The sequence below is a fragment of the Pseudorasbora parva genome, chromosome 12 (genome assembly GCF_024679245.1).
Source record: "Pseudorasbora parva isolate DD20220531a chromosome 12, ASM2467924v1, whole genome shotgun sequence".
Classification (NCBI taxonomy): domain Eukaryota; kingdom Metazoa; phylum Chordata; class Actinopteri; order Cypriniformes; family Gobionidae; genus Pseudorasbora; species Pseudorasbora parva.
Window position 1 is genome coordinate 32,274,277 of NC_090183.1, and position 72,089 is coordinate 32,346,365.

The following is a 72,089-nucleotide window of genomic DNA, read 5'->3' on the forward strand; positions in this document are numbered from 1 at the left end:
CATATGCACAGGTTTTAATGGAATAGATGCACATCAACTGCTACAGTGGACCCTAGAAGATAAATGTGTTTCCCTCCAAACTAAGATGGCCAGTCAGAAATGCCAAATTGCTCCAGAATATTCATCCATATCCCAGGAGACTGCATTTATAAAAACAACAACAACAACAACAACAAAAAACATCTATTTAGTCATATTACAGTTACATTTTACAAATATTATTTTTAGGTATATTTTAGAAAATTCTGATTATTCATCTGTCCACTATATTGGACACCATGCATTAAAGGACAGCTCCAGTGAGAAATGAACCTAGGGGTAATTAACAGATGGTTACCGAGTAGATCGTTCTCTGGGATGCGTTTTCATGAAAATCAAATGTAAAGAGTTTTATCTCTAAAAACAGATTAGCTTATAATGCTCGTCTATGGGGCAAAGGGTAAGTGAAATTAAATAACTAGTTAAAGGTGCACTATGTAGTATTTTTGCAGTAAAATATCCAAAAAACACTAGGCTGGTGTTATATATTTTGTTCTGTTGAGTACCTACAATATTCCAGATGTTTCCAACTATTTGTAAATTGTGAGAAAATTGCTATTTTAACTAAGGACAGGGACGTTTCAGCATACCGTTTGAGGGAGTCACCTGTCAATTGCGTCATATCTGCGCTACCCTTGGTTTCGGCTTTTATTTGGCAGGAGTTCTTTACTCTTAGCAGTGTGAACAAGTGACAGAGTAACGTCATAACATCATTTTAAACACACTTAAATGTATCTATTATGATAAACAGAGCTGCATTACCTCAAAACCATAACCGGAAGAGCGGATTAGTGCAGGCGCCCGGCGACTGTCTCCCGTTCCGTCATAATAAAAGTCCCGGTATTCGCGAGGCGGATATTTGTTTAACAATCGCTCCAGCAGCTGTGCTCAGGTCCACAACACTCGGTCCTGTTCTGCTTTAGACTACAGTAACGTTAATAACCGCATGAACGTGATTTCTGCCCGAGTCCTATTTTCCACCGGCTGTGACGTGAAGACCACATCTTCCAAGATGCTGCGCTCACACTTTGCGTCATCTAACTACGCATTTGTTTTGAATAGGCGCCCTCCAGTGGACGGAAAGTTGCATAGTGCACCTTTAATATAACAAGGCTCAAAATAGCCTCACACTAACACGGTAGCATAATGAGGGTCCCTACATGCAAAATTACACTATTTTTATTTATTCATTTTCACTTTTGCGTTCAGCGCTTTCTTCTGGAAACAACGGACCATATGAGGTTCCAAGTCACAGTTCATCACTTAGCACAGCGTTCGTGGTTTGACTCGTCAAGAGTGTTTTCCAAGATGACGCCTGTCCGTAAATGTGTAATGTACTGTCTTTATAAAGTATCTTCTTATTAAACTGTTTGTACACTTACAAAGTTCTCAATCCTTCAGTTTGCATGTAGGGACCCTCATTATGCTACCGTGTTAGTGTGAGGCTATTTTGAGCCTTGTTAGTGGTATTAACTATCAATTTAATTTCACTTATTCCATGCCCCATAGACTAGCGTTATAAGCTAATATGTTTTTAGAGATTTTTAGACAAGGACTGTTGTTTTTGAAAATTCATCATCTGCAGTAACTGATTTTTTGACTTTAAATAAATGTATTTGTGTTGTAAGAATGCAATTTTCAAACATTTAAAATCAAAAAGTAATGTTGTCAGGGTTCGTCGAACGGAAAGGAGCGAGGACTCAATTGCAAGAGGAATGGGCTTTATTTAATAAAAAATAAACCAAGACAAACAAAAACTACCCCAAGGGGGAAAAACAAGACTTGACTTCACTTGACTTGACTTCTCTCGAAGAGCAGGGAAACATGAGGTACATACGACGACGATCCAGCACAGGACTGCAAACACAAGGAGACTAAATGGGGAACAAACATATGAGGGTAACAAGAGAAGACAGGTGGGGCAAATGAACCAATAATCGGGAAATAAGGTGGTTTAGACAATCGACATGAGAGCACATGGGACAAAGAAACCCATGAACATGTGTGAGTGTAAGGGCTCTGTCACAAAACCAAGAGAAAGCTAGACCGAAGTGACTGAACTCTGACAAATGTAATAACGTAATGTATGGGACTTGTAATGTATTATTTTACTTGTTAGATCAAAAAGTAAATGTAATGCACATTACTTTAATGCATTACTTTACGCATCAAAAGTAATCTGATTAAGTAGTGCATGTTGCTTGTAATTTATTACTTTACTTGTTAGATCAAAAAGAAATCTGATTACATAATGAATGTAACTTTTAATTAATTACTTTACTTATTAGATCAAAAAGTAATCTGAATGCATGTTACTTTTAATTCATTACTTTACTCGCTATATCAAAAAGTAACCTGATTACACAATGCGCGTTACTTTTATTTCATTACTTTACTCATTATATCAAAAAGTAATCGGATTACACAATGTTACTTGTAATACATTACTTTACTCCTCACATCAAATGTAATCTGATTGCGTTATGCATGTTATACTTTTAATGCTCTACCCCCAAAACTGCTCATTGAGTTTTCTGCATAGGTTTTCTGAGATGAGAGCTATGGAATGTGTCTGTCTTGAACATAATCAGAATTATCAGCTTAAAAGAGTAAACTGACGTGCTCTGGTACACTGGAGGGAGCATCTGAGTTGGGTTTCCAGAGTTGTACCTTGACATGTTGTAGAGATGTTTGAAGAAATCAGATCATCATGTTCTGATATCAAAAATGTGCAAATTTCAACTTCAACATTCAACTTTCAACACGTTCAATTGCTCGTTCCACCCATAGGGGCGGCCATTGCTAACCAAGCCATCACCTGCTGTTAGCATCCCAATGACTCCCATTCATTTTTGAGTCACTTTGACAGTGAATAACTTTACATCTGAGGCGTTTAAAGACTCCATTTGTCCATTTTTTATTTCTAAAGAAACACGACAATGCATAAAAGGCTCCGTTACCTTGTATCTTACACTATCGCCCCGCAGAAGCTGTTTTTGTAAAAAATAGGCTAACGATTGCATCATAACCAACGCGACTCTGTCGCACAATTGAGAAATTCCCATATAGACCTGAGACGCTCGCAGGCAATCTTTTACTGTCTATGAGACCGTCGGGGGGACGTGGAGACATAAAGTCTGATAAAGTCAAGGGGGAAGAAAGGGGAGAAGCCCATAGTGAGCCAAAAGCCAAAATATTTAAACAACGTGATTCAGATTTCACTTTCCACAACTACTAGAAGACCTACAGCTGTCAGACAGGAGGCTCACGTCACATCTACGTCGTCAAGCTCAGTCTGAGCCTGCGCAGTTCGCTCAGCCATCAGGAAGTGAGTGCTCCTATACTGACATCACATTCCGCTGTTGACGTCAATGGGATAGCTCTGTCCATTTCTTTTACTGTCTATGGTTTACCTCAGCTCTCATCACGAGCTCATCCATGACTGTCAATTTGACTCCTGCAGTGTTTTGGGCTGTGAGACTCCCTCAGCGGCTAAATCATATATTGAACACACACGTTCAGTTTTTAATTGTAGTGTCTGTTCTCTAAATGAACGGATTTTATGAAGATGATCGCAGTCGCGGTGGGAAAGTGATCAGTGATTCAGTAATCTAGTAGCGGTGGCTTTTGAAATGGCCTCACAGGGCAGCGAAGCATTCTGGGAATTGTAGTCTTTCATCCACATGAGCCAAAAAATTAATTTTCTGTCTTTTCTCAGTCTAGAAAGCACCAAATAAAAAAATAATTTTACATTTCTACTACATTAATGACCCAGTTTAAATACAGATTAATCTTCCAAGTGCTGAAGTGCTCTTTTAATGCATGATCTAAAAGTGAATTGTGCAATTCTTCAATGTGAAATTAAAATGACAAAATTACAGCCTTTAATGTTAGAGAAATGTTATGCTTTGTTGATGCTTTTCACTTACAATCATGCACCCTAGAGCCTAATGATGAGAAAATGTAATTTCTCCCGCATACGTGAGATTTTACCCTCTGCTTGTACGGCTCCGCTTGAAAACACTCAAACGTTTCATGCTACTATTATAATGATGAAGCATGTCTTTAAAGCTGTTGTTTTTCAAACAGCATGTGTTCTCAATTATGCTGCCCGAGGCCAAAACAGGTTGAACATTCCTTGTTGTCAAAAAGTTCCTGGATCAGATCTGAACAACAGATCTCCATGCTCTTTCAGCTCAAATGTAAATTCATGGCTGTGTGTGTGTGTGTGTTTTCTTCAGGTAAGAACAAAGATGAGGTAATCAATACTACGTGCCATAGTTAAGGATGGAAATGGCAGTGCAGAATGCCATTATTTAGGTTACGTTCTTATTAAACAGTAATGGAGACAGAACTGCACCCCTTGGGCTTGAAAAGCTACCAACATCTTGAATGCATCTGTATTGTGTTTCATATTTAGGCCTTTTTTGCTCCTCTTTTGGGCATAATTTCCAAAGGCAATATGAAATCAATTTAGTGGACGGTACATAAGTTTTAGTTTACTAATTTCTCCCCTCCGACATTTTGAAAATCAAACCCTGCTAGAAGACCTGGTCTAGGAAAAGCCTGTTTGGAGCACTGGGACACCACCATCAGAGACGGACAGAGCTATTTACGGAAATAAAGAAATCCCAGCCTGAATTAAACATTTAAAATGGTTTGGAAGTCCACACACACACACACACACATATATATATATATATATATATATATATATATATATATATATATATATATATATAATATTTAACATTCCCATGACAACAGTGAGGACTCCAGTGATGAAATGATATAAAATGAGAAATGGCAGGGCTGACTGTGAAAGCTCTAATTCACAGGAGACGGAGGCTCCAAAGCCCAGAGGAACAAGGTCAGTGGACAGAACAGTTTTTCCTTTTCACAGGGGAGCAGAAGCAAACCGTTTCCCACGCTTGGAGTGCAAATCAACAAAGGGCTCACCCTTAGATATTAGTTTGATAATAATATACATTAAACTGCAAATAAAAAAGTGACCTGTGCATGCACCAGGTAATAATACATGGTATATAGTTAACTTGCTATATCACACAGCTCAGTATATTCTCAACCAGCCAGAATATTATAGATGATGCAGTCAGGAATTTGGGGAGGAACCAATGACTCAGATCCAGTGGCTAAATGTCTTTGTCATAAACACAAGTGACTTGATGGGATGAACAGTGCTTGATTTGTAACATCTTCCTGGAATAGCTATGCGTTTTTTAAGAGGCACCAAGGGAATGTGTTTCTCAGCGTGTGTTCACAGTGTCCCTTAATATCTTGCTCCAACGGGTCATCTGAGGCTGTATCAAAGAGTGACTGCATTCTTTTGACAAGGTTCATTGTGATTGTCATTTTCATGTGGTCACTTTGTTACAGATGTATATATATAGATAGATATTTAGATATTTATCTTATATCTGCACCAATCATATTTGACCTAATATTGTGTTAGTCCCCCTTTACTGCCAAAACAGCCCTGACCTTCAAGGCATGGACTCCATTAGACCCCTAAAGGTGTGCTGTGGTATCTGGCACCAAGATGTTAGCAGCAGATTCTTTAAGACCTGTAAGTTGCGAATTGGGGCCTCCATGGATCGGACTTGTTTGTTCAGCACGTCCCACAGATGTTCGATTGGATTTGGAGGCCAAGTCAACAACACTAATTTGTTGTTGTGCTCCTCAAACCATTCCTGAACCCTTTTTGCTTTGTGGCAGGGCGCATTATCCAGGTGAAAAAGGCCACAGCCACCGTTTCCATGTAAACCAAGGGTGTAGTTGATCTGCAACAATTCTTAGGTAGGTGGTACGTGTCAAAGTAACATCCCCATGGATGGCAGGACCCAAGGTTTCCCAGGAGAACATTGCCCAAAGCATCAAACTGCCTCCTGCTTGCCTTCTTTCAGTGCATCCTGGTGCCATGTGTTCCCCAGATAAGTGACGCACAGGCACCCGGCCATGATGTAAAAGAAAACATGATTCATCAGACCAGGCCACCTTCTTTAATTGCTCCGTGGTCCAGTTCTGATGATCACATGCCCCACTGTTTGCACTTTTGGGAGTGCAGCCTCATAGGCAACAAACTGCGATGAACTGTGTATTTTGACACCTTCTTCTTGAGCAATTTGAGCTACAGTAGCTTGTGTGTTTTAATCGCACCACATGAGCCAGCCATCGCTCCCCACGTGTATCAATGAGCCTTGGCCGCTCATGACCCTCTTACCACTTACCACTTTTGATAGATACTGACCTCTGCAGACCGAGAACACCTCACAAGAGCTGCAGTTGTGGAGATGCTCTGACCCAGAGGTCTAGGCATCATATTTTGGCTCGTGTCAAACTCACTAAAATTTCTAACACTTTTAGGACAAAATGTTCACTTGCTACCATATATATCCCACCCACAGGTGTCGTAATGAAGAGATAATCATGTTAAAAATGTTATTGTTATTTTCACATGCTGGCTAATGAATTTCCCCTAGTTTATATGAGACAGTGTTGTCCTCTTCTGTTTCTTTTCAGGATGCTGCCCTCTGCTGACACACATTATAAAGACTTATTCGAATTTCACTACAATGATATGCTACAAAGGACATCTAGAAAAGAAAAGAAAAGAAAAGAAAAGAAAAGAAAAGAAAAGAAGAAAAATAAAATAAATTAACCTTTTGCACAATATTATTTATTAATAAAATACAATATTTCTAAATCATAATATAATCATTGCACAGGTTTAAGAGGGCTTATAAAACAAAATAAGCTAAAAAAATAAAATAAATGTATGTTTATATGTTTGTCATACTTTTAAAAGCCCTAAAATTAAAATTCAGTCATTTTAAAATCGGAGTATTTCATACTCATAAAAGCCACAGTAATAAAATATAAAATATAAAATAATTATAAACTATAATATAAGTATATTGTGTGCATTTAAGATGCCTAGTAATAAAAAAATTAATATTTTTACAATATTAAATATATTTGTTTACACATATAATAATAATAAATCATAATGAATAAATAAATAAAATAATAAAAAATATATTACAAGTATAATAATAATAATAATAATAATAATAATAATAATAATAATAATAATAATAATAATAATAATAATAATAATACATTTAATTTATGTTGGTTGCAAACAAAATTGTGTATTGTATGTTGTGTATTTATGCAGTGGACTTTTATCCTGTCACACAACAATCCTGTTGCCGTGTTGATGCTGATCTCCCACGAGGTGGCAATGTTGCATAAAGAATAAAAAGTAGGAAATAAAGCAGGAAGTTCCTCTACTTGTAAATCAAGTAAAATGGATATATTTAAGCCAGATGCTAAAAGTAAAATAGACATATTTAAGCCAAATGCTAATTAAGGTTGGTCACATATTCATTGCACTAGTGTCTAATGTGATCTTGATAAATGTGGGAAAAGCGTCATCAGGGTGTTAAGGTACAGGGGTTAGGAGGGGAAATAACAGGAAAAACAAGGAAAAGAATGTATAATAATTAAAATAACGTAAAAAACATAAAAATACACACTTCAGCCTCAGTCTCAGAGTGAAAATACAGCAATTTTACGGAAAAGGAAATAAAAGAAAATAAGAGAATAAATCTTCATGAGAGAGTTTGGCCTTAAAAATATTAAACAGAACTGAAGCTTACTACGGTGTAGAGGAGCTGCCAACCCTGCACAATAACAAAGATGAAAAGAAACACCATAAACTTCCCTGAGCTTCCTCTCTAACCAAAAATAGGGGTTATCATAAAGCCGATTTAGGGCTAGCCGGGTATTTCAGTTTAGTTTGCGCCGGCACCATGAAACTGGTTTAGCTTTTAGCAGTCTTCATCGCCATAGTAACGGCAGGTTATGTTCTGTAAGAGATCTCAAACCAAAATGATAATGTAAAATAAGAATCAAAAGATAAAGCAATAAAAATGACTACATGTGGGCTTAAATGTTCAATTCTCTATATGCCTATTTCAACTATATAAACCAACTTTTACTTGCACTATATATAGATAGATATAGCTAGACATAGATACATGTAGAATTACAATATTGTTTTCTTTTAGTTGTCATCTTTCATGAACAACTCTTTTCTTCTCGCTGTGAATGTGTTTAAATTCCACAGCATGCGATTGGTTGTTCGCTACTAACCTAAACTCCTAACCTCAGGATTAAAGAGTTGAGTGAGAAAGTTGATGATCAGCATCATGGTACCAACAAAGGCTGATTGGATTGGTTTGGTTTTGTCAACTCGAAACTAATCCTGTAACCCTGAGCTTGTTCAACTATTATCATAGACCCCAGGAGAAAAAGATAATAGACAAAATAAAAAGGTACTCTCTCCCTACACTTCGCACCCAGGCAACAACATGAACTATTATAAAGCAGCATAAGGAGTGATACAATAGAATGGTGCAAGTATGACATCTAGGTCAAAAAATGGAAACAAGTTAGTATTTTAGCACTTCCAGTTCCATCATTCTGAAGTCAAGGTTTTTTAGGGGTTCAAGCCTGAAGGGCTGAAACCCTATTGTTATTGTTAATTTCCCATGATGCATCATTCTCCATCGAAAACTGATCGGGCAGACCAAACCGTAAGTCGCAGAGACTTGAAACTTTCAGGGCTGGTGGTGCTCACACCGACTACCTACGCCACCGAGGCACGCCCCGATCGGCCTGACGGGGGCGCTACAGCGAGCAAAAGTACGAAACGGCTCATAACTCCTTAACCGTTAGGCGTGGGCTCAAGTGTCTTATATCGTTGGAATCCTTGGCTCGGGACGGACAAAACGCATGCCTCGGATTGCCTCGCCCTTCAGGCGCCAATTTCGAGATATTTAGTTTTTTTTGAAAAACCTACTTTTGTAAACTTCTCCCACATCTTTTCCCTGATTGGAACCAAACCACTGTAGAAATTTTCTTTGGAGGGAGACTTTAAATAATTATGAAAAAAATTCAATTTTCCAATTCTTGGTCGCTAAGTGGAACCAAAATGTTCAACTGGGCGGGGGCCACTTTTACGAAAATGACTATAACTTGTGCATGGAAAGAGATATTTTCGCAAAAGTTGGGTCACATGTCTATGAGCTCATACTTCGGTCACTTGAAAAAAATTGCGATGATTGTCCACTTGGTGGCGCTATAACATGAAAAAAACACAAAAACGGCTATAACCACACGACCACTAGTCCGATTGACTTGAAAATTGGTGTGCGGTGTCTTGGCCCAAGCTACCATTTAGGTTTATGAGGACATTGGCGTATCTCAAAAAACATGACCACCATAGGCCAATGAAATTTGAGCACCTATTATGTTTATGGCTCTGTAATCAGGTGGTGTTGCACACATCCGCAAAATATTGCATATCATATAACAGATCTCCTCATGGTGAACAACTTTGCCTCTGGGGCCATTTCTGTCAATCAAATCGTTAATTAAAGATTTGTAATTATGTTAAAAACCTACTTTTGTGAACTTGTCCCTGGTTTTTTGCCCGATCAGAACCAAACCAGTCTAGGACATTTCTTTGGACTCTTTAGATCAATAACTATCAAAAAAAGTTGAACTTTTGCATTTGAATGGCTATAACAGGGCCATTTCAAAAAGAGGCGTGGCAAAATACACTCAAAAGCCTATAAATCCTAAGGGAAAACTCAAAACTTCACGAAAATTGTTGGGTACATGTGGCATAACATGCTGATGAAGCATGCAATGTTTTTAAAGAGATCGGACAATAGGTAGCACTATAACTGTGAAAAAGCTTTAAAAACCATACATTTTTTCCTACACTGAAAAAAATTTGGAGTGACATTTACTTAAAAAAAGCTAGGCAACTTTTTCCACACAAAAAGTGCTTGTAATATTTACTCGGGGTATTCTAAGTAATATTTACTTACTAGAACCACTTATTTTTTATGTAAAATACACAAGTAAATTGTACTGGCAATACTCATCTATAGATTGTAAGTTTCACTCAGATTACCATTGCATCCAATTACAAACCCAAGTGAACATTGTTAATATTTCTGAGTTTTGCATGATGCCCCCAGAATGCATTATGGCAGGAAGCATGTCACCATTGTTGAGATTCTTAGGCTGAATCTTTATATCTGTGTGTGAGAAAAGCTTGCAGGAGTTCAAAGTGCTTAGTGTACAGTCTGTTATAAAACGTATTTAACTTTTCTGGTTAAAACTGTGATGGATCTTTTCTAGAATAAAACAAGGTTAATTGTATATTGCTCATACTCAGGTATAAGATTGGTGAATTAAGCCACTACACAATGATCATATTCTGATCATCAAGCGGCCAAAAGCATCTGATCGTGTTTTCTCTGCTTTTCTTGCCATAACAAACCCAGATACAGCAATGAGAGAAACATTAACATTAAAAAGTCATCAAACTGCCCAACTAAAGAAAACACTAATCGCCATAATGGTGACATAAAAAAACTCTCTTAATGCTCAATAGGAGCTTATGTAGCTTTAGCTATCGTTATTGTGATTACAACTCACGTTCAGTTAAAAGTCAAATCTTATTGAGAATAAGTCAGCCACATAAAAAGCAACATCCCGAAATGACCATCTCTGCCACCACTGAACAAGTGGGATCTTTGCGAAAAATCTGTGCGCATTTTCAAATGCACTTTGCTTTTCAGATTTAACTTTACTTAATATTGTAGGTGCATGTGCTGTGACTATAAAACATTAAATATTATTTGTAAATATATGATAAAATTCACTCTTTTTTTCTCAGTTAAGTTATTACATGAATAGACTGTACATTTTACCTAAGATATATAGCTCCAACTTAAACTTGATTTTACAATGTAATAATTACATGAATTAATGTAATAGATTTTACCATACCACAAAGTCATTTTTATCAGTGTATGGTAAATTGCCTATATTGGCTGTAAATTGACTTTTCCATCTATTATTTCAGTATAAATAAACTTAATGTCTTTAATGCCTCTGTGCTTAAAAGGCCTTAAAAGCTTGAACCCCGCTAAATGCTGCTTGCAGCTTTATTTTTTTTTATTTTTTTTTTTTTTTTTTAAATGGAATTTCGGTAAATGGCTGAAATAAGGTCTGTGAACACAGGCTCAAGACACATTTTATTCTGTGACATAAAATGCCTCAGTTTTACCCCACTTGTGATTTTTTTAAGCAGTTTAAAAAAAAGAGGCATTTGCTAACAAGAGGCTAAATGGGACCGCAGAGGCTGTCAGTAAGATTAAACGTTATCTCGCCGAACAGGTGAAGCTTATAAGCTTATAATTGTGCTCATATATACTAACCCAAACTTTCTGGGAAAATGTTTTAAGATAGAAACTGAAAGGGTTTTCCAAAGCTCAGTTGTGTTAATGTTGACGCAGTGGAACCGTGGTGTTGCCCGTTTATAGCCTACCTTTAGGTTTTTACTTCTGGCGAATGCATTTAGGCTTCTCTGAAAATGATCTTGATGGACAAAACGTGTAAGTATCATAAACTTTTGTTGATCACAGATCATGATTTTTTTTGCGATAATCCAAAAGCCAATTGGGTTTTTGTCGAGGGAACCAGTGTGATGTTAACTGCCGGCTGTCCTACAAAGTGACGTCATCACCCTATACCTTTTAGAGTTAAAACTGTGAAATTGAAGTAATTTCTGGATGATATAATACCCACAGATTAAAAGTTAATTCTAGAATGATACAATAGGGTACAACGGGGCTAAAGGCCCCACGGGGTAAAAGGCTCCTTTGATTTTATTTTCCTCTAAACCACTAGAGGCCACAAAATCTTGCTGCAGCACTTTCCATAACATTCTCTTTTCAAGATGCACATGGACATTTGTCTGACCTTTGACTTCATCATGGCAGCAATGCAAAGTTGATTCTCTGCTAATTTGATCTAATATTTGATGTTTTTTTTAAATGTTTTAGATTTAAATAAATATGTGAGAAATGTATTTTAATTAATCATAAAATGCCCCTGATATGTCACTAGACATTAAGAAATCATGTTAATTTCAAATACTTAAATCACTGACAACAGTAATCCGGCCAGGATATTGTCATTTAAAAGTTGTTGTTGCAGCCCTCAACTGATGTTGATGTTGGCATGTTGTGTTTTGGCCTGAAGCTCCACACTCCACCTATCGACCAATCACAAAGTCAGTAGTGTTTCTGCATCCGGGTTGCCAGATCTGCTCTAGTTACCACAGCTGCAGCTACAAACGTTTATGCTGGATCCTGCAGCCCATCTGACAACCTCGAGTCAGGAGGAGAGGGGATAGTGATTGCAGTACCAGTTTTGGCCACAATCTTATACACTTCCTTTAAGAAGCAAATAAGAATTGCTAAAATGAATGTATAATTTTTGAGACAAAGGGCTTCTTAATGATTTTCAGTTTTGTTCAAGGTAATTAAAGCAACAGTTTTTAAATAACGGAAGTATGTTAAAGTATGGTATTTGGGGTAAAAGGCACCCCTGTTGTTGGTTCAGGTAAAAGGCACCATAGTTAACATAAAATATAAACAGCTGGCTGACTTTTATATTTTTGATGTTAGATTTAGATGGTAAATATGATAGATTGATTTGGGTGTCCACTGTAATGTTTTGTCTGAAGTTCCTTGATTTCACCACTAGAGGTGGTTATTTCTACCTAGGTTAATTCTCTTTGATTTAAATGATTGGAATGCTCTCATCTGTGTTGAATCACACCTAATGAGAAACCTTATTTAAGGCCTCACTGCCTTTTGTTCTTGTTCAGTCCTGATGTTAGCCTCACCATTGTCATGCCTAAGACTTTTTTTTTTTTCTGCTTTCTGGTTTGTTTTTGGATGCTGAAGTAAAGAGGCAAAGATTAAGACTCCGTCTTTTTACTGTCTTTAATACCTCTGCCTTTGGGGTCAACCTCATTCCATGGTTAAGTGGTTAGCGTCACAGACACACACACTGGAGACTCCGGTTTGATCCCCAGTTGGATCGTAACAATCCACCTAAGTCTATCTGCTTGGTTACAAACATTCTTCAAAATATCATCTTTTGTGTTCAGCAGAACAAAGAAACTCATACATGTTTGGAACAATTTGAGGGTGAGTAAATGATGACAGAACTTAAATTTTAGTTTGAACTATCTATTTAAATAGTTAGTTCACCCAAAAATTAAATTGAATAAAAATTGAATAAAAATAAAAAATTAAACACCCTAACGTCGTTCCACACCTGTACGACCTCCGTTCATCTTCATAACACAGTTTAAGATATTTTATATTTAGCCCAAGAGATTCTGTTTCTCCAGCATTGTCTTCTCTTCCGTGTTTGATTCATGATTCGGCTCGCGTTTTAAAATGCAAAACTGCTAAATTGATACGCTGATTCATAAACATTCAAATCTTTGTTTGAGGATTGAAAACAAACCCGGAAGAGATGACAATGCTGAATAAAGTTATAGTTTTTTTTTTTTTTGGGGACCAAAATGTATTTCCGATGCTTCGTGAGATTCTATCTAACCCACAGATGTCACATATGGACTACTTTGATGGTGTTTTTATTACCTTTCTGTTCCTTCTGGAAAGGAGACAGAACGGAGAGACAGAATCTCTCAGACTAAATATAAAATATCTCAAACGGTGTTCTGAAGATGAACGGAGGTCTTACGGGTGTGGAACGACATTAGGGAGTCATTAATGACATATTTCAGTTTTGGGTGAACTAACCCTTTAAAGGTGTGCCTTAAGCCCAGTTGTAGCTACCCTACCTTTGAATCACCCTCAAAAGGATAAACTGGTATCCAAAAACTTAGGCGCATGCACAAACAGAGACAGACTTTCCAGAAGTGTTCCTCAGCGTAGGATTTTCCAAGTGCTCCATTGATACGCCTCTGCTCAGTCTCAGGTATGAACCAGTTGCAGCTAATGGTAATTATCCTGCGTGAGGGAGAGAATCAGAGCAAAGCACAGGGCACGTGAGCATTTTCTCACAACAATTGATATCAGAACACCCTGGGATGGAACAAAGGTGAAATACTGGATATTGTCACTTGCTCCTGCTTGTGCGTCAGAGTTGTCTTTACATGAGGGGTTCGGCATCGAGGCACTGCATCTGGCTGTAGTGTGATGGCTGTGGGGGATGCTGCTGACCTTGATGCTGCTGTCTGACTCATCACGCGCTCAGTTTTATTGAAGATTTCTGAAGACGTGGGCAAACAAACAATGCAAAATGTGCGTTGAGGTTGGATGCACTGTAAGTCTGTGAATGGGCCCGTTAACGCTGGCTCTCACTTCTGACGAACAAGGTGGTAGGTTTATGGATTCAATTAAACACACAGGCGAACAGTCATTCATAATCAATGTTTGTTTTTTACGTTTGTAGATCCGACTATCACACATTCAGTATTGCTAGCAAAACATAATACAGATGTAAAACTCAAAGGAGGAAATGCCCATATCCGAATGCATATGCCTCTAAATTTGTCTGACGTTTTTCTTTAAAATAAGCATTTTTGTCAGGGATCTATGTATAGGTTTCGTTTGGGGAGGATTACCAAGGATTCCGATGATTAAGTTGAGGCACGTCGTCTATCAATGACATCATACCCACGTTACCCTCGGTTTCAGGTTTTATTTTTTTTTAGAAACCATAAAAACACCAAAGATGCTTTAATATATTATGCGTTTTATTAGACAGGTGAGCAGTTGTTTGGATACATTTACCAAAAGAAAACGAATCATTGTTAAATAGCTTAATACATTTAGTCATTGTTTAAAGGTGCCCTGAAATGATTTGAAACAATATGTTAAATTGTACTCTAATATCTACATAATATCTGTATATATAATATAATATCTGTATGTGGCTTATTTAAGGGCAAAATTGTCCAGATACAGTTTTACAGGTCCATTTACAACCCTAGAAATTGTCCTTAGGATGCAATGCTCTGTTTTTGCCTTATTTGGAAGAGTCATGAATATTAATGTTGAGTTCTGCTCTGATTGGTTTATTTCAGCATATCACAGCACACAGCAGTTCAGCTGTTCAGTGAACCGGCTTGTGAGTCCTGACAGAACACACTGAAGATTGACACCTGACAGACTGACTGAATGACACTTTAAGCAGAACATCTCAAATGGAGTAAATGCCTGTTTTAGACTCGTCTTTTTCGTCAACGATATTGCATGTTTATATAACGTTAGTCACAATGTAGGCTACGCAGTGACTGTGATGTACTCTGAAATACAAGCATGCAAAAACATCATACTTCAGTTCTCAAAAATATAAATATATATATTTTTACAAAATGAATAGAAGCCTTGTCAAATGACTATCGTTTTAACTTATATGGTGGAGAAGGTCAGCAACTAAACATCAACTAAACTAATGTAGTATGTGTCATACCAACCCGATCACACATAAATGCGTATAAATAGTACGAGTGTGCAATGTCGTGGAATGTATACGCCAAAACTCATTTTGGCGTGCATATGATACGCTGTTTTTCGCGTGCATATGATACGCACTTTCTGGCGTGTATATGACAAGCGCTTGGGTAGGTTTAGGGTGGTGGGGTGGGGGGTTCGTATGTATAATACGCCATAAAGTCCGTGTCATATGCACGCGAAAAACAGCGTGCCATAGACACGCCAAAATGAGTTTTGGCGTATACATTCCACGACATTGCACACTCGTACTATTTATACGCATTTTTGTGAGAATAGCCTGGTCATACGTATCTACGGTTGTATTTTGTAATGCAAAATAATATTAACCTTTGTCATTAGACACACTATTTAGTACCGCTTTTATTATCCTTGAGTGTCTCGTTTAGCTGCAGTCCCGATGATTCAGTTCCGCCTGACAATGAACATGCTTGGTCATATGAAAAAGTTGGGGGCGTACGTATTAATGATTCCCAGCAGTTGCGTCACTGGTGGCATTATGTTGAGAATCACTTATTTTTCCGTAGTGTTTTTCATGCACAAGATTTACATGTGAATGAGGAGGCAATGGTGTTTGAGACTCACAGTATGTGATGTCCATTTACTGAACTCTTAATATTTCACTATTGCAAGGTTAATACAATTTTTCATTCTAGGGCACCTTTAAATCTTGTTTTCATGATTTACCGCAGCAACCAATTTTTTGCCATTCCTAATATGGATCTAGCTTGCTGCAGTGTGCAACAAGCGTCTCATAGTAGCCGTTGAGTGAACGAGTAACATTATATCAACTTTCAACACACTCAAATGCACCTAATGCATTTAAAGTAGCACTGAATTACCACACATACACATGACCAGAAGAAGTGGAAACGGTTGTCTGCAGCATAATAAAAGCTCCTATGCTCTCTTGCCATGTGTTACGCTTGTCTCTCATTAGCAATCGCTCCAGTGGCCTCGTTCCGCTCCAGTGGCTTTCAGCCCCATCCTGCTTCATACTACAGTAACAATAATAAATCCTTAATACATCAGCCCATCCATGAATATGATTTCCGCATGAATATCATGAACATGAGTCCTATCAGATTCTTCTCCACCGGCTAGAGGTGAAGACAACAACTCCCATGATTCTATGAAATCAAGGCGTCATCAAGGAGTGAAAATTACATATTGTGCCTTTAAAATTAGTTAAAATTTAAAGGGTTACTTCAGCAATTTAGCATTAAGGTTTGTATCATTAGATACCCAGTAGTATATATGAATGATCATGCACCCCATATTCCCCTGAGATGAGCTATTTATATATTTTATGTCTGGGTAATCTTAATTTTGTCATTTTGCATCATCGGAGGCTTTTTGGGATCGTAAAAAAAAAAAAAATCAGGCCCCAATTTTCTAGTGACTGATTACATCTAAGTTGTTTAGTTGATCAAATTGAATTTCTGTGAATTGATGCAATTTAATTCACAGAAATTATTATAAATAATAAATAATATACAGAAATTATTATAAATAATATAAATAATTTTGGCCAACTAAAAAAATTAGATGTGATCAGTTACTAGAAATATTTCAATTGGGGCCTGATTTTTTTTTATACAGTGCACAGAATGTAAATAGCTCAGGCATTCATAACGGAGCAGTTGGAGCAACACAAGGGGTTTCACTGAATTCCTAAAGTTAAGCTTCCATACGCATGAACTGACAACGCACCAGACTGGACACGCACCGTGAATGACTGCTCGACCGTGAATGAATGCCGGGCGGCTGTGCTAATTTTAGTTTCGGTTTTGAATTAGCGCCAATTCGGGGGCGAGTTACTTGATTTGTTGGTTCTTTATTCTTAATGAAAAACACTAGCCTGACAAGCCAGACCCACATCAAGATGTTTGGTCTGGAAACTCACCATTGACAGGGCTCAATCCGAGGGGTGGGATAAACGGTTGTCTTTCAAACTTCCTCTGCACTGCGTGCACGCAATTGGATAGCTCTTCAACCAACCAGGGCAACGAAGGTGAAGCAGAACTAGTTACAGTCTATGGTTGAAAGATTAAACTTTCTCCGTATCCGGTTGGCAATAAGAATGACTTTAGTGCCTTTTCTCAGAGAAAAGCTTAACTCTAAGTCTTCCAGAGTTGCGGTCAAAGCTGATTCGAAAAGACCGCTGTTCGCCAGTTTCTGTGTTTACTAGAAGCACGCAAGCAAGCGCAACTCGGCTGTCATTATGTTAAGCCCCACCCACCGACTCTATACACAATGTGATTGGCCTGACAAGAGTTTGGCGTTTACAGCTCAGACGTGTATTGAGAGTTGCTAGACGACACTCGCGGGCAGATTAGATCTGCAGATTAGATCTTCCTTGGCAACTAGCTGAAATAAAATAAGTTTAAGTTAATATTTATTTTATTTCAAATACTTATTTTTTATGGTTTTAGTTTAGCAATGATAGCAACCCTGACATATAATATAATATAATATAATATAATATAATATAATATAATATAATATAATATAATATAATATAATATAATATAATATAATATAATATAATATAATATAATATACAGTAATATAATATAATACATTTAAATCATGATTTATTTCTTAATTTTCTATGTAGAAATTGATTTCTTTGTCTTTATTGGGTGTTTGTGGAATGCAAACCTTAATAGTCCACCAATGCTCTTGGATAACATTTTAGCCCTTGCAATTGATCTTTTTATAATCAAATTCACCCTGTTTGAGATCAAATTACTACAGGAACACAAAACTCAAGTACATGTAGCCCCTCTTTAATCAACAGGACCATCCATCCAATGAGTTGGTTCTAATGTTGTGTTGAATATATGGTGTATATATATCTACTAGACCATCATCTAGCCCCCATTTGGCTGATGAAATTAAAATATTCAGCCATTGCAAATGTTTCAGCGTACCATCATATTTCGTCTACAAATTGTGATTGCTTTTGTGGATCAATAAAAATATTCATGCGATTACTGTCTAGGGGATGTATAGTTCAATGCACAGTCTTGTAAAAGAAAACGTAATTTACAAATACTTATCGAACGATGGCTCTCAGACAACCTTCCTTTATTTCATTACATGTGTTAGCAAACACAAGGGCTAACAAATCTTTATGGCTGCTCATACAGAGACGTTATCATATGTATTTCCTCTTTCTGAACTCCAGTATTTGATTTTCTAACCGGGTGATGAACTTTCTCATTACTGTCAGCAGGAGCGATGTGGCTTAATCTTGAGCTGAGAGAATCATGTGGACAGCTTTTGCAACCGGGCCCAAACAGTTGCCTTGGCAACTGTGTAAACCTACACTTTAGGCTGTCGGCTGCTTGTGGGCATTGATGGTTAAATATGAAACACAAGCTCAGTCTGGCCAGTCATGTGCATAACAAGCCTGTTTTCCTCATAGTGAAGCATCTGTGATATATCTGCGCACTGGGGTCTTACATTTTTACTGTCTTTTGTCAGAACAAACATGCTATTTGGTTTGTGTCTCATATAATCCATAACCATATCAGCTTGTTTTTGTTTCATTTTGGCCTAAGTCTAAGAAAGAAAGAAGTCGTGAAAGCACATCATTTCTTTAGTCGGAATTTTATTCATATGAACAGAACATTTATATAAAACATTTATAAAACCAATTTAAAATAAATAGTTGCACACCAACTTTTAACATTCTTAAGCTGTGCATCATAGCAACCCAGGCAGATTGTCACTTGGCATGGTAACCTGGCTTCACCACTTAAAAAAAAAAAAATCTTTTATTTGTACTATTTTAAAATCATTTTTTCAAGATGATTGTCATTATATTATTTAATTCTTTAAATGAAGACACCATAATTGTATCACGGTACCTTTATTTTGATAAACTCCACTTTAGACATTCTACTGTACTATCTATAAGTGACTTTGCAACTACACTAACTCCGGTTAATTTGCAACTGCATGTTAACTAACTTACTATTAGTAGAATAGGGTTAGGTGTTAGGTTTTCGGGTTTCATGTACTTGAAAAGTTACTTATAGTCGAATGTCTGTTGGGGAGCATCAAAAGAAAGTGTTAGGAGATATTAAGCAGACAGTCTACCAATAGTTGGCATATAACTTACTTATAGAATGTGGAACTATCAAATAAAGCGTTACTGTTATTTAAAAAAAAAAGGATAAATAAATAAATTAAGAAAATGTATGTATTAAATAATCAAACACTTTTCTCCATTCTATAATCTTTACAAAATACATAATTTGCTGTAAAGTATGCTATGTGGCCCATGCACACGTCAGTAGAGTCCATCAGCCTCTTGTGCCGAGTATATGTGCGGATGCAACTCTCCCCACCAGTTGCTCTGCTGTACCCTCTTTTGGGCAATATTAAAAGGGGCTGGGAATGCAGTGAGAAACTCTAATTCCATTACAAGGTTCTCTTCATCTCGTGGCACTCCGACTGCCTCAAGCAGCCTTTTTTAGGATCCGCACTGGTCCCTTCCACTTCTTGCCGGACTTCCATCTTAGGTAGAGCCAAAATGCACCCATGTGTTTCATTTAGGTTCTTCTTCTTCATGTGGTGGTTTGAACGCAATGGCCTTTTTGGATTTCGCCTTTGCGCTCTTCACCTTGAGCTGGTTGACTAGATTTCGGTAGGCAGCGGAACGGAGGAATCGTGGGTAACAGTCCTTTTCCATGAGAATATAGATGCGGTACTGGGCCATTTCGAAGCAGGATGCTGTGGGGCTTTTCAAGTTGTCTTGTGTGATGTCTCGTGTCTCGTAGTCGATGTTAACCTGAAAGCGAAAAGGAAGTGATTTTAAGCATCAACAATATTCACTATATATAAAAAATGTATATTAAAATGCATATTAAATTTAAATTCTTAATTAATTGCGAAATTTACAAGTAATTTCTGAATGAAATTTGATTTGTTTTAGTGCAGGAATGATACTGCAGAACATGGCGATTCATTTACCTCTCTAGGAGCTTCATTTCCGATAAACTCCTCGTAGATCCTCTTTGCTTTGGATGGCATCTTAGACACAGACTTTGTGTTTTTAAAGTCCTCACAGGCCAGGTAGAAAGCAATGTTTTCTTCACTAAACTCAGACACCAGGAACGATCTGAAGGCATATAGCCCATCTGATAGAAAAAATGGGGTTAGAGAGAAAGGATTAGTTTTGTAACGCGTCTCATCGGATTAAAGCCCCCCACGCAGAACAGACACATCTGTGCACAGCAGTCCCATTTCTAGCTTCTAAGTTTAAACCACAGCCTAATGGAAATAGTCTTTTGTTATGTTATATTGTCATATGTCACAAGGCTGCTTGCTGCTTCAAATTTAAATTGCTTTACCGCATAATATTTTAATTGTAAAACGGTGAACTTACGTTTGCTGGACAGGAGCTTCTCAAAAGACTCTTTCCACATCATACATTCCTCCAAGGTCAACCTGTAAAGACATCAGCCAGTCAGAAGAGAAACACTAGGAGACTATTGACTCTTTAGAAATGCGTTATGAAATAATCGTGAGCCAATGCATTTAATAACTGTACCTACCTCGGTTTTCTATATCTGCATAGGCTGCTCAAGTCTTGCCTCTGCAGAAATCCACCTACGCATGCCTTTAATCTTTTGGCCCTGATGATAAAAAAACAACAACATTTATTTAATACACAGCATACGTACACTTTTTTAATATATGCAATTCTTACAACAGGATTCTTATTGATATTATATAAAAAGTAGAGGTTTGTGTTTAAGCATTCAGATAATTTGGCATGTATAAATTATTAAGACAAAAAACACATGAACCCCCTTTAAAAATACAGCATCATACCTTTCCAGGCAAGTGTTTGACAGCCCTGTTATTCCTCTGTACATTGTAAAGCCAGAGGGGAAATAAACATCCATTGCGCAGTGCAGTGTGGTCTCTAAGAAAAAAATGATCAGCAGTGTGTCGGCAGAGAGGGAGCAGGGAGTTTATATAGCGCAGGAAGCAGGGCGTCATCTCTCCTCTCGGCCAATCATAACCCAGTTCTCTCTACACTAATGTACTGTGCATTAATGTGTATGTGAAAAGTCAGGAAAGTCCACTGTGATGGCAATGTTCACTGTGGTTAATGTAAGTGCTCCAATTTAGGCCGTTTTAGTGTCCTTTTGCACTCACACGCTGTTCTAGAAATATAATGATAAGAAAAGCAAAATAAAAACAATGTTCACATCTCTGGATCTTTGCAGGGGCGTTGGTAAAAGGTGAGAAATTACCAGAAATCTTTTCCTGTAATCTTGGTGGTCTCAAATTATATTCATCACATAGACAAAACAGGAAAAGATTAAATATGGTTGGCTTAATAAAGTATACAAATCTCTTGCAAAACAGGAAATGTTTGACATGTACGGTTCTAAATAATTGCTTGACCAAAGAATATGGAAACATAAAGATATTTCTAAATTTTAAACATTTTATATACTTTAATTCTTTCCCAGCCAGGTTTTTTTTTTCTTTTTTAAACTTCCAGCATTTGTGATCATTTTCAGTAAATTTTCATGGCCCCCAGAAAGCCTCTGCTTTCAAACAAATCTGTTTAATTCTAGCTTCATGCATTCTTTTTTTGACAACACTTGAATGTGGGTAAGTTTCATTAAAAGCGACATTTTGAGCAAAATGCTGAGAAAATCAGGTTTTTGTCAAATATTACATCTGAATCATATTCAGAATGATAATCAAAACACAGATGGAATAGACTGAGTTCATTAACACCCCCAATGCTTGCTAATGCACTCCTAATGCATGATATTGCTTGTTTCTACATCTTCTTTGCATATGTTTTTATATTTAAATATGTTCTGGGCCTAGCACTTCCATGCATTAAAATGGCAGTGAATGGCGGTCCAAAATTTAAAGTCCAAAAAAGTCTATCCATCCATTATAAAAGTAATCCACACGGCCTCAGGGGGTTAAAGGCCTTCTGAAACGAATCAAAATGTTTTTGTAAGAAAAATATCCATATATAACACATTATAAAGTAAAATATATTCTGTATTCAACTTATGGGAAAAACATAACTGGCATGCGTAATGATGTCGAGCGTAGCGTAAAAATAACTAGCCTAGAAATCTAGACGCACCCTAGCGGCAGCAAATTTAATTTGCCCGCAAGTGTCGTCTAGGAACTCTCAATACCCTTCTGAGCTGTATTCCTCACAATCTGGACGGGCCAATCACATCATGTATAGAGTCGGCGGGCGGGGCCATAATGACGACGGCCGAGTTGCATTTGCGTGCTTCTAGTAAACACAGAAACTGGCGAACGGCGGCGGTCTTTCGAATCAGCTTTGACCGCGACTCTGGAAGACTTGGAGTTAAGCTTTTCTCTGAGAAAAGAACAAAGAACGGCACTGAAGTCATTCTTAAAAAGGGAAGATGTGTTCGGAGTTTAGCCGACCGGATACGGCGAATGTTTAATCAGTCAGCGAGCTCCGCTTCACCTTCGTTGCTCTGGTTGGTGTAGCGCTATCCTATCGCGTGCAGAGGGAGTTTGAAAGACAACCGTTTATCCCGCCCCTCGGATTGAGCCCTGTCAATGGTGAGTTTCCAGACCAAACATCTTGATGTGGGTCTGGCTTGTCAGGCTAAAAAAGAACTTAACTGGTGCGAAAACGACGTCGGACATATCGTAAGCCTTTTAAACAGCAAGAGGCATTACACTTTCTTTGTAAGATGAATACGGAAGACAGTCCACCGGAAGCTAGATATTTTACTTTATAAAATATAAAATATGGATATTTTTCTTTAAAAAAAAAAAACACAGATTAGCTTCAGAAGGCCTTAATTATTCTCCTGGAACCATGTGGATTACTTTTATAATGGATGGATGCACTTTTTTGGGCTTCAAATTTGTGGCTGCCATTCACTGCCATTATAATGCTTGGAAGAGCCAGGGCATTTTTAACTCAGACTGTATTCGTCTGAAAGAAGAATGTCATATACACCTAGGATGGCTTGAGGGTGATTAAATCATCAGGTCATTTTGATTTTTTGGGTGAACTATCCATTTAAAGAAACTATATGTAGATTTGTTATTAGTGACACCAGTGGCCATTGAGTGAACTGCAGCCCGCAATTTATTGCTCATGCTTGCACTCATGCACACATCATACACAAGAGACAGAATGTGATTCAAGACCCAGATAACAGCTTTTTCTTTCTTCGCTTAAAAGTAAAAAGTTGGAAATACTTTTGCAGAGAATATTCCAACGCCGTCCACACTGCTGAGAGCGATGTTTAGATGAATATGTAAATATGTGTTGCACGCTTTCTGTTCAATAACTTAGTTCACCCAAAAATTTAATTTATGTCATTAATGACTCACCCTAATGTCGTTTCTCACCTGTAAGACCTCCGTTCATCTTCGGAACACAGTTTATGATATTTTATATTTTAGTCCCAGAACATATGCAGTCTATGCACACTATACTGTCCATGAAAGGTAATAAAAACATAATCAAAGTAGTCCATATATGACATCAGTTGGTTGATTAGAATCTCTTGAAGCATCGAAAATACATTTTGGTCCAAAAATATCAAAAACTACAGCTTTATTCATCATTGTCTTCTCTTCCGTGTTCCATACATAAAGAGTCAAATGGTCATGAATCAGCGAATTGATTCAGGATTCGGATCGCTTGTCAAACTGGCAAACTGCTCAAATCACGTGACATTGGCAATCTGAATCGTGAATCAATATTTTTGGGTGAACTAACCCTTTAATAAACACACACACACAAAAAAATGACAGCGGTGAGAAAGAGCCAGTTAAGAAAGCATCTCATCATAGCGATGTGGATGCACCAGCCCTGCATTTCTCCAGCCTCATGTTGACAGATGGCTTAATAAAAATAAAAAAAATTACACAGTTATGACTGTTTGATTATAAGGTATATTTGAGACTATAGATCTGGCTATGCGAGACTATAGTTTAAAATAATACCTTTTCTTTGCATGGCACATTGACATTACTATAGCTCTTTCGGCATTAATCTTGAATATTGTATAAGCATTAATTTCATGTTTCATTGAGGGGAAGAGATGTTCTCGGGAGCGCACATAACCGTCACATCCTTTGAATTTTCCAGGTGAAACCAGCCAGAGTGCTTCACATTGTCTCATAGACAACCTAGGAAGTTTGGGAATGTTTTGATTGCTTCGTTGCCTTTAATACATTGGCAATACAAAAAGCGATTATACATGAACATGATTATGTAATAAAGTAAAAAGATGATATCTGAACTACACAAAAACTATCTCTGCCTTAAGAGTGAACTTCACTGAACTTAGCATGACATTTCAAATGTTCTCAAAATACAAAGGCTGTGTGTGTGTTGTTTGTTATGTTATAGGTGGACAAACTCTGATTGAATAGCCTTTCCATAGTACCTGATTGTATGATATTGCATGGAATATGCATTGTATTGTTAACTTTTAGTGACTTAATTAAACTAGCAGCCAGTTCGGTAAGTCCCTCATGTCCTAAAATGTTGTATGAAGTGACACAATCACTATTGAAACATATTTGTTGTTTACAAACAGAATATTTCTAAGTCTAATAAAGTTAAATGTCACACTTCATTGATCCACAAGCTGAATCAGGACAGTCATACCTAACTTGATCAAGCTGTGCTCAGAACATGGAACATTTGATTAGGTTTAATATCCTAGAATGATATTGATAGTACCTGAGGGAATCCCACCTTGGATCAATAATTTATGATGTCATCGGACATCAAGGTCTTTCTCTCACCCGACATGACACTCTGATGACAAAAAATCTGGTTGCATGAGGACAAGGGAACTTCCGCACCAGTTGGCCTTGAGATCTCTGCGTCTGCTCTGATAGAAGGCATTCACTTTCACCCCACTGCCTGGAAGCAATTTTTCAGAGACGTGGAAGACATGCAGAGGGGAAAATAAGCTTGTTGTTCACAGCTTCTTTTTCTTTCTTAGAGATAATATGCCTTATAGTAGGGCAATTATACCACCGCAGAGAAGTTCCCATGGGTAGAGTAGGATAAAACCCTTGCTCGGTCTCTTTATATAGATGGTAGTGGGTGTCCTACTGCCACACCATGAGAACAGGAAATTGAGAAGGTGCAATGGGTGAAGGGAGAGGAAGCACCTTATATGACACAGTCAACTCATCTTACCCATCTTTTCTCAGGGTGCTGCTTTGTAAATGGTGCAGTAGGCGATTTCTGAAAACAAACAACCTGAAATCCACCCAAACAAACACAGCCCTCCCTCCGTTGCTCCGCCCCTGAAATGCACAAACACGCCATGCAAGAGTGGATGTCTCATTATCATAGCAGAAGTGAAGCAAAATAAAGCAAGGATGGCCAACAACTGAAGAGCAGAAAGAACAAAAAATGATCTTACAATACACAGGAGTATATACAAGTAAGAGTTTGTTGTTAGTCACCAGCAGCAGACACTCAAAACCAGTGTTACTCACGTATGGCGCAGAAACAATACAACCTCTGCATTCATTTTCAGGCCTCATGTTGAGGTCTCTCCAATGCTGGGAAGATTCCCTAATATTAACGAGGGTCCTACAGCTCTCATAATTTTTGGTTATGATTGTTCTGAGAACTGTTATTGGGTTATGATTTTGCCATTATGACATGTTGGGGTATATTTTTATTTTTTATTTTACCCTTTTTATTTACGCTAGTTAGACACATTTTAACATGTAACCCAACCCCATCCTATCACTAAACCTACCCATTTGTGCATTATATGATATAAAATGATATAATGATATAACAGGCAGATACGACTGCATGCACAATTGATTAAAAAAGTTCAAATATTCCAAGTATTCCTAGGGCAAAACCATTGATTTGTGCGTAGAAAATCCCCAAAAAGCGATCAGCGTCTCAATCCGCCAAAGATCATGCACACATCAAATTTTAAAAATTGCCGCCCGGAAAAAAGTTACGTCAGATTTCATAGTGAAATTCCATTGGCTCTCGTATGTCTCGTGACCAATTGCTGATTACGTCAGCTTTGATTGTAAAATGTCATTGGCTCTCGTGTGTCTTGTGACTGATTGTGTCAAGAGTCGTGTGTATCATTTGAATGAGATATGAATGAGTGTGTTCACGGAGCGGCGGGATCATCATTTCAGCGGTTAAAATATTAAGATCAAGTTAATACTTTTATACTGGTTTGGTCAGTTTTTGAAATAAATACCTGTGACCTGTACTTTTATTTGCCTTTTATTTGTGTTTTATAATGTTGAGAAGTGGATAGGTTTAGAGTAGGAGTTAGGTTAGTTGCTACAAAATATTAAAGTAGCCTATAAATATTCATAAAATATATGTCAACTTTTACAAATGCAAAGAATTAAATTCTTCTTGATTTGACGCATTAGGCAAAGAATTGAAATGAATGGACGTGTTAAAAAGTGATGCAGAGGGGTCCTGACCAAGCGTCAGACATTTGAGTGAACTGATGAAGAACCACACTGGGCTTAACCGGTTCTTTATACAGTAACGGGGATAGCACCTCAACCACCCCAAAGAACCTCTGAAGAACCACACTGGGCTTAACCGGTTTTTTATACAGTAGCAGTGATAGCACCTCAACCACCCCAAAGAACTGATGAAGAACCACACTGGGCTTAACCGGTTCTTTATACAGTAGCGGTGATAGCACCTCAACCACCCCAAAGAACCTCTGAAGAACCACACTGGGCTTAACCGGTTCTTTATACAGTAGCGGTGATAGCACCTCAACCACCCTAAAGAACCTCTGAAGAACCACATTGGGCTTAACCGGTTCTTTATACAGTAGCGGTGATAGCACCTCAACCACCCCAAAGAACCTCTGAAGAACCACACTGGGCTTAACCGGTTCTTTATACAGTAGCGGTGATAGCACCTCAACCACCCTAAAGAACCTCTGAAGAACCACATTGGGCTTAACCGGTTCTTTATACAGCAGCGGTGATAGCACCTCAACCACCCTAAAGAACCTCTGAAGAACCACACTGGGCTTAACCGATTCTTTATACAGTAGCGGTGATAGCACCTCAACCACCCTAAAGAACCTCTGAAGAACCACACTGGGCTTAACCGGTTCTTTATACAGTAGCGGTGATAGCACCTCAACCACCCTAAAGAACCTCTGAAGAACCACACTGGGCTTAACCGGTTCTTTATACAGTAGCGGTGATAGCACCTCAACCACCCCAAAGAACTGATGAAGAACCACACCGGGCTTAACCGGTTCTTTATACAGTAGCGGTGATAGCACCTCAACCACCCCAAAGAACCTCTGAAGAACCACACTGGGCTTAACCGGTTCTTTATACAGTAGCGGTGATAGCACCTCAACCACCCTAAAGAACCTCTGAAGAACCACATTGGGCTTAACCGGTTCTTTATACAGTAGCGGTGATAGCACCTCAACCACCCCAAAGAACCTCTGAAGAACCACACTGGGCTTAACCGGTTCTTTATACAGTAGCGGGGATAGCACCTCAACCACCCTAAAGAACCTCTGAAGAACCACATTGGGCTTAACCGGTTCTTTATACAGTAGCGGTGATAGCACCTCAACCACCCTAAAGAACCTCTGAAGAACCACACTGGGCTTAACCGGTTCTTTATACAGTAGCGGTGATAGCACCTCAACCACCCTAAAGAACCTCTGAAGAACCACACTGGGCTTAACCGGTTCTTTATACAGTAGCGGTGATAGCACCTCAACCACCCTAAAGAACCTCTGAAGAACCACACTGGGCTTAACCGGTTCTTTATACAGTAGCGGTGATAGCACCTCAACCACCTCAAAGAACTGATGAAGAACCACACTGGGCTTACCCGTTCTTTATACAGTAGCGGGGATAGCACCTCAACCACCCCAAAGAACCTCTGAAGAACCACACTGGGCTTAACCGGTTCTTTATACAGTAGCGGTGATAGCACCTCAACCACCCCAAAGAACTGATGAAGAACCACACTGGGCTTAACCGGTTCTTTATACAGTAGCGGTGATAGCACCTCAACCACCCTAAAAAAAACTCTGAAGAACCACATTTTTTGTGTGTACTGCTTTAGTCCAAACCACTTTCAACAATATTTTTCAGAAATCGCTTACTGCACCTTTAATGAACAAATAGGCCTTCATGCTACACAATTTTGAATCTATTTCAGGATGTCAGGTTGGAAAGCACAATTGTCTTTATTTTAACATAAGAAAAAACTAGTTCATAAAGGCAGCTGAAACCAAATTTTTCACTTAAAAACCTTCTTCTTCAGACCGTGACTTCTGTGTCCTCCAAATGACAGAATTATCATGATAAGAACGATTCAACCTTGAATAAAGGATACTTGTTTTTTGGAATGTTGCAAATTTTTAGTCCTAGTCTGTATTTTTCCATCACCCATGTCCATATTCTATTTCAAATTCTGCTTTATTATTATAGGAGTTTACCAAAATGTAATTATTCCAAAATTAGATCCAAAATGTTTGGCTTTTTAGATATTTTAATTTAATAGGTTTTCTTTAAATATTTCCAAAATGTATGGTATTGATGTAATAATTAAAGTATGATATTAGAGCATTCTTTTACAAAATTGTACAAAAAAAAAAAAAAGTTTCCAAAAAGATCTTTAATTCCAATCATTAGTCCAGTCCTCAACTGAAACAGACCCACACCTCTTATAACTATTTAAAAAGAGTATAGGTTACACTATAACTGAAGGTGTCATTGTTATAGTGTAATTATATATATAAGTACTGCGTAATATTAATTAACTGCATGTACTTACAATAGCTTGGTTAGTTGGACGTAATTATGCATCATTTACTGTTGAGTACATGTAACAACAAGGACACTGTTAAATAGTAAATAGTGTGACCAAAAATTCTGTTTTATTTGAAATACAGATATGTCAGATCTTTTCGTGATTTATTATAAGCCTACAATTATGATGACAAGATCAGAAGGTAATTTTATACAAGACAAATAGTATATACACATATATATTTGCCATTGCATTATGACCACTCAGAACCCCGAATAAAAGCCCATACTTCTAACTCACTTGTTATGATACGTTTAGTTTCCTGGCAGTACATGGGGGGGAAAACAACACACTCACAGCACAGTGCAAATCTCTCGCTCGAGGTTCCTGTCAGCTGTAATGCTCCAAAGGTGTTATAAATTAGCTCTGAGAATCAGTGAGTGGGGATTTTGTTCGGGAATCCACCTACATCAGCTTATTTTTCTTAAAGGCCAGGATGATTCCTGGCATTACTGTTTTGAAAACCTTGAGTATTAGTTAACATTCATTAAACACTTACAGTACACTAATAATGAAACCATGTCTTCCATACATGCTCAGCTAATCCTCATTTCAAATATATTACATAATATTACCAGAAAATGTCAGCTGTTAGTCTAGGTACATACACATTTGTCAGGAAAAGACATAGTTCCAATTTTTACACTGTAGTGTTTTTTGTTTTGTTTTGTTTTGTTTGTTAAATATAAAACTGCAGGATATCTTATTAAAAATGTCACATTGATAGCCACCATGGACTTTTACATTAATTTTTTTTTTTTTTTACAATTGTAAGTTTACATCTTTTTTTTTTTTTTTTTTTTTTTTTCTTTTCTTTTATTGACATACAGACATACAAACCACAATAGTGCAGTAATTGACAATCGAGTAATTACATAATTCTAGAAGTGAAATAAAAGTGTGTTAATGTATAAGGTGTGTGTGGGTGAGTGTAGGTGTGGGTGTGTATTCAAAAGCAAAATTACACATTTATTATTTATTATATTATCACTACCACTTATCATCATCATACCATCATCATCATCATTGTAATAATCAGTGTCCCTTTTTTTTTTTTTTTTTTTTTTTTTTCCTATGTAATATTTATCATTGTCACCACTTTCAATGGGTCAATAAGTTTCACATAGTATAATAATAATATAAGATAATCCTCCCCCCACATCTTTTCAGTCCCTATACTTTTTAGTTTATTTTTTATTTTATTTTTATGTTGTGTGTAGTGTCTAAGGTGCATTAAACGAAGGGGGACATTGTGCGAGTGTCTCAACTTAGGACAGAGATGCTGTCCTAGAGAAACCATTTCTCGCCTGTCCTACCTGCCTTAGTGTTTATGAGGTTTTCCAATTTAAATATACATGCATACACACATTTCTCTTCTACATTGTGGTGCATTAAAAACACATGAAAAGATTAGGGGGAAAATTAGAAATAATCAATAGATTTTACTATAGTAGTAGTGGTGACAATGAAAACCAGGTTTGAAATTCCAAAACAGCAATAATAATAGTTGATGATAATGATGATGATAATGATGATGATGATGATGACGACAATGATGAAAGCAAAGACAACAATGGAAACAGCAACAATAATAAAAATAATAATAAATAATAGCAATCATAACAATAACAATAATGAAACAATATTGACAATAATTGGAATTATGCAGTAATGCCTGTGGATTGATTAAGAGATGGGAGGAGACGGACTTACGGAGAGAGAGAGGATTCAGAGTTGTAAGAGGTCACAAAGTGTTGGATGGCAGAGGTCGCTTTCAGATGAGGGATTATAGGGGAGAGATGTGTATTCCATTGTAATAAAGTCGGTGAGAAGATTTTTCCAGTGGTTAATGTGTATTTTGTTACGAGTTTTCCAGTTCATGAGGATAGTTTTCTTGGCAATGGTTAGGGCTATGAGGAGAGTTTTAATGTTTATAGTTTTATCTGTAATTATTGTGAGGTCCCCAAGCAAGCAAAGAGAGGGCGATAGTGGGATGTGGCAGCCCACTATAGTGGATAGTGACTGTGTGACCTCTTCCCAGAAGTGTTTGATTGGAGTGCAGTGCCAGGTTGCATGGATGTATGTATCTGTAGATTTCTGACTGCAATGTGTGCAAATTTCTGATGTGAAACCCATTTTAGCTAATCTATTGGCCGTGTAGTGTGTTCTGTGAAGTGTTTTGTATTGTATCAATTGAAGATTAGCATTTTTGGACATGAAATAGATGTTTTTACAGATTTGGGTCCAGAAGTTGGCATCAGGAACTATTGAGAGATCGTTTTCCCATTTTATTGTTGGTAAGTATATGGTCTGAAATTGATTTGAAATGATTTTGTACATTTTGGAGAGAAGTTTCTTTGGAGATGAAATGTTAACCAAGTCTGATATTGCTGGTGGAAGTTCTAAATTTGTGGCTCGGATGTTTATTTTTGCCAGAACAGAAGATTTGAGTTGCAGGTATTTTAAAAATTCATTGCCACCATGGACTTTTACATTAATTTAACATAAACAGCTCTACAATGAAATGATAGCCTTTATAAAATTCTGTGAATTGTGAATTGATAAAAAAAACAAAAAACAAACAAACAAAAAAACAAAACAAATGTAATGGTTTATGTGATTTAATCATGAATAATCACCCCTAAACATTTCAATTATTAATAATTAAAATTTTATTTTATAGCGATTCTAACTTGATTTCAGGATTCAATATGTATATATTTATTATATTAAATATATACACATTGAATCCTGAAATAAATTTAGAATCGCCATAAAATAAAATTTTAATTATTAAAAATTGAAGAGTACCAGCAAGGCTATTGCCACTTATACCCTTTAAAAATTTTTTTTTTACATAAATTGTGATAATAAAATGTGTAAATGTAGCTATTCGACATAATATTTGAATCATATTTAATAGACAAACTGCAAATGATCAGACTAATGTTTTTGTTTAAGCCTAACATTAACATCAATTACAGAATATGATCTTATATGATAATAGCAACTTTTCATTTCATGATGGATGGATGGATGGATTTAGCTTTGCTATCAAATAAATAAATAAATCTAAATAAAATATGTCAGTATATTTTTAAATAAACATTTGCAGTCATCTGGAGGTCATAAAGTATTTTTTATTCGTTATTGTTTTTATATATTCATGCTCTTGTACATTTCTTGTTAACAACAAGGGCCAGAAAATGCACTGATATTCGGTCTGTCGATATAGTCTGTCACAAAGCTTCACATTTTCTTTCGACAATGCAAGCAGATGCTCATCTGGTGAGAAGCACATGCTGAATTTGCAGAGGTAGATGCGTTTCTGGGTCAACATATTTTGTTGATCCTGGAAAAAACATTCCTGTCTGAAAATGTAATCCTAACCATATTCCTAAACCTAACCCTACACGTTATCCCTAAAACAAGAGGGAAATGATAGGTGAACTAACACGATGAAGAAGCACCTAATCCTGTTTGCTAGTCTAAACTTCACATAAATTAATAATAAGTGTGTCCTTCAAATCTGATGATTTTTCAATACAGACCAAAATATTGCCATATACTAGGCTGCACGCGAAAGCACACTCCATCACTTCTTTTCATCACCTCTAAATAAGCAGCACCACATTCAGCTGTAATGGTGAGTTTTAGAAAGATCATTTTGGCAATTTGAACAATGGAATTCTTATAGAAAGAGTTGAGGCTGTAATTAACCTGAGCTCCCACCTGAATGCTTCCCCTCCTTCTCTCATTGTAACAGGGACTTCAGCTTTGTTAGGGAGGCATGTGTCTGAGGCCCGTGAATATGTTCCAATGCCTCCAGGGACAACTTTGCCCCAGGCCAGCAGATGTTCTCTCTGTCTTAAACAGTGTTCAGGGAACACTGATCTGAAGGGGTGGAAGATCTAATTATTCCATCAGGGCTATATAGCTATCGGAAGAGACCAAATGAGCCAAGGGCTTCACATCTGTGTGCCGAAGAGCTTTTACAACATTTGCAAACCGTCTGCGGTCATGTGTAGCCTACCTATTTAATCTGGAGTATTCTATTATGGCATACTGTAAAAAGTTGCAACTTTACTAGAAGTAATTCACTGCTGGCAAAATCGACTCCAAATATGTTTTTTTTTTTCTACTGCAGCAGGCAAGTTTTATTTAAAGTCAGTACTGACTAGAAAAAAGGCCTCTTGTCTTCCCATTTGCCAAATAGGCATGTTGCCATTCCCAATCTGCCCCTATTGATTAGGCCTGACCAGAGTCACTTTAGTAGGAAAAACCTCTAAGCAAACTTGTAGGCTGCATTTAAGTCCACTTTTTTATGCCCTTCCCTCACAAACTTCCCTCCATTTTGTGCTGACAGACTTATGCCTTTGAGTGCACACTACTAGCGGAACCCTTTTGATAGGTTTAAATGAAACACCCTAAGCCCTTGATCACTTGTGGGTAAATGAAGTGTGAGAACTGAGTTTGCATCACAGTCATGTAGAATTGTAGTCTATAGATCTGCCTGAAGTGTACATATAGTTGTCCTGTATAGACTAGTCGGACCCACTTTATATTAGGTGGCCTTAACTACTGTGTACTAACATTGTAATTAATAATTTGATACAATGCACTTATTGTGTACATACATGTTTTTACATTGTACTTACATTTTAAAAAATACCTGCATGTAATTACGTCTGTAATTAAGTTACATTTGTAATTGCACAGTTGGCACTTCCCTTACACCTGACCCTACCCTTAAACTGACCCACACCACCACACCTGTCCCTAACTCTACCCGTATCCCACCTCAATATCAGCAAAAGCGCTTTGCAATACAATTTGAACACAATAAGTACATTGTACTTATTTTTTGATGTAAGTACATAGTACTTATGGCCACCTAATATAAAGTGTCTTGCTTTTGAACAGCTGCCTATATGGCTCAAATTGACCCATGAACAGCAAGAATGTATATAACATTTCTGTATGCACATTTCACAACGTTCATGACCCTAAATAAGCTTCAATTTCAAGAAAAATAACATAAGTTAGATAGTATTTCAGATAGCTTGAAACAAGAATTGATAGATAATCTTTATCATCTGTGACAAAATATAATTGTCTGCAAATATAAGTGGGAAAACCCTTCACAAGGGTACTTAAAAACCAACATAACAAAATGTAACCAAAAAAGGATTATTATTGATGCCAAATGTCTTATGTTGCCAGTAAAAGCCTACATGATTTTAAACATAATTTAAAAATGGTGCAAGCATATTTATCAAAAATGTGTCACATGCCTGTCCTGTCTTGTTTGCACATGTGGGTTTTGTCATGTCTTGCATGTGCTCCTGTCATTGTCTGATCCCTCCCCCTTGTTATCTGATTAGTGTTGATTTCTCCCACCTGTTCCCTCTTGATTTCTTCCCTTTATAAGCTCCTTGTGTTTGTCAGTCTGGGTTGGATCCTTGTGTAATGTCTGCGTCTTCCGTCCTCCCCGTGAGTCTGTTGGTTTGTTTAAGTTTGTATTTATATTATTCTATTATGTGTTTTTCCCCCTCGTGGGTTTTGTTTTGAGTTTATGTTTTATTTGTTATAAATAAATATATCCTTTTCTGCACTTGAGTCCTCGCACCATTTCCTTTGTGTGTACGTGACAAAATGAGTCCGAATTTTCAGAATCAAATTTTTTATTCTGGTGTCACTTGTCCTGTGCATTGGGTTACCAGCACAAATTCTGAGCCTATTTATTTCCATGCCCAATGTAATAGAGAGGCTAGTCACTGCAGAGCCATTACCAGCCCCCTCCTCTATTGACCTACTGTGGGCATGATGGGTGGAGCTGCATCCCCTAACCCCACCCTAACCTTCAGTGTTTCTAGTGTCCATTTCCAGCCGGATCTCACGAAAAATGCCTATAAATAGTACGAGTGTGCAATGTCGCGGAATGTATACGGCAAAACTCATTTTGGCGTGCAGATGATACGCTGTTTTTTTGCGTGCATATGATACGCATTTTATGGCGTATTATACATACGAACCCCTCACCCCACCACCCTAAACCTACCCAAGCGCGTGTCATATATATACGCCATAAAGTGCGTATCATATGCACGCGAAAAACAGTGTATCATATGCACACCAAAATGAGTTTTGGCGTAAACATTCCACGACATTGCACACTCGTACTATTTATACGCATTTATGTGTGATCAGGTAACACATAAATGCGTGTTACTTAAAAGATGACTTAAAGAAAAATAAATTTATGTGTTTTTCAGATTAGGTGATTTTTTTTGTAGTCTCCATTTTGTTTGTAGTCTCCATTTCAAACTGGATGACTTAAACCACTGTTTTTAGTCATCCAGTTTGAAATAAAGGCTACAAACAAAATGGAGACTACAAAAATAAAATAAAAATAAAAAATCACCTAGTCTGAAATGGACAAACAAACCAAAAAAAAAAAAAAAAAAAAAAAAAAAAACACACCAACACCATGATTGAAGTGACATGCTTTATTTAATCTAGTATCATCACTGGAGAACATGTCATTGTAAACCATTAGAACATCAACCTCTGAAAGAATAAACTTAAATACATTAATAAACAGCAAAGTAAACAAAGATAAACAATACATTATGCCACATACTCTGGAATTGTATTATTTTTTTCAGAGTAAAAATATATTTGCTGTCCGTATGTGTGTGTAATTATTTTTAGATTTAGATTTTAAGAGAAAAGATTCATTGAGAGATGTCTGCAGGCCAAGGCTGCATGCAGTAAAACAGCAGGCATGTCTTAGGTTGTCTTATCGAAACACACAGTATCAGTGTTAATGTGTACGCAAGTTACTTTGAAGATAAGAAAAATAAATTATCATACTCTACTTTTACACATTACCCATGTAAAGACTGATTTACATTTACATGCTTGCCAGCATTCAGAAGAAACATTGACCACTCTATTACAATTGAGAGGGTGAGAATATAGTTCAAATAGAGCTGGGCAAAGAAGTACAGTACAGGGTCATGTTTTACTTTAGATGCACAAACTAGCAAGGAACTAGTTCGTTTGACCTTTTTATTTGATTACTCTCATCTAATTATTTTGTAAACACACAGACTATGCTCTATATTACAGTTAAAGTCTGCTTTATTATCTCAATATCAATAACCAGGCAAGCAAATAGACATTAGACATCTTTCGTAGGCATTCACTTTTAAACAGATTTCCTCTGACAGTATATCTGTGTCCTGTTCAGTAAGTCCTGATAGATCTTTGATCGTATAAACCGGGGAAATGAGTCTTTCTCCATGAGGCTGTACACTTTAGCTTGGACTTCATTGAGACTGTTGGGAGTTGGCTCCAGAAGCCTCTGTTTGGTTTCCTCTCTGGTCCTGTGGTCTATGTTAACCTTCGGAGATATAAGAGTTGGAGAATATTACATTCGGTACAATTGCTCTTGACAACATCATAGAATCAAACAAACCATTTCCCAGCACAGTCAAACTGGAGAGACTATAAATGGTGTGGTCACCAAAGTTCACACAAAAAATATCTATCACTATCTCTGATGACCACGTTTCATGCTTCTCCACCGTCACAAATTTTATTCAGTTTGTGCACTGTCTGAGCCAAGAGAGCAGGGTTATTGGATTTCTTAGATATGTCTCATCTTGAACGAGCCAAACTGGAGCTATTTGTGTTTTCTGTGACCCACATAGTTAGGATGTGCTTCCCGAATAACAAGCAGTGATTCACAAAGTAACTGAAGGTCACACTGAACAAGAAGATGATCTTCAGGTTTAAAGCCAGGGAAGAACTAACGGAAGCGTAGGTGGAGCTAAAGAACAAAGTCAGTGGGAGGAAAAATCTTTATAGCCCAGGTCTCAAACTTGGAAGTGCAATTAAATGTACATCTGTATTGTTTGAAGATTTTCAGCAGCCATTACTTCAGTCTTCTGTGTCACATGATCCTGATAAATCAATCAATGTAATATCACTCTGTTCATATTATACATATTATTCATACACAAAATATTATATACTGCATATTATAATATGCAGTACACACACACACACACACACACACACACACACACACACACACACACACACACACACACACACACTATATCTATCTATCTATCTATCTATCTATCTATCTATCTATCTATCTATCTATCTATCTATCTATCTATCTATCTATCTATCTATCTATCTATCTATCTATCTATCTATCTATCTATCTATCTATCTATCTATCTCTCTCTCTCTCTCTCTCTCTCTCTCTCTCTCTCTCTCTCTCTCTCTCTCTCTCTCTCTCTCTCTCTCTCTCTCTCTCTCTCTCTCTCTCTCTCTCTCTCTCTCTCTCTATATATATATATATATATATATATATATATATATATATATATATATATATTCATTATAATTCCAAAAAAAGCTTTCCAGATGAATTTGTGTTTGGGGAACAAAAACCAGTCAACTGATCAGTTGTGAAATATTGTATTTCCTTTAACAACACAACTTTTATTGTTTGGCTGGATGGGTTTGCACTCATTGTGCGGATGTGGTGAGCATCAATGAAAGCTTTCAAACTTTATATTAGAGACTATGTGTACTCTCTGCAGTAAAGCTGTTATTTGATTTACATGTAAAAGCACAACCAAGAGTGCACATTTGAGATCCCTTTGTTCTGATCTGTTTTTTTGTTTTGTTTTTTTTACTTCAAATAAAGTGTCGCCTCTTATCCCCTAAAGTTGATCACAGGACACACCCAATAAATTCATCCTTGCTGCACAAAAAAAAAAAAAAAAAAAAAAAAAAAAAAATTCATCACTGCTCTAGAGGAGATCTGCATGGAGCAATGGACCAAATTACCAGCAACAGTTTATAAAAACCTTGTGGTGACTTGCAGAAAACATTTGACCTTTGTCATTGCCAACAAAGGGTATATAACAAAGTATTGAGATAGTTTTGATTAGGTATTTTGTTATTGACCAAATACTTATTTTCCACCATAATTTGCAAATAAATTCTTTAAAAATCAGACAATGTGTTTTTTTTTTTTCTTTCATTCTGTCTCTCATCGTTGAAGTGTACCTATGATGAAAATTACAGGCCTCTCTTATCTTTCTAAGTAGGAGATTTTGCACAATTGGTGGCTGGTAAATCATTTTTTGCCCCACTGTACACATACAACATGCATGAATAATATGTATAATATGAACAGAATGTTGTGTATAATATGTAGTTCTTTTGAACATTCTATTCAATTCTATTCCATTTCTGCTTGCTAGAATCTGCCTGAATGACACGAATCTCTTTTATATCTGAAAAAAAAATGCATATATATGCATGGTTGTTTAAAGTATACTTTGTTATTTAGGAACACTATGAAAAGCTTTGGATTAAAAAATACTGTTTGTTCAGGTGTAGTTGCTATGGTTTTAAAAGGAGTCAACATACCTCTCTGGGTGCATGAGTGTCAATAAATTCCTTGAAGATCTTACTGGCCTTAGACATCATCTTAGCTGGGGATTTGATCTTTTTATAGTCCTCACAAGCCAACCAGAACTCAATGTTTTCATCGCTGAACTCTGTTTTGAGGAAGGTTCTGAAAGCTGCCAAGCCATCTATGAAATAAAGATCAAAAAGATAAACATCTTGCTATATTAAAACCAATATGTCTTTGTCATGTCTAATATGCCATATCAAGGCCACACTGCCTATATAGGAAATTCTTTTCAGGTACATAGCAATTTGCAAAACCTGATTTCAGCAAAGGCAACATATTCCTGGATCAAGATCTTTGTTGATCCTGGGGCATTACATCAACCAATCAGATTTGAGGGGCAAGTTTACAGTTTATGTCAAGTTTAGGCTTACAACCAGGGTTAGGTGCTTCTACATCAGTATTATTGACCTATCATCTCCCTCTGATTTTATCGTATGGGGTTAGGGAGAGGATTACATTTTCAGACAGGAATGTTGAACAAATCTAACTGGATGTGCCACCAAGCTTGCATTCATGCATCAAGCAATTTTGTCTTTGTCATATTTGTGATGTGCTTCAAATGAGAGATTAAACCAATATTAATCTGTTTCTGATAAAAAATAAAATGCACGTTTAGCATCACTCATTGGACATTTCACTTTGAAAGGGTTGCGCAAGAAGCAATATTGTATAATTTTGCATGAATATCGCCACAGGGATGTTTTTACAATGAACCTAGTTGGATTAAAAATGTATGTTAATGATTTTATAATCATCATATGGTCTTTGGTGCTGGAAGGCACTTTTCTTTTTTTTTTACTCTGTATCCTTTTTGTGCAAGGTAGATACAAACAGCAGGGTGGGTAAATGAGACAATAGTGCTTCTGAGGAAATTCAATGAAAGGACAATCAAGAGGCAGTACAGAGGCTAAATGTTCTCCTGCTTGCTAGCAAACAAAATGTTCTCCTTCAGTGCATCCATTGTTTCTTTCGTTTTTAACATGATTTTCTGCTGATCACGTATCCTGTGCTAGACACAGGAAGTCATTTATATCTGAAATGCTTTTTACAGATCATGCTACCTGAAGGGGAATTTTTACCCAGCATTGAAAGCAAATGAAAGACTGCCACAATGGTCAATGAAACACAGAACATCCATTACTATATAAAGTTTCGTGATTCAGTAGGACATTTAGTTTTTCTGCTTATAAATGAAGCATTTTAACCACATTTTGAGATACAATTTAAAAGAGAACAAAATAATTTTATAAAAACTAATAATGTCATCTCTATTTTCTGATTTGTTGCACTACATTCCAAGTCATGTACAGTATATCGTCGCTGTTCAATGAAATGTCCATTTTGCCGATTTTGAGATTTTTCGACGGATTGAATGTCCAGGTTCATTTCCGTATACAGTATGCTTCACATATCTAAATGACCAATGAAAAGTTGTGAAATCATGTCATCTGATTTTCACGTATATCCATTTGGTGTCAAAGCTGTCAATCACGCCGCGTATCTCCCACCCTGTGGAAGCATCTCGCCGGTCTCGTGAAGTTTCATCGTATTGTGAAGATGTTAACCGCACGGATTTCCGAAGTGAAGTGAAACAATGTTGACTCGTATCGACCAACGTTACTGTACAATATGCACGTATGTCCATTTAAACTCAATTTTGGTCAAATGTTGATTATATCATTACACTGGCAAGAGTATGGTTACATGTAAAGATGCCGTACCAAGTATGACAACACTAAATTCAACTGCTTTTGAAATAGGGTGTTTTTTTCACTTCTTGAAAAGTAGCCGTTTTGGACATACGTGAGTTTCAACGGGCAGCGACGATATGCTACAAAGAGAGTATTTTTGGTTGTTGCCATGGGATTGCTAAGGTGTTCTGAGTGGTTTCTAAGTAGTCGCTGGGGTGTTCTGGACGGTCCAGAGTTATAGATGTAACTGGTCTTAGTGGGATTTGAACCGGGGTCTCCGTCGTGAAAGGCAGGTGTGTTAACAAAGACGTTAAAGGTCGCAGCCTCTATAGCATCAGTTGCTAGAGCGCCTCTTGTGGCCTGGGGAGTGAGGTTTACATGCACAGCTCTTATTGTCCAATGCCCGTTACGCTCACCCTCCAGAACTTCCCTCTGTCCACGTCACAGCACCAGATGAAACCGGTCCAACTCAACCCGCTCAGAGCGGGATTTGAACTGGGGCCTCCGGCGTGGGAGGCGGGCAAATACTTTAACACCTGCACGGGTCTAATATACTCTGCACACATGCATTTTCTTTCTCAACTATGTACATTTAGGATAGTTCACAAGCTGTCTGAGACCAACTAAAATTTTTACGTGCATTTGATGCTTCGTAGAGGATGAGGAACAGTAACTGGTGTGTAAAGTTACTTCAAAGTTTGTGGTTGACATTTTATAGCCTTCTGAAATGGTAGGCTATAAAATGAGTTCTGGATTAGTTCTGAATTTTAATACTTGCATTAGGGGTTTCCTTTACGCTGGATGCCAGTCGAAATTAGCCCCCGCCTACCACACTTGAGGTCAGGAAGTACGGTCATTGGCAATCGATCATTTACACCAATCTTCTACTTGTTCCATCGTGCGTGCAGTCAAGTCAACATACATGTACGTCACTTACTCTGTTGCTCTGCCTGTTTGTAGGTCTATCGAATTAAGTGCAGAGCCCCCAACCCCCCCCCCCTGCTAATAAAGTATTTCTGAATGGTTTGCTGTCTTGCTGACTATCGTTTCTGAGTAGCCTACTGTTGACAAATCTTACAAGTATTTAGCATGAACAAATGTCCTGTTAACAGCAAGCAGTTAAATCTATTTGCGACATGCCTGTGAGAGTCAGGAGAACACACACACACACACACACACACACACACACACACACACACACACACACACACACACACACACACACACACACACACACACACACACACACACACACACACACACACACACACACACACACACACACACACACTCACACACTGCTCTAATTGATGCTGGAATTAAGCCTGAGGAAAATGCATGACTCACGGGGGAAGTGGCGTCCTTCACTTAATATGGAAGCTTCTACTGTCTGGTGAACTATCTTGGTTGAACTACAGTACATCCCTGTAGAAATTCAACTGACTGATGAGCCAAGAACAAAAGTTTTAAGTGAGACTATCAGTATTGGGACGACTTAATATAATATTTAAATACTGAGAGAATGTTTTGGAGAAGTGTGGCTGGTGTATAAAAGGCCTGGAAAAGCAGCTTTACAGAAAATAGTGAAGTTAATCTGTAATATCTTGTGTCATAATTGCATATAATAGTGTATAGCTAGTTTATAGTATAGTGTAGTATTTATGTATTTATTTATTTTTTACATTTTGCGACATTAGTACAAACAATCAACGTTATATATCCAACATACACTGTAAAAAAAAAAAAAAAAAAAAAAAAAAAAAAAAAAAAAAAAAAAAAAAAATATATATATATATATATATATATATATATATATATATATATATATATATATATATATATATATATATATTAAAGAGAGAGAATTTTAAATTGCAATTAATTTTTTAATTGTAAAAAGATTTGAGGTATTTATCAGATTTTTATACATTTTTACATTTTTTTTGTGTTGTGCTAACTATAAAACTTATATATAACTTATGTAACATGGTTAGAAAAAGTTCTTTTTAAGATTCAAGTTATGAAAAGTGTCTCAACTGAAGAATAACAGATATAAGTTTTATTTATCTGCTTACCCCCAGGGCATGATATTGAAGACTTTATTTCTTCAGTAGAACTCAACTGAATATTTTAAACTCCGACCGTTGCAGTCTGTCAGTCATATAATGCATGAAACTTTATAATAAAGTCATATAATTAAGAAACAAAACTGTTCGGTTTCGCACACAAACCGATCGTTTCGTGTCTAAAGACATCAATGTGTCGTCAAGAGACACAGGGTTTAATATGGATTTGTCTGTGCATGTTTTTTTTAATGTGTTTTTTTTTTTTTTACTCTCTTTTTTTACTCTTAGATTTGTCTACCATTCACATGCATTATGCGGCTGACAGACTGCAACGGTTGGAGTTAAAAATCTTAATTTGTGTTCTACTTAAGAAGAAACAAAGCCACCAATATCTTGAATGCCCTGGTGGTGAGCAGATAAATATCACATTTTCATTTTTGGGTGAATCCTTTTAATAATTCAGACCCATATTTTTAATGATTCATGTGACTTACATTTATTGGACAGCAGAGCATCAAATGAATCTGCCCATCTGGTCACTTCATCATTGGATAACCTGAGACAGCCACAGATACATGAACAGGTACAGTTATGAGACAGCCAATTAACTATTTTCCTTTTTTTGTCTTGAGGGAACATCATAGTAGGCCTACTCACTTCAAGTATCTTGTGGACCTTTCCTGAGCAGGAGGCAGGAATTCTGAAAAATCGCTGCATGAGTCTGATTTGTTGGACAGGCACCCTAGTCTAGTTTTCATGGCCCTGAAAAAAAGGAAAGAGAAAAAAGACAAAAGCAATCTTACAAAACAAGAGATTAGCAGCTGTCAATGACATTAGTGTATTCATAAGAGACCGGTGATGATTTATTTTTAGAACATAACAAATTACTGATAATAATAACAACAGCTCAGGTGTGCATAATAGCCTGTCTGATTAGATTGCAGTGATGCTCACAGATGTTATCATAAACCTGCATTATACAACACACCATTGCAATGTTCACTAATTATCTGGCGATCTGGATTCACCATATTGTAAACATGAATATTCTTTGAAAATGGGAATCATTGAAATGCAACAGTGCACCTGGCCCTAAAAAGGCATTATCATGAATTCTGCATGTATATTTACATCATAGAAGAATCAATCAGGGCTGAGAGTGAAAGAGCGGCAGAGTGAGAGAAAGAGAGATATTCACATTATTTTTACACTCTAAGAGTTCAGGAGAGAGCGGTGCATCTCCATCAAATTGGTGCATGTCTTCAGTAAAATAAAGAATGAATTGTATCTATAAATTCCATTTTAGTGCTGTATAATGTTTCATTTTATGCAAAGCATACTGCACAGGGGCACGATGTGAGTCACCTAAACAAGTGTTGCGTCAGTCTTTTCGCGTGAACGCCTGATGCCTTGTACTTGCATAAAATGTTATGATTTTATTAAAAGAGATACGGAATATAAATAGTTAGGATGTGCTCAGAATTGTACACTGGTTGTTTATGGACCAGTTATGGAGCCAGTCACAGCAATATTCCGCCTACTAATGAAACCCAGGGCGGCGGTATGAAGTTAGAAGTTCCCCCACTGAACATGATACAAGCCCCCGCACAAGATCCAGCGCAGTTACAGTGAAAAAGGATAACACAGACTGGTAGATTGCACTTTAATTACTTCTAAATGTTAAATTTTTTATTTAATTTTGACTATTTGTTAAACAAGCTTAAATGTTGGCAATATGTATTAATTGTGTAAAATATGCTATACTGTAAAATATTATCAAAATAAAGGAATTATCGTGCAAACCAGTGATTTTGAGGAGTATTCAATTTTTTTATAGTCTTTAATTTAATCAGTAAACTAATTATTGTATGAAGTAAAACAATTATCTATAGTATTATAGTAAAAATTAATAAACCCATTATTCTGGGTTAAATAAAAACAAATTTCAGGGGTACAATTAACCCCAGATCTGCCCTATAGTTACCAAGCCCTTATGTTAAAAACAACCCAAATTGGGTACACTGTAAAAAATTTTGGTTGGTTTTTGTTGGTTCAACTTAAAAAAGTAAGTAACCTGGTTGTCTTAAAATTATGAGTTTATTGAAATTAAAACTTTGAGTTGATACAATGAAGGAAATTAGTTTAATAAATAGAAACTCAAAATATTATTGTATCTGAACCACATAAAAAAATTGATAAATCATGAAAATAGCACTATTTGGCATATTTCACTGCATCATCAGAAATAACACACAATATGCTTACAAAATCTTTTAATAATATTTTAATAAAGGTTGTCGAATCTCAAAATGTTTCATTGTATTAACTCAAAATTTTAATTTCAATGAACTCAAAATTTTAAGGCAACCAGGTAACTTTTTTTCTAAATAATTTTTTACAGTGTAAGAGAATGGCATTTTTGTTCCATTCTCTATAAACTACAAGACAAATAGATACTCACTGAATGTCCTTGCAATGCAATTTCTTCCAGTCAAGTGAGTAAATTTCTTCCAGTCAAGTGAGTTGATTTGCCTGTGAAAATAATAAAGATTTACATGTATATATACTACTCACCAGTGAGCATATTTTGTTAATCACTATTCCCAAGGCTGACAATTACTAGAATGCCAGATGCTCCCTTTTCCCTTGATGCAATATAAAACATTTGGACCAACATAAGACTCACGTTATTTTGCTTTTGTTATTGCACCTGCAGTTCCAGGCACGTTCAGTTCCTCTAAAGAACATTTCCAAAAAAATAAATATAAAATAAATAACATTTCCATTCTCTTACCATTTCAATCCATGAAGCTGATGCAAACTATTGCTTTCACATGTAGTCATTTTTATATGGTAACACTGCTTGAAATTAACCATTCTTTTTCTGAAGGAAAAATTCTCCTACAGAATGAGTAATTCCTCTCAACATACACTATATTGCCAAACGTTTTAGGACACCTTCCTTTACATGCACATTCATTTTAATGACATCCCAAGGTGCAAAAAAGGGGTCATCCCAAAACTCTTGCCACAACGTTGGTAGCATGAAATTGTCCAAAATGTCTGTTGAAGCAATACAAGTTTATTTCACTGGAACTAAGGGGCCCCACACCATGATCCCCCCATCCCACAAAACTTTACACTTGGCACAATGCAGTCAAGTAAATACCGTTCTCCTGTCAACCAACAAACCCAGACTCATCGGATTGCCAAACAGAGAAGCGTGATTCATCACTCCAGAGAACATGTCTCCACTTCTCTAGAGTCCCGTGGTGGTGTGCTTTAATAAATGAATTCATTAGTTACATTTACACCACTGCATCCAATGCTTTGGATTGCACTTGGTTATGTAAGGTTTGGACTCTTCTTTATGCACCGTTCTTAAGCTAATCTGAAGGCCTCACAAAGTTGACTGCAGAAAGTTGGCGACTTCTGCACACTGTGAACCTCAGCATGCGCTGACCCCGCTGTGTTTTACGAATTGCTATTGTTCCCAATTGCTTCCACTTGGTTATAATACCATTAACAGTTGACCGTGGAATATTTAGTAGTGAGGAAATTTCATGAATGGACTTATTGCACAGGTGGAAACACTTTAATTCACTGAGCTCCTGCATGACCCATTCTTTTACAAATGTTTGTAGAAACCTTCTGCATGCTTAGGTGCTTGATTTTATACACCTGTGGCCATGGAAGTGATTGAAACGCCTGAATTCAATGATTTGGAGGGGTGTCCCAATACTTTTGGCAAAATAGTGTACATGGAAACACCATGATAACAGGACTTTGTGTCATTGTACATGCTGATGGTAATCAGAAAAGCCACTGGTATGTCTAACACGGATATTAATAAAGAGTTTTATGCTTTCATATCAAAGTTAGGTTTTTGTAGTTCATTAAAGGCAGTTTTATTTGTGTCAAGTATCACATTTTTGTTTTGTGGTATTTTATTACCTGTTTCTAAAGTGCAAGTTAAAGAATATGATGACATATCATTTGTTTGTATTATTTCTAAACTCTTATCTTTTTTCATTTAACTGAAATTAACAAAACTAAATTTGCTAAAGTCAAGTGAATTATTTTACAGTGCTCCCATGACTGAATATCTTTTTCAAACTGGGTGAAATAAATAAATAAAAGGAGCCCCCTGCATTTCAACCATATGTCACCTCTAAAGCATTGCAAAATTGATGAATTTCTAATTGCATTTCATCAAAGTATCTGAGTTCTCTCAAGATAGGAATATTTTAGTAATTCGCAGGGTGCTTGAGGCTTATTCTTCATTTCCTTTCACTGGAGGAGAACACGTGCCATGCTATTTATAAAATGAACTGACAAATCTATCTAGGCAGGGAGAAGCCAGTTCATGTTCTATGCATCCATGCAGCACAAATGGCGCTACAGGGAGTTTGCTAAATAAAAGATACTCTGATGTCTCATCCTTATAAAATCATCATGAGATGCACAAAGAAATAATAATAAAAAATATACAACTAACATTCTTCTTCTGTTTTTGTGAGTGTTTGTAATTTAATATTCTCAATTTCTCTTTGATGTTGGAATCTGTGTTTATGTGCTGAGCAATTTCATAGTTCTCCTGTCTCACTTCAAATGGAATATGCTAATAATTTGCAATGAAACTCCCAAATGCTGAAATTGAGTTAAGCTGCTATAAATGCAGTTAGCAGGGCAACGTAATCTTAATGTTAAATTAAAAGCATAATAATGTAAAACTAGGTAAAACAAGGTTAGTCGAGACAAACTTTAAGCTGGCTTGAGAAAGCCGGACCAGAAAGTTTGACAAAGTTTTAAAAGCTTAAAGTTTGAAGATTTTCAGTTTGAAAAGTTTGATGGTTTTGAAGTCAGTACAGTATGATAGATAGATAGATAGATAGATAGATAGATAGATAGATAGATAGATAGATAGATAGATAGATAGATAGATAGATAGATAGATAGATAGATAGATAGATAGATAGATAGATAGATAGATAGATAGATAGATAGATAGATAGATAGATAGATAGATAGATAGATAGATAGATAGATAGGATAGATTGTGGTTGCTATGGTACTCAGGTGGTTGCTAAGGTACTCAGATGGTGGTTATGGTGTTGTAGGTTATGGTGTTCATTTGCTAGGATGTTCTGTGTTTGCTGTGCTGGGTGGTTGCTGTGAGATTGATAGATTAGCGATTGTGATTTTGAATTCAGTGAAAGCACCTCTTTAAAGATTTCCTCATTGGACATTCAAACTAATTTTGTGATTATAAATATAAGATTGACCTGAAGAATATCAGCCAGATGCAGATCATGAACTCTCTCGGCCTATATCGCTCTCATAATACTCTATCTAATATAAGAAGTTTCAATGAAGCGACTCTACACTCCTTGGTTACCAGTTCTAAAGTGCAATTTTAGAATTAGTAACAGAGGCTTGGGCTCGACTGTCAAACTGTCAACTTGAGATTTGAAGACGTGGCAGAAGGAAGTAGTCCCGCACAATTTTTTTTTTTTTTTTTTAATTTTTTTTTTAATCCATTGTTATTTATTATTTATTTACTCATTTTATGTTGCCAAACTGTTAACGCAATATCACACTTGTAGCTGTGCACTATGGCTGTATGCCAGCACGCTGTGATTGCCTATGGCTGAATACAAAGCATATTGCAACAGGTTGGCAATTTCATTTCAGCTATTTCAGTTCATAATAAATGTACATTGTATCTGACTGAGAGCGCTCAGTGTTTCTCACACACTCAAAGCGAGAAAGTCTTACATACCGCGCAGAATTGACGTGCTACATGTAAAGAATATTCTTTGTTGTATTTCCTGCAAAAGAAGAGCTTTTATTTGGAATTATTCATCCTTTATGAACAAGCAGAAACTAATGGGCAAACGGCAATCTCATTGGCTGGTGCTCATCTTTTACCGTCCCTGGTTTGATTTCAGCGAACCAGTTAGAGCGAAAACAGACAACGTGATTGTGGTGTGACAGGCAGCGGGGCGAGGTACCGCGAGAGCGGGCCGGTGATTAATGTTCACGAGTGCCAGCTGCATGGCACACCGGTCTCCTCTCGCGGTCATGTGACGGGAGCATATAAGGAGGAGCAAGGGCTGCGGAACGAGACCGGTGTGCCATGCAGCTGGCACTCGTGAACATTAATCACCGGCCCGCTCTCGTGGTCCCTCGCCCCGTTGCCTGTCACACCACAGTGATTAATATTCATGAACACAGCAGTTCCGTCATTAAATCGTTGTTTTAAATGTTCAATTATTATGTTTTTTTAATCTAAACACATCGTTGGGATTACTTCTGCTTTTTGCACTATTTTTTCAAGTGTTTGCACCATGAGAATAAATACAGAATCTATGTTTCCACTTCAAATTGATTTGAATTATTACTTTTTTGTATATTGTGCAATGTTTTTCAGCACATTACCTGCACTTACAAAAGAAAAATATATCTGCAACTTTTCCATTTCTGAAAAGGCTGGTGTTTTGATTTTTTTAAATTGTATTATTCTTTTATGTAATTTGTTTATTACAGGAACCTATTGATGACGGGTATGTTTTACTTGAGATTAATTTGTGTTTTTCTGAGGCTCTCAAGAATGCATGCAGCTCTCACTTGTAGCCAAAAACATGGGGAATGGTACAACATTTATTTTAGCATTGATATCGTTATCGCAACAAACATCAGAAAATATTGCCATATCGCCCATCCCTATAATAAATGATAAACCGGTAAAGGTACAATAAACGGCACATTGATTTTTAGGGTTCCCTCACAGATAAATCATGAAAAGTGCACCACGCCCTCATGCTCAGTAGAACATGTGAAGTTCCCTGTAGTGTTACTGTCTGATGGAGCTCAGTGAGATGTCAGGTTTCCCGCTGAGGCTTCTCTGCCCACTATCAATGTGCTATGCCTTCTGATCTTCTACCCTCGCTATTTTTAAATTCCGAGCTCTTTGGTCGTCCATGTTAAAAAAATAATGTAGTTGCTTTTACCAGCCTTAAATTAGTTTTGCTTTCCATGTTCTGGAATCAACAAGGTAAATATTTAACCTTGAGAGTGCCTAAGGTTTTAAATATTTAAGCATCAATGTTCTACAGAAATGCTTATAGACAACATATGTTGACTCATGTATAATAAATTGCTTGTGATGTTCCTCATTTGTCAAGTCGCTTAGAATGAAAGCATCTGCTGAATGATTAAAATGTAAATGTTGCTGTGGTAAAAAAAAAAAAAAAAACACAAAAAAAAACACCAGTTTGCTTCGGTTTAAACTGGTCTCCGAGCCGGAGCTGGTTTTAGCTAAACTGGTTTCCAAGACCAATTATCTTAAAAGTGCTCACAGACCAGGCTAGAGACAAATTAAGCAGTTTTTTTTTTACAGCATGTTAAAATCCACTAAAAGAACATGTCTCCTAGGGGGTGGTGAAAGTAAGGGTTTAGCTCCTGTTTTAGTCAGGTGCATCTTTGCCCCAGAGACACTACCTTCATTTACACCCGGCTTCACACTTTGCCATGACAGTTGCAGGGTAATGTCAGGCTACAGCCCACTGACGTTTCTTTCTCTTCTATTTTTGTCAATGCCCTTTCCTCTTTGAGGTCCTCACCTATGTAACGTGATTGCTTCTGTCTCCTCAAATCACATTCGGTCCAACAAAACTCTGAAGTTAAGGTCACTGCTACTTTATTTAGATGTCCTCAGAGCAGCAAGGCCTGTTTCAATTTTCTATGATAAATTATTTCATGTGATTTGATGTCGGCTCTACATTATTCTGAAAAATGAGCATAAGTCCTCCTTAACTGTGTGAGGTCTAATTAAATCTGGGACAGAGAGACATCTGTTTGAAAAAGGTTAGCACATAGTGACTATTCTGCCAAATAGGCCATAATTCAGACAAATTAGACAGAACTGCAATTGTGTGAATGTGGTAGGAACAATACGCATTAGCACAGTACACACAGTGTGAGGAACACTTTTTTGTCTGGTTTTAATATATTCATACTCTCTTTTCTAACAGGCCCAATCCAAGCACACCAAGATTTAGTTCAAGGGAAGAGTTTAATTCAGCCTGGGTAACACTTTATTATAAATAATGCTACTAAGTCATTAAAAACATAATATATACTGCTTTTTCTACAAATGTTTTAAAGGGAAATGTGTGCAATTGAATATATATATATATATATATATATATATATATATATATATATATATATATATATATATATATATATATATATATATATATATATATATATATATATATATATATATATACTGTATATGTAAAATTCTACAAAATATTTAACAAATTAACATGCAAAAATGTGTCAGTGACAGGTGTTTAAATTCTGTGAAAGCATAATCGATAAATAAAACTAAATAAATTAAATTAAATAAATTAAAAAGAATAACTCAAAATTAATAATAATAATCATTCAATTTTTTTAAGCTAAGTGCATTAACTAAAATTATTTTGAGCATTCTGTAAAAAATATGTTAATAAATAAATTTGAAAATGTAATTGATGCATGCTATGGTAATAACATTATAATAACGTGCATGCAGATCAACTTGGAACAACAGATCAGTCATTTGTGCATACTCGGTTATTAACATAAATAAAAATAAAAATCCATTTAAAGCAATTGCTAAAAAAATATTAAAAAAGAAATTAATTCGATTTTTTAAACTAAGTGCATTAACTAAAATATTTTGAGCATTCTATAAAATAATATATGTTCATAAATAAATGTGAAAATGTATTTGATGCATGCTGTTATAATAACGTGCATGCAGATCAATGTGGGACTACAGATCAGTTTGTGCAATTATTATTATTATGAATAAAACTACAAAAAATATATTAAAAAAGTAATTAATTTTTTTTAAAATGTGCATTAACTAAAAATATTTTGAGCATTCTATAAAGTAATATGTTAATAAATGTGAAAATGGAATTGATGCATGCTGTTGTAATAACATGCATTAGTTTATTAGATAAGTCATCCATATCTCAAGTGTTTCTGCTAGGAATATTCCCGCCGGAATTAATAAACATCACACATAAAGTTACGAGCCTCTTACATATTTATGTGCATTGTGCTTCTGATTTCATTTGAACTAATGTTAAGATGCGTTGTATTATTCACCATTTCAAAGACTGATTATAACATCCTAGTAGAAAATGGATGCTGTTGCTGAGTCTGTACATCAGAATGAAACATATCTCCAGTGTGTCTCAAAAAGAGCAGTGGGTGGTGAGTGGGTGTTTCAAAGTCTCTCCTCATCTCTGTCACTTCCCCTCGCTGACATTTACAAACCTACTAAGCCCTCACAGTTACTGCTGGAGAGATGGATTAGCTGCCCAATCCCTTCAACAAACACAGTTGTCATTGTGCATGTCAGAAAATAAGAAATTGTGTAGTTTAAGCTAACTGAGTAATTGATATTGCATAAGCGTGGTATTATTTGCATATACAGAATAACTCGAATACAAAATAAATAAATTACAGCATTCATGGAAACACGTTTAAACAACATCCACAAAAGAACACTCGAAACAAAATATCCCAAACTGCAGTTTCCATCATTTATAAATGTTACAGTGTGAAAGCCAAATAGATGATCTGTTTTTCTTAGTTGCACCCAATTCCCTACACAAGAGAAGACATGACAGAAGGACAGATGGTGAGAGCTGTGCACTATGGCAAATACCCTAGACACACAAAGCCAGTGTGAGCAGCAACTTATGCAACAATCGATCAGGGATATGAATATGAAGCCTTTACCTTCACAGTTCACTGCCGTTGTAAATGACAGCTCTTTGATTCAGGCTGGAGAAGCTGCTTTATCCGACGGGTTTAGCGTGGCTCAGTTCTTGTGTAGAGATATCTACTGTTGCCCACATGTAGCAATCATCACACAGCGTGTTCATCGGTGTGAAAGCGTGAGGGAGCGAGGAACGGGAGAGAGAGAGAGAGAGAGAGAGAGAGAGAGAGAGAGAGAGAGAGAGAGAGAGAGAGAGAGAGAGAGAGAGAGAGAGAGAGAGAGAGAGAGAGAGAGAGAGAGAGAGAGAGAGAGAGAGAGAGAGAGATGAGACAAGAGGGGAGAAAAATAAGCAGAGGGAGAGGCTTTGTCAACACACTGGTCTCTGTGGAGATTCAAAGGGCATTACTATGCCATTTTGTTTTGCTCCGTCTAGGCTTTTTAGTGACATGTTTGTGTCGCGAGGTCTCACGCTGTCAGACTGTTATTCTGCGTGGATGTTTGTCATAGACAAGAGGGGAATTTGAGGTCTAGCATGCAGGTTTGGGTCGAGGTAATGGGTTCCTTTGAGGAGAGGAACAAGGAGACTAAAGCAAGCCGGCGTAGACATCAAAGCTGCCTTTTTATCCCACACTCAGTAGCACATCCTTGCTGGGTTTAAAATGGGGGACACGCTGGACTCATTTGATAGCTCTAATCTGAGTATGAGCTGTAGACTGACTACTTGAGTACTCGGTATTCTCAGTTCTCCACTGGAGACATATTATGTCCTCAAAATAGTGTTGTATCCTCTTAGACATTCATATGAACACACACAGACACAAGTGAATAAAGCGGCCATGCCACATGAACTGGAGGTTAGAGTAGAATTGTTCTAAGCCCTCATTAGAACATTTTAAGCAGATGCTATCGTAAGACTTATTTATCACTACAACTTTTGTCTCAATAAACTCCTAATTTACTGCTTAATAATATTTAGGTAGATTTTTTAGTGTTCAAGTTTAGATATTAGGTATAATTAAGGGATGTAGAATAAGGTTATGCAGAGTAAGGCATAAATATGTGCTTTATAAATACTAATAAACAGCTTAATAATATGCACGCTAAGCAACTAGTTGATATCCCCTAACATACATTATATTGCCAGGTTCAGGTGTTCCAATCACTTCTAAGGTGACAGGTGTATAAAATCAAGTAGGCATGAAGACCTTGTGGAAAGCCTTCCCAGAAGAGATGAAGATGTTATTGCTGCAAAGGGTGGGCCAACTCCATTATAAACCCTACAGATTAAGAATGGGATGTTTTTGAAGTTCATGTGCATGTAGAGGCAGGCATCCAATTTTTTTTTTCAATATAGTGTAAAGTTTTACCGATGTTATCACTGCCACTAAGAAAGACCTACAATTTCAGAGTCACTCTTTTCAAAGGCAGTTGCCTTAAAGGATTAGTTCACCCAAAAATTACATTTATGTCATTGATGACTCACCCTAATGTCGTTCCACACCCGTAAGACCTTCATTCATCTTCGGAAACACAGTTTAAGATATTTTATATTTTAGTCCCAGAGCATATGCAGTCTATGCGCACGTTACTGTCCATCTCCAGAGAGGGAATAAAACATCATCAAAGTAGTCCATATGTGACATCAGTTGATTAGAATCTCTTGAGGCATCGAAAATACACCTTGGTCCAAAAAAAAAAAAAAACTATGACTTTATTTAGCATTGTGTTTTCCTTAAATAAAGATTCAAACAGTCATGAATCAGCGAATCGATCAATGATTTGGATCGCCAATGTCACATGATTTCAGCAGTTTGGCAGTTTGACACATGATCCAAACTGCTGAAATCAAGTGATATTGGCGATCCAAATCATTTATCGATTCACTGATTCACTGATTCACTGATTCATAACCATTTGAATCTTTATTTGAGGAACACGGAAGAGAAGACAATGCTGAATAAAGTCGTAGTTTGTTATTTTTGGACCAAAATAGTCATATTTTCGATGTTTAAAGAGATTCCAATCAACTAACTGATGTCACATATGGACTACTTTGATGATGTTTTTATTAGCTTTCTGGACATGGACAGTAAAGTGTGCACGGAGGTCTTACGGGTTTGGAATGACATTAGGGTGAGTCAGTAATGACATAAATTAAATTTTTGGGTGAACTAACCCTTTAAGGCTGGCCCACATTAAATTTTTTTAAATCATATCAAATTTTCATAATGTGAGAGACCACAAACATGACGAAAAAAAAAAGAATGGATTTAACAGTTTTGTTCCTATAGTGTGTGGAGGGCCACAACATGACCAAGACAGAAAATCACACGCTAACAGATTCAAAATATTGCAAAATCTCTCATGGTCAAACATGACTTTACAGTAAAAAAACACAAAAGATAAAAGGCACAAAGAAATGGCGATAATAGTGTTTGGACCACTTTTTGCAGACAGTTTTCTGTGGGAAAAAGGTTTGGATAAAGTCATTTGGTTTGGAAGCTTCCATCTTCCCTCAGCTCGCCTTATGATTTGGTATCGTTTTTGTTTCAATCTATAGAGTGTGTGCACGTTTGTCCTCTAAATGAAATTTCGTAAGTTGAATACGGAAGGTGGTCTGCCGGCAGCTAGATATTTGACTTTATAAAGCTTTAAATATGGATATTTTTCTTACAAAAACCCATAGATTTGCTTCAGAAGGCCTTTAATAACCCCCCTGAGCCATTTGGAGTATGTTTATGATGGATGGATGCACTTTTCTGAGCTTCAAACTCAATGGACCCTGTCACTGCCATTATAAAGTTTGGAAGCATCAGGATATTTATTACTATAACTCAGATTGCATACATCAGAAAGAAGAAAGACATACACCTAGGATGGCTTGAGTTCGACTAAACTCTCATTTTAAAGTGTACTGCTCCTTTAAATGCACAAGGCCTGAGATTACATTTTTATTGGTGCAGGACTCCTCCCCCGTCTCCTCAAATCAGTGAACAAGAACTCTAATCATTAGATCATCTAGAATTATTCAAATCAATCAACAAAAACAGGTAAGCAGTAAATATGTGTTGCTGGCTGAACCACTATCAGGATTAAACCCATTCAGCTCAGACATTACACAATATGTACTACATTACCTATTTAAACATCATATTTTCCGGTCAGTGCACACTGACTTAGTACAACACTTACATCACCATTATCAAAATTAAATTAATTTTTTCTATACACTAAAATACATTATCATGAGGTTACACAACAAGAAAACACTCTTCCAGGTCATTCAGAGTCTAATGATTAGTTAAGCATTATACAACATAAAAATGTTTGTTATTATACATTATTTTTGGGTCAGTAGTCAATGTTTTTATTCAAGAATGCATCAGAATGGGAAAGAACGGTGATTTAAGTGCCTTTAAACGTGATTGGTTGTTGCTGCCAGACAAGCTGGTCTCAGTATTTCAGAAACTGCTGATCTACTGCAATTTTCATTCACAACCGTTTAACAAACATAATTTGTTCATGTAACTTCAACATCATGGAATGATTCAGGCATTCAATCTAATATTTTCATTCACACACTAATTTTGATATATTTTAATGTTACTAAACTGAATTATAATATTTACTAGTTGAAATACTTTAAACTAGCAATGGCACACATTAGCATCTTAAATGCTAAACATTAAATCAGCACTAGGTAACTTTTCAACCTTCATAATACATTTTTTAAGACTCTTGTGATGATAAATCGTCTTACAATAGGTTGAATGACACGTCTGCCATAGCCTGATGGGGTCTATCGTTTTTAATCGTACTTTTAAACTTCGGGTTTCGGGTAGTAACCCGAGAACAACAAGAACTACAAAATTCGACTGCTTTACGGCATATACGTCACTTCCACCAACACCCACACTACACGATGCTGTCCTGCTTGTTACGGTGATTACCTACCGCTCAAATATTGAACTGAAGTATCATATAGATTCTGTAAAACGGTAACCAATAGACTACTATAATGACGCTGGCTTGTAAACGTGAGCATCGTGATTATTTGGCGTTTGAAAAAAAATAAAACCCATGAAATTATATTCATATGACATGCTGAAACATATGCCACTGACTGTAACGTTACCTGGGATGAAGACATTTTACACGCGACGCCAGAAGAACTCTGAACTCCTCTTGCAGTGTTCAGGGGAACTGTTAGTGCTACTCCAACCCGTGGCGCCACTTTTATGAAGTTATTTGGCCCGCACCGCACCACTGTATATATTTTTACAACCCGCACCCACGACCATTAAATAGACATACGGGGTCCGCGGGTTATGGGATGGTCATGGGATGACCCACGCATCACTAGTTCAGGGCTATCAGGGTTGTCATGTCAACAAATGCACGCACGATGGCATCCCCTGTTGTAGGATGACAGATCTTACGACAGTAGTTGAGGAAATTATTTTTTCCAAACTGTAGGGGTACCCCGAGAGAAAAAGTAGCCAAGTGCTGCTTTAAAGCCCAAGCCAAACTCTTCTCCACAATGGTAACCCAGTGTAATTTAAATGGTTCTAATAATTCCAACATAATTGAATATTAAACACAATCAAGTCTCCCCTTTCTCATCTTGTTCAAAAATATAAAATAACACTTTTATATATAAATTAACATTTACTCTCTCTTGAGTTTGCCAGATGCAACACATGCGGGAACTAACAAGCCCTCGTCCAGTTTCAGTAAATGCAACATAAATCAGTTATGTAATCTCACAGATTAAGCAAACTTCAATTTGACTTATTTAAGTGGACTGAACACAATAAAATTAATTAAAAATAAAAGGTATAGCAACTGTGTTGCTTTAGCTTATTTTAATTAAGCAATTTGAACAAGCTAATTTTTTTTTTTCAGTGGGTTTACAGAGAATGGTATCTATGGTAAATGGTAAAACAGACCGTATGCAGTGTATGGCAGTTCTGTAGTGAAAATGTCTTTGATGCCAGAGGTGAGATGTGAATGGCCAGATTGGGTCGAGCTGATAGAAAGGCAACAGTAACTCAAATAACCACAACCAAGGTTTGCCGAAGAGCATCTCTGAACGCACAACAAGTTGAACCTTGAAACAATTGGACTACAGCAGCAGAATAACACACCAGATGACCCACCTGTCAGCTATAACATGAAACTGAGGCTAAAAGTCACACGGGCTCACCAAAATTAGATAATCGAAAATTGTAAAAATGTTGCCTGGTCTGATGAGTCTTGATTTCTACTGAATGTAATGAATGATTCACTGAAGGCGAGGTTGTGAGAACCCAAGTCTTTTATTGAAAACAATCATAAACAGAAAACAAAGACTAGGCTTAAACAAACAAAAGATTGACAAAACTTGATTTTTTTTTAAACTAACACTCACCGACAGCGGGTTAACACATACAAGAACTGACCAAGACACATGGCAAACATGAGGGCTTAAAGGGTAAGGTCACCCAAAAATGTCAAGACAAGAAACATTTCATAGTCATTTTCAAGTTATAAATAATTTTCATTCATATAACTGGCATGAGAGCGCAACGAGGCTGAACTTGTTGGCATAGCAACGTGATACTTCCTGCCTGTGTGTCCTACGAAGGACGTCTCATTTAATTCTGATAGAGGACACTCCGTATACTGCATCCTACACAGGAGGACGCAGCCTTCGAAATTTTAACGAAATGAGACACAACTACTGACAACATGACACAGGAGTTGTGTCCCGAAGTTAAGCGCGCGCACAATAAATATGGACTAATATGGTCAAATATGGACTAACCCAGCAATTGGGTTGTTTTAACCCTGCGGTTGGGTTAAATATTTGCTTAAAACAACCTATTCGCTGGGTTAAAACAACCAAATTGCTGGGTTATTCCATATTTGACCCAACATTGGGTTGTTTTTTACCCAGAATTTTTACCCATAGTGTATAATAAGCATTATTATTATTATTATTAGATATGCTCCATTTCTCTTTTTAAAATCTCCTCACGAACGTCCGCTGTCAGTTGTCACAACCTGCTAGGCCATTAACGACGCTTGGTTCATTGTTGCCAAGTCTGGAATGGGGTTGTATTTAGGCTACTGTTGCTTTAGGGTGTTTGTAGCCTATAACCACAGGTTAAGTTGTCTTTACTTAAGAAATATTTCTACCGCCCACGCCCAGCATTTTGGGATATTTTGGCCCATACTTTTAAATAACAATTGGAGGGGTTTTATTATTCAGACCTGGCAACCCTGTCCCTCAGTTTGCCCTTCATGCAGCTTGCACTTTGAAGGCGTTGCCTAGCCTGGCCTTCGAAGTGCATGGCCTTCGAAGTGCGCACCCTTCACTTTGGGACACAGCTAGGGACACAGGGCAGGAACGCATGAGGGCATGGAGTCACATGACAATAGACCACATGACGAAACCAGGAAGTGCATGACAAAACAGACAGCATGACAGTGAACATGAAAACCTTAAAACATTAAAAATGAACCAACACCAAAACCACCATGCGACATGGATGAGGGATGGTGGGTCAGGCCCGTGCCAAGGCACCGGACATGGAACCTGGCGTGACTGAGACAGGCCTGGGAGCGTGGGTGGACTTGGACCCTGTGGCGTGGGCGGACCTGGACCCTGAGGCGTAGGCAGACAGACCTGGAACCTCAGGCGAAGGCAGACAGACCTGGACCCTCAGGCGAAGGCAGGCAGAACTGGACCCTCAGACCTGGACCCTTAGGCTAAGACTGGCAGAACTGGACCCTCAAGCGAAGGCAAGCAGTACTGGACCCTCAGGCGAAGGCAAGCAGTACTGGACCCTTAGGCGAAGGCAAGCAGTGCTGGACCCTCAGGCGAAGGCAAGCAGTACTGGACCCTCAGGCGAAGGCAAGCAGTGCTGGACCCTCAGGCGAAGGCAAGCAGTACTGGACCCTCAGGCGAAGGCAAGCAGTACTGGACCCTCAGGCGAAGGCAAGCAGTACTGGACCCTTAGGTGAAGGCAAGCAGTACTGGACCCTCAGGCGAAGGCAAGCAGTACTGGACCCTCAGGCGAAGGCAAGCAGTACTGGACCCTCAGGCGAAGGCAAGCAGTACTGGACCCTTAGGTGAAGGCAAGCAGTACTGGACCCTCAGGCGAAGGCAAGCAGTACTGGACCCTCAGGCGAAGGCAAGCAGTACTGGACCCTCAGGCGAAGGCAAGCAGTACTGGACCCTCAGGCGAAGGCAAGCAGTACTGGACCCTTAGGTGAAGGCAGGCATACCTAGACCCTCAGGCAAAGGCAGGTAGACCTGGACCCTCAGGCGAAGACAGGCCAGGCTATTCTCACAAAAATGCGTATAAATAGTACGAGTGTGCAATGTCGTGGAATGTATACGGCAAAACTCATTTTGGCGTGTCTATGCCACGCTGTTTTTCGCGTGCATATGACACGCACTTTATGGCATATTATACATACGAACCCCCCACCCTACCACCCTAAACCTACCCAAGAGCGTGTCATATACACGTCATAAAGTGTGTATCATATGCACGCCAAAATGAGTTTTGGCGTATACATTCCACGACATTGCACACTCGTACTATTTATACGCATTTTTGTGTGATCGGGTTGGGCAGGCAGACCTGGACCCTCAAGCGAAGAAAAAGGCATGGGCAGCCATGGCGGTAATGGCAGTTCAAGTGGATATGGCGGTAATGGCAGTTCAAAGGGCCACGTCAAGTGACGTGCTTCATTTGGTTTACATTTTCTTGTTGGGCTCACTTGTATACAATGCATTCAATACAGTACCTTTCCCCTCAAACATTGAGTATTGCCTTTATAATATAATTAGAATTTTTCTAATATTTTAAAAAAAGAATTTCACATTTAGCTTTTCAGCCATTTTGACAGCTCTAGTTTAGATGCTGGTGGTGTAATGGAGGATATTTTTTCTCAAGTACCAACTGAGCATTGTTTAAAAACCCCAGTCAACCTCTGACTATTGTTGCTGAGCATGTCCATCACTTTCCATCTTCCAGCATGATAATGTGCCATGTCACAAACTAGCTCAAATCATCTCAAACTGGTTTCTTGAACATGCCAATGACTTCAACTATGCTCAAATGACCCCACAGTCACCAGATCTCAATCTAACAGAGCACCTTTAGGATTTGGTGGAAGAAGAGATTCACATCATGGATGTTCAGCCGACAAATCTGCAGCAACTGCTTGATGCTATCATTTCAGACCACTAAAATCTCTGAGGAATGTTTCCAGGACCATGGTAAATCCATGTAATAAAGAAAAGGGCAAACAGGGGTCCAACCCGGTCCTAGCAAGTTGTAAAGTGGCCAGTGACTGCGTGTTCTGTAGGTTATATAAATAGTTTCATGTGATATATATAGGATGGTATTTATTTAAATATCTTTAAATTGCACTGGCATAAATCTGTAAAAAATCCTGTAGAGTGGGTCACTGTGGACATACAGACAATAAGTGCTGGAGTGATTTTAGTTGGTAGCTGGTAAGTAGGGTAGCACTCAGCCATAAAGGCTGTTATCTGGTCATAGGGAACATCCCAGTTTAATCAGCTTCAATGATGGATTTACTAAGCTTTTTAAATCTCTGGAAAAGCCTGATGTGATGAAGGCTGTTAAATGCTCTTCTGAAATGAAAAGATATGACATCAAATAACACAAAAATAGACACAGTAAATGTTTATTTTGATGTCTTTGAATAGAAAGTAATTGTAGCACCATGCCAGGACTTGATGTTACACTTTGCAATATGTTTTTGCACAGTAATTTGGACGTGACTAAAAGTATTTCATAGATGAATTAATGCTTGACACATTATAATTAAGAATGTATCTAGAGCAAGAGGTTAAAGGATGATTGGTTAGCTGGTAGATGCCATGAGTTTCAGCTGAGAATAAAGCATCTCTTAAAAAAAAAGTCAGAATTTTGAGTTATAAAATCGCAACTAGGAGAAATAGTCACAACGTTTTTTGCAAGTTGTTATTCTGTGGCATACACTACACGTTTCCATAAAAAGTGCCAGCGTATTTTAGCTTTTGTTCAACAAATATGATATACATGAGGATTAGGAATGCAGATAGCATTACCATATTGTTCCAGAATAGATTTCATGAAGAGCTGTTGAGCGTTGAGAGCTAAGCACACTCAACCTGTCAAAAATAATTCAGGAGTGATACTGTACATCCAAAACAGATGTGTTTATGTTGAAACTCATTATTATTTTATAAAGAGCAAGTGCAATAATGGCACTCATGGTGTTGAAGGTGAGATACAAAAGGTACAGTCTACTTACTGGGCTTATTAACCCAGCTGCCCTCAAAAAAAAAAAAAAGATCAGCAGTTGTGTTCTTATACAACATGCTCCCCTGTTCTCTCTGCGCCAACAGTTCTTTCCCAGATATCACTCTGTTTAAATGCTTCACTTTTAACTCTGGGTTGCCCCCTGTGACAAGCGTGTACTCCCTCTGTAATTAACCCACTCTTACAGCCATTAGAGTCCCATCTTTTGTCACTTTCCATGCAGTTACTGATTACACGTTGGCAGGAATCCCAAAAGATCACTAGAAGAGTGCACAGTGTTCAGGGAAGCTTGCTCATTGTAACGTGATGACAGGAGATAAGGGACAGTTCCACACCCACATACTGTAGGTGGAGAGAAAATGAAGATGAAAGAATGCCTTTCAGATGCCTCTATAGGAGGCCGCTTTATGACCTTATCTGTCGGACGATACATTGATTTTTTGATGCTTGCTGTTTATGTCTAAATTGGGAATGTCAATGATTTGTCTAAAGTTGATCCTGTTCATAAAGACACATCATACAATCCGATTTTCACAAGGAACAACATAATCTCAAACACTGTAAACCCTGTCGCCCAAAATAATGAATTAGTTTGAGTCGTGCCAACTCAGTTTAAACAAATTACTTCAATCAAATTAACTTTTAGTATTTAGAGAGTTTACCAATAATCTTTGATAGGACAACTATTATCTAACTATTTTATAATACTAAGTGAACATAAAACTAAAATTATTTTATTAGCAAAAATATAAGATAGTCTAATGTATATGCGTATGTGTAATTCAATTACAAAAAAAGACTCAGATGTATTCAGATGTGTCTCAAATGCACAACACTGTTACTGCATGCCCCCCCCCCCCATTCCATATAAGTGTGACAGGAAATGACATCATCTGAATCCTTAATAGAGCATAATGCGAAGAAAGGTTTCAGTTTTTTCTTTCTCTCTTTTTAATCATGTTACCAAAGTTTTTGCGAAAAAAGAAAATTTGTTATTTGCTGTAATTGTTTGTCATAAATTAATGAATTTCATAAATCACAGTTTTAATCATTAACATTGAATCATATATACAGAAACAGCTAATATTTAGTTTGACATCCTGATGTGATATTTATGCACCTCTCCTTATTGAGCAATAAATAAATAAATAAAATTGGCGTTTTTAATTGTCTTAAACTGGATGTGGATGTCTACCCACTAAAGCAAATAGTTCTTACATAATGGTTATTAAGCTCAGTAGTTAGTACAAACAGAATGACTATAGCCGTTAAGTAATAAGTAAACACAAGACATTAAACTGGGTTATATTGATATGTAGATGACATAAGAGGAAGTCTGTGTCACAGTGGAAACAGAGATGATATGCACAATGAAGTGTAAAGTGAGGCAGTGCGCAAACTCCATTCCTCTATCTGATAACAGCTTTCCGAGTGACTTTTCATGACTACCACCTGCTAGTGAGCTTATGTCTGTGGCACTGTTTCTCAAACTTTACAAGCAAATGACATCATCACATCCATTGTCATTTCTGTTTAAATCTTTCAGTATGTGTTTATACCCATTTATTTTTAATGAGTTAGAGATAGATATATACAGTAGGTAGGTAGGTAGGTAGGTAGGTAGGTAGAAGGTACCCTAACAAAAATGGATTGAAAAAGTTTGAAAATGGACAAACCCAGCATTTGGGTTGTTTTAAGCAAACATTTTACCCAACCGCGGAGTTAAATCAACCCCATTGCTGGGTTTGTCCATTTTCAACCCAACTTGGGTTGTTTTAACCCAACATTTTTTTAGATAAGACGGACGGACGGACTATAGATAGATAGATAGATAGATAGATAGATAGATAGATAGATAGATAGATAGATAGATAGATAGATAGATAGATAGATAGATAGATAGATAGATAGATAGATAGATAGATAGATAGATAGATAGATAGATAGATAGATAGATAGATAGATAGATAGATAGATAGATAGATAGATAGATAGATAGATAGATAGATAGATAGATAGATAGATAGATAGATAGATCATAACTAAAAGATGATTGCTGGGAGTGAGTGAAGCTAATGGGCAGAGGAAGGAAAGCGGGCGGTGAATGACGACCCAAAGCTTTTCACCTGATCCAAATGTCTCTAAGGGCCTTTTGCTGTAATGAACTGAGCTACTTGCAGATCCACAGACACCTTAACTGGCATAGATGTTAATGGAGGATTATATGAAAGACATGACTCTTCATAAATATCCCCCCACTTACCATTTCAAATTTACCATTCATTCATCTACAGAGAATTTTCCATTGAATAAAATTGTGGCAATACTGTCTTGGCAACTATTAGGCTTTATTAAGAGACAGGGTGACAACAACAGCATTAGTGTAATAATGAATTGGCATTATTTTCCAGCACAGATTTTCCATCTTTTTTTGGTATCAGTGTCATGGTTATAATAGTATATTATAAAAGGAGTTCAGCTCAGGCTTGAGAGTTACTTTTGTGGCCCAAACAACAAAGTGAAAAACTAAATTAGCAGTCTTGTGGTTACAGCTGGAAATAAATCATCACTCATAAGACTCGAAGTAATGGCTATTTTTGTTACACAAATGGCTGTTTGAGTAGTATTGTTAGCAAGGGTTGGCAAATGATTAAGGGCTTGTTACATAAACAGTAGACAAAAGCTGTTTTATTTCAAGACTAAATCAATTTTAGATTTTGGTTTGGGTTGTTTTAACAGGTTTGGGGGCTTTTAGCTTGTTGATAAATGATTGAAAAGTTATCTGGAAAAGCTTCTGCGGTTAGTTCTTTAGAAACGCATGTAATGCACGGCAGACTCCAGTATAAAAATCTAAATACAAATGTATTAGTGAAGTTGCTCTGCCCTCTTGTGGGCATAAAGGAACATTACTTCACCTCCTCCCATTGACAGGAAGGTTATAGTTGATGAAGTTTATCGTACACAGATAAATCTAGCATTCCCATTCATCTCATTGACAATGGCTCAGCCTTGGACGTACATGCTGCCATCTTTTTTTCATGGGCACTTAGTTCTCAGGCATATTTTTTAATGCATGAACTGTGCTGTCAAAGGCACCAGAAAAAAATATGTTAATTTCATGTTTTATAGTCCTGTTTATAAATACATTTTAAAGAATGAGCAACAGAGTATTGAATGTCTATGTTCGGTGCCTTAAGAAACAAGTGTGAAATATCCTTCTACAAAAGAGTGCAAATTAAAAATGAAACACCAAGCACAGATGCATATGTCTTTAACAAAAAAAAAGACCCTTTCGGTCTTTCTTAAAAGGCGAAATAACAGCATTATAACATGAAGAGTTATCATCTAAGTTGTTATCATTACCTGTCACGCATAAGCTAACTGTATTTTTAGGAAAACCATACTAATACTGTGTTATAGCCCCTTTCGCCTTCAGAACTGCCTTAATTCTATGTGGCATTGATTCAAAAAGATGCTAAAAGCATTCTTTAGAAATGTTGGCCCATAATGATAAGATAGCATCTTGCAGTTTATAGATTTGTAAGATGCACATTCAAGGCACAAAGCTCCCGTTCCACCACATCCCAAAGGTGCTCTATTGGGATCTGGTAACTATGGAGATCTGGTAACTATGGGGCCATTTTAGTACAGTGAATTTATTGTCATGTTCAAGAAACCAATTTGAAATGATTCAAGCTTTGTGACATGGTGCATTATCCTGCTGGTAGGCCGTGACATTTAAACGATGCCCAATTGGCACTAAGGGGCCTAAAGTGTGCCAAGAAAATATCCCCCACACCATTACTCCACCACCACCAGCCTGCACAGTGGTAACAAGGCATGATGGATCCATGTTCTCATTCTGTTTACGCCACATTCTGAATCTACCATCTGAATGTCTCAACAGAAATCGAGACTCATCAAACCAGGCATTCAAACCAACATTTTTCCAGTCTTCAACTGTCCAATTTTGGTGAGCTTGTGCAAATTGTAGCCTCTTTTTCCTATTTGTAGTGGAGATGAAAGGTACTGGGTCTTCTGCTGTTGTACCCCATCCGCCTCAATGTTATGTGTGCTGTGGCTTCACAAATGCTTTGCTGCATACCTCGGTTGTAATAAGTGGTCATTTCAGTCAAAGTTGCTCTTCTATCAGCTTGAATCAGTCGGCCCATTCGCCTCTGACCTCTAACATCAACAAGGCATTTTCACTCAGAGGACTGCCGCATACTGGATGTTTTTGCCTTTTCACACCATTCTTTGTAAACCCTACAGGGCCGGCGCTCCGCACACGCACATCACGCACTGCGCGTAGGGCACCAAGTGCTTGGGGGGGGGGGGGGGGGGGGGGGGGGCACCAAAAAATCTGGGTCGTGAAAAAATCATCACAATAGGCTACTAGTATAAATAACAAATACAATATTTCTAAAACCATGTTAATATACAAAAGCAATACAAAAGTAATATAGGCCTAGACCAAATTAGTCGAGAAAAAGGTGAATCTCTGTGCCAGTCTCCCTCTGGTGCCCCCCCCCCCCCCCCCACGTACGTTACAGATGTGTCACGTGTGCATATAGCTATTAGTGCAGAACGTTCCCAATTGTAATTTCTTCGCTTCAATACAATGTTTATCTGCCTCAGTCTGAACTTTAGAAAAACCCTGCAACTGAACGTGATGCGATTTTGCCAAATTAGACGGCTTAGGGCTTTGTGCTTACGGCACCATGGCTAGTGCCGGTCCTGAAACCCTAGAAATGTTTGTGCGTGAAAATCCCAGTAACTGAGCAGATTGTGAAATACTCAGAACCGTCTGGCACCAACAACCATGCCAAATCACATTTCTTTCCCATTCTGACATTCAGTTTGGAGTTCAGGAGATTGTCTTGACCAGGATCACACCCTTAAATGCATTGAGGCAAATGCCATGTGATTGGTTGATTAGATAATTGCATTAATGAGAAATTGAACAGGTGTAATAATCCTTTAGTTGAGGTTCTGCACAGAAGATGGGCAGAATTGTTGGCCCTGCCTGTATTTGCTTTTTTGTTATCTATTCCTGTGTTCTTCTCTTTTTGTTTTTAAAGTCTTTATGAAATCAAAATTGACCCTATTTACTGTTAACACAGGGTGAAAAATTAATCAGTCCAAGTTAATACACAGAAGAAAAAAAAAAGTTTGTTGCGGTAATCTTTAATCAAAATCTGAAAAGTAATTTCCGGTCTGGAAACGGCGTTCCTTCTCAGATAATGGCAGTTTGAGGGCTTAGGTTTGAAAATGCTTAACCACTCCCCTCCAACTGTTAGTCTGATGGAGAGGAGGAAGTGTTATGTGCTCTCTGTTATGTCTCTCTCTCTCTCTCTCTCTCTCTCTCTCTCTCTCTCTCTCTCTCTCTCTCTCTCTCTCTCTCTCTCTCTCTCTCTCTCTCTCTCTCTCTCTCTCTCTCTCTCTCTCTCTATATATATATATATATATATATATATATATGGTAACAATTACACATACTATGTTTGAGTAGTTTTTAAGGCTTGATTTCTTTAATGCAATCTGTATCCATGCCAGGAGGCTTGTGATGTCTGCAGAACGAATATGTGCTGGTTATGTAATATTATTGAAATCTTAAGTCTTAAAAATCGTTATCTTATTTTGTTTTCCGTCTTTACAGTAAGATGGGTACTATTTAAACCCGTTACACAACTGTAATTATTATTCTGAATTACACAATGCATAAGAAATTAGCGTTTCTATACTTGACCGCTAGGGGTCTCTCTTGACAATCTGTTTATCTTCAGTGATTGACCTAACTTTAGGCCAACAGGTGATAAATAACAAACACAACGATCATGTTTGCGTTTTTCGTCCAGTGTGAAATATCAATCCGTGAACCACGATCCTGGGAGTGAAAAAAGATTCCCATTTGCAACGAAAGTCAAGACATATAGTATTTCCTTTATGCAGCTAATGGAATATAGCTATCGGTCCAGAGCAAGCCTTATATTTCATTGTCTCATCCTACCCCACTGGATCAATACTAATTGCATGCGGTAAGTACTGACCACACACTGTATGAGGTATGCGTTAATCAATCCTTATGCCCCAGATGAAAATTAATGAGCTGTAATAGAGATGATCTCATTCAGCACCAGAGGTGAGGTAGGAAGTAGGTCAGAGGACTGAGCTGCTAATGATCTTTCAGTGGGTTTAATATCTTCATGAGAATATGATAATGAAATAAATGAGTCAGCACAGACATATTTGTGGTGATTAATTATGACTGGCCTTGAGGGGCATTAAGCATTAAAATGTATATGCTAATAAATGACAAACAGAAACTCAGAGTCAGTAACAAGTAAACTTTTCAGAATTAAATAAAGTGTAGGGTGGTCAATTTAATGCATTAATGCTTGACAAATTTATTATAAAGAAAATGCTCTGTCTTAAATGCATGCCTCTAACCCAGTCTGTAGGCCTTCTATAATATATTCTTACTATTTGAGTATTTTATAATATAATATAATATAATATAATATAATATAATATAATATAATATTATATAATATAATATAATATAATATAATATAATATAATATAATATAACTTAAGTTTGAAGACAAACTGTCCAGACAAACCACTCCAGAGACTGACAGAGACTACATTCGGAACCAACAAAATCAAACATCAAAATATGATAAATAAACAGTTTAGCATTGGCTTTCATAGTATGCCCAAACAAAACATTAAGGTCATCCATCCATCCACACATGTTCCAGAGAAAAAAGAAAAAGTAATACAGCTTTAGACAACATGAAGGAAGTAAATTATTTTTTATTTTTGGTTAAACTATCCCTTTAAAAGAGCCAATCACGAATTTTACTCTAATCTCTGTGTGTAGGCTGTGTATAAAAATAAATCATGATACCATTGTTGTCATTTAAAAATATATATATATGTATATTTGTATTATCTTATTGAAATGTAATGTAATTTTGACAAAGTTGTGTGGAGTTTTTCTGTCTTCATAAGATCTGAACTTGCATAATGTATTTCTAGAAATAGCTGCCTGTGGGCGATATGAATATGACCGCAGAGTATTTAGAATTGTAACCACACTGTGAAAAATAGGAAGTCATTTTATTTTGCTAATCAGTTTTGTTGCTGGTAAAAAGAAGAGAAATAAAGATACATTACGCAGGGAAAGGAAACTGCAACATACATCATGCACAGGATGTATAAATCAAACTCATTTGGACTGGAAACAATGTGATAAGTTTTGTGCAGAAGTTTGTTGATTATATCAGAGTATGTAGGCAGAGACAGAGGAAATCACTCAGTGACATTAAAAATTCCCCCAATCTGTTTTTTAATTATCTTATTTTGACCTTGTAATTTTCCAGTGAAACGACAGACTTCTCTCTTGTGACGTATGCTGTACTGAATCATTTAAACTCTGCACATTTCTTATAATTGTCTGCAAACTCATATTTTAGATCAGATCACAAGAAATGTGTTATGCATTCAGATTACTTTCTTAAGGAGCAACTAGTAACATTGCTTTTAAATTTACAAAACAAAATATGAGTTACTTTTTCAATTAAGTAATTGAAGTTACTTGATGTATTTTGTTGAGAAAAAGAGAGATTGAGTTGCAGAGTTGGAAACTTAGAATACTATGCAAATCTGCAGCAATTAAATATGGTAAATAACACAAATATACACTATATTCCCAAAACTATTGGGACACTCCTCCAAATTATTTAATTCAGGTGTTTCAATCAATTTCATGGCCACAGGTGTATAAAATTGGTAGGTCACGTATAATCACAGAGCGGGGTCAGTGCATGCTGAGGCACTTAGTGTGCAGAAGTCGCCAACTTTCTGCAGAGTCAATAGTTACAGCCTTCCAAACTTTGTGTGTAGCCTTCAGATTATCTCATAGTGCATAGAACGCTTAATGGAAGGGGTTTCAATGGCTAAGCAGTTGCTTCCAAGCCTTAAATCACCAAGTGAAATGCAAAGTATTGAATGCAGCACCATATGCAGCACCACAAAGCTCACTTCCACTGGACTCTATAGAGCAGTGGAGACTTGTTCTCTGGAGTGATGAATCACGCTTCTCTGTCTGGCAATCCGATAGACGTGTCTGGGTTTTGCGGTTGCCATGGAAACATGCTTGACTGCCTTGTGCCAAGTGTAAAGTTTGGTGAAGGGGGGATTATGGTGTGGGGTTGTTTTTCAGGGGTTAGGCCTGGCCCCTTAGTTCCAGTGAAAGGAACTCATAGTGCCTCAGCATACCAATACATTTTGGACAAGTTCATGCTCACAACTTTGTGGGAACAGTTTGGGGATGGCCCCTTCCTGTTCCAACATGACTAAACACCAGTGCACAAAGCAAGGCCCATAAAGACATGGATGACTGAGTTTGGTGTGGAGGAACTTGACCGGCCTGCACAGAGTCCTAAACTCCACCTGATAGAACACTTTTGGGATGAATTAGAGTAGAGACGGCGAGCCTTCTCGTCCAACATCAGTGCCTGACCTCACAAATGCGCTTCTACAAGAATGGTCAAAAATTCCCATAAACACACTCCTAGACCTTGTGGAAAACTTTCCCAGAAGAGTTGAAGCTGTAATAGCTGCAAAGGGTGGACCAACTCAATATTAAACCCTACAAATTAAGAATGGGATGTCATCAAAGTTCATGTAAAGGCAGATGTCACAAAACTTTTTGCAGTATAGTGTACTTATACTTATACAAATATAAATTGGTCCTTTTTTTGCAATATTGTTATGCATTAATAAAAAATTTAAAAAAAACTTTCTCACAACTCTACTACTTCCATTATATTGCAACTATAACCATATTGCCTACACCTGGCTACAATATCTCACAGGATATGGATCTCATAAGTGCTGTATAACTCCCATTAGTATTTGCTGCATACATTGATTTTTGTTGTTGTTGCTTTGAGCAGTTGAGAAAGTGACCTGATATGGGCATGTCATCAGAAGTCCCCAACTCTCATTGAAAATAAAAGACTTCCAATCACTTTATCACTCCTAATCGCTGTGAGAACACTTTTTCAGAGAACAGTTTAACAGGATGCAACAGAAAAAAATAAATACAAAATAAATAAAAAAAACCTTGCAGGTACATGCAAACATGCATTTTTGAAATGCTAAAGAGATGTTTTCTGTAAATTCCCATTTAAAATAAAAAAAACTATATGCAAATAAAATAACATTTACTTAAGGCTTAAGAAACGTGTGATTTGTTGTTTAGTGAAGCTGTTCCCACTTCTGTGGCAGACTGATGAAGGCAGGCCCAAGTTCAAGTGAAAAATCCCTGGAGGGGTGTTTATTTTGTACAAGAGAATAAAGTAAGGGTGTCCGCTGAGGGAAAGGAAAGTTAGGTGTTGTTGTGCTGGGAAGTGTCAGGGTTATCATGACTTCATGTGCAGCTGTGTGGGGCAAGTTTTTGCAGGCGTCCCAGTTTTCTAACTTCCTTGCTTCTAGAGGAAAATCAGATGTGAATGAGATTCAAAGCTCACTTTATTTGAGATGCTGTCACATATTTTGTTCTCTCCTTCAATTATGAGTGATGGGGCACAGATATCCATAGCTCATCTGCCTCTCTAGCTCATATGACCAGGCAATTATTGTTGCCCGGGGCAATGCTGATAGGCATCAAGCTGGCTTGCAAACACACAGACAGGATGGGAATCTGTGAATTAGATGGTACAAAGTGAGTGGTGCATATGAATGACCCTATGATGAAATCTGAATTGCGATGTATGACAGATCTGAGCTGAGATAGTCTATATGCAGGATATGTTGCTGCATGTTATTGATGTTATGCAGTATAATTATGGGACTATATGTTCGATTCATTATGGCAAAATTTTTATAAAAGTTGAGTAGTTTGCAAACTTGGTTATTAGTACAGTATGTCTGTGTAAAACAGTTGTCAAATATTAAATGTTTAGCTACTTACACCTTACCAGACACACTCACATTATTAATTCATACTCTTTTTCTGTGAACAGTAAGGTATTCCTGCCTTATTTGATTAGCCATATCTGATTTTGACATCAATAATATAACTTTTAAAACTTTTTTGTCGTCCTAAAACAACAAACAGTGCAGTGCATAATGGAGTGCCACAGAGGATTGACTATTGTTTAGCAACATAGTGTTTGTTTAACTGATCAAACATCTTTCTGAAAAATAAAAAATCAGGATACAATAACTTGCCTGGTCCTACCAAACTCTCCTACATTTCATTTGTAAAGAGAGTTTGGCCACTCTCTATTGACAAGCGTTGACTTCCTTGAAGCT

The 72,089-nt window shown here is 37.2% G+C and overlaps 2 protein-coding genes across 2 annotated transcripts; both read right to left on the reverse strand.

Moving 5' to 3' along the window:
* Positions 1-19,087: 19,087 nt before the first annotated feature.
* rgs16 (regulator of G protein signaling 16) lies at positions 19,088-21,494 on the reverse strand. Its single transcript, XM_067458441.1, has 5 exons — positions 21,339-21,494; positions 21,059-21,139; positions 20,890-20,951; positions 20,475-20,641; positions 19,088-20,292 (listed from the first exon to the last, which is right to left on the reverse strand). Exons 1-5 carry the CDS (start codon positions 21,410-21,412, stop codon positions 20,050-20,052), a joined length of 627 nt encoding a protein of 208 aa, XP_067314542.1. The 5' UTR covers positions 21,413-21,494; the 3' UTR covers positions 19,088-20,049.
* A 14,370-nt stretch (positions 21,495-35,864) lies between these two features.
* rgs8 (regulator of G protein signaling 8) lies at positions 35,865-52,636 on the reverse strand. The gene is made up of 6 exons (XM_067459903.1): positions 52,452-52,636; positions 45,102-45,173; positions 43,299-43,401; positions 43,136-43,197; positions 38,836-39,002; positions 35,865-36,778 (listed from the first exon to the last, which is right to left on the reverse strand). Exons 3-6 carry the CDS (start codon positions 43,397-43,399, stop codon positions 36,584-36,586), a joined length of 525 nt encoding a protein of 174 aa, XP_067316004.1. The 5' UTR covers positions 43,400-43,401; positions 45,102-45,173; positions 52,452-52,636; the 3' UTR covers positions 35,865-36,583.
* Between the last annotated feature and the right edge of the window lie 19,453 nt (positions 52,637-72,089).

What these genes read in the sequence shown, in the direction of transcription:
- rgs16 (XM_067458441.1), bottom strand. Translation starts at nt 21,412, where the DNA reads ATGGATGTTTATTTCCCCTCTGGCTTTACAATGTACAGAGGAATAACA. An exon ending in TGCAGATATAGAAAACCGAG is followed by an intron (nt 20,952 to 21,058) that starts GTAGGTACAGTT and finishes ATGTCTTTACAG; the next exon opens with GTTGACCTTGGAGGAATGTA. An exon ending in GAAGCTCCTGTCCAGCAAAC is followed by an intron (nt 20,642 to 20,889) that starts GTAAGTTCACCG and finishes TTTTTCTATCAG; the next exon opens with ATGGGCTATATGCCTTCAGA.
- rgs8 (XM_067459903.1), bottom strand. Translation starts at nt 43,399, where the DNA reads ATGAAAACTAGACTAGGGTGCCTGTCCAACAAATCAGACTCATGCAGC. An exon ending in AGGTCCACAAGATACTTGAA is followed by an intron (nt 43,198 to 43,298) that starts GTGAGTAGGCCT and finishes TGGCTGTCTCAG; the next exon opens with GTTATCCAATGATGAAGTGA. An exon ending in TGCTCTGCTGTCCAATAAAT is followed by an intron (nt 39,003 to 43,135) that starts GTAAGTCACATG and finishes TTTATTTCATAG; the next exon opens with ATGGCTTGGCAGCTTTCAGA.